Source organism: Callospermophilus lateralis, chromosome 7 (genome assembly GCF_048772815.1).
Source record: "Callospermophilus lateralis isolate mCalLat2 chromosome 7, mCalLat2.hap1, whole genome shotgun sequence".
In the NCBI taxonomy this organism is placed as follows: Eukaryota; Metazoa; Chordata; class Mammalia; order Rodentia; family Sciuridae; genus Callospermophilus; species Callospermophilus lateralis.
This window is the reverse complement of record NC_135311.1, coordinates 55,620,045-55,690,436: the sequence shown is the minus strand read 5'-3', so window position 1 is coordinate 55,690,436 and position 70,392 is coordinate 55,620,045. Positions and strand designations below refer to the sequence as shown.

Below are 70,392 nucleotides of genomic sequence, written 5' to 3'. Positions count from 1 at the left end.
AAAGTGAAAAGACCTGAAAGAACCTGAGCCTTGCAGAACTAAACAAACAAGTCTAGTGCTGCCTGAAAGCTTCTGGGATGACCTTCAACGTGCCTTGTGACCATGCTGGCTTCATGTTCATGTAGTCTATATACATCAAAATTAGTGGCTTGTTTCTGTCCTTTGATAGAAAGGATTTTCTGTCAAGTGACTTTTAAGATTTTCACTGAATGTTCACTGTGCACAAAGAACTTTATAGTCAAGAAGATGTTAATGGCCCAACTGTGCAAATCTCACAATACCTCAGGGTACACAACAGATTTTTATATGCATCACTTTATTTACTATCAAAGCAACCCTAAGAAATAGGTCTTATTATCCCCCTTTTTTATAAAAAGAAATCAGAAACCCAGTCCAGACAATATACTTCACAAGTGGCCACATCAGCAATGGCTCCCAGGCTACCTTACCCCAGACCCAGGGGTGTTCCCAAATACAAGTCAGTCATCCCTTAGCAGTAGGGCATGTTCTGAGAGATGCACTAAAAGGTGATTTTAATGTTAGGTGAACATAATAAACTGTGCTTACCCAAACTAAGGTATTTACAACATCAGTAGGAAATATGATTTTGAGATCATTGTCATTCACAAAGTCCATCAGATGTGGCACACGATCATTCAACAGAAGTTGCACCCTTTTGTGATCACCACATTGCACCCCAAAGGCAAGGCCTGAACAGTGTAAGCACACAGGAGGAGGGAATTATGGAGTCACCTTGGAGCTCTGTCCAGGATGTTCTCTGAATCCCATAGCTGTGTTCTCTTTTCCTCTCACACCAGGCTTCCATCACTACAGGGATGGTTTCTGATGCCCCCAGAAGCCTTTGCAATGCCCACCTGGAGCTACATAAGGTGTGATTCAATCATACTGACATTTCTGGGCTCCTATTTTCTCACCTGAAAAATTAGAGTGTTGAGCTTCATCAAAGTTGTTCTTGTGGCTCTGAGGCCAGAATCACTTCTTTGAGCATTTGTGGATCTGCTCTAGGTAACTAGCTAGCTGAAATTTAGATTGTTGTATAAATAAGATATTACCTTATTTCCTTGTAATGAATGTGTTTATAACTAGCCCTTCTATTAGGATGTAGAAAAAAAATTTCATCTTACAAGCACCACTCAAAAGACTTTGCCTTTACTTGGACACTTTGGTTCTGATCTGTCATTGTGGGAAGAGAAGAGATGCAGTCTTTTCAGGGCAGAAATCACTTTAGTTCCCTAACTCTGCCATCTCCATGTTTTCTCAGTTAATAAATTACATCTCATGTTTTTTTTTTTGAAGACTCTTTTTTTTCATTATATATATATATATATATATATATATATATATATATATATATATATATATATATATATATATGATGTTAGCCGGGCGCAGTGGTACATGCCTGTAATCCCAGCAGCTCAGGAGGCTGAATCAGGAGGATCAGGAGTTCAAAGCCAGTGTCAGCAAAAGGGAGGTGCTAATCAACTCAGTTAGATCCTTTCTCTAAATAAAATGCAAAAAAATAAGGCTGGGTTTGTGGCTCAGTGGTGGAATGCCCCTGAGTTCAAACCTTGGTACCCCAAAATGTAGGTTTTTATCTATTGAGGAAATATACCTACTTTTCATATAGATGAATTCAAGTAAATATGCTTTACACCAGTCAAGTCATCTTCAAAGAAAAAGAAAAAGAAAAAATGGAAAATTTTCTTTACTTGAGCAGTCTATCTACCATGATATTTCCATGTACTTTATCATATTTCTTTAAAAATATTGGGGAAATAACTGAAAAATCCAAACCATAAATCAATCACTAAACTTTTCTCTTTTGAAGGCTTGCAAATATAATTCACATATCACTTTCTGAGTAAAAACTCAGGTACATATGATTAAAAAATACAAGTTTGACAGTATAAAATATCAATTTTCATAGAGAAATTACAAGACAGTGTCTGATCTCTGTATTTTAAAAGAAAGAAAAATTTTTTCTTTACTATTACTCAATTTGAAGTAAAAATTCCAGAATTGTTTTATGGAAAAACTTTCTTTCAACCCAGGGCTGTACTTCTGAGAGTTACACTTCATGGTCTTTTCCATTCACATCTGACTGAAAGCAGACTGGCTGCAGCATTTTAAATAAATACAAAGATCTAATGAAGTTAGGCAGAGGAGCATGACATTGCTTCTCTTTATTTATCTATCTATCTATTTATTTATTTATTTATTTATTTATTTATTTATTTATTTTTAGTTGTTGGCCTTTTTTATTTATTTGTATGTGGTGCTGAGACTCAAACTCAGTACCTCACACATGTTAGGCATGTGCACTACTACTGAGCCAAAGCCCCAGCCCCTGCTTTTCTTCTTTTGGCATATTTCTTTCTGGGTCCCCTGAACTTGAAATTTCTTTTTAAAATGTCCCATTGATTCCTATTAGGGAGCTACTAGTAAGGAAAATTGCATGTTAGCTTCTATCAATCTGTATGAATAAGTGTTAACCATTCTCAGTTAAAAGCCCTCCTTTATCCCTACGCATGTGCAAACATCATGCACCTCAGTAAATCATTCAGGAAATTAATGCACTTTAGCCTACACAAGCACTTGTTTTTGCATATTAGCATTATAGATTTTAATGTGAAATAATGTCCGTCTTTTCTGGCCTGCATTGTAGTGCATGGGCTGCCATCTGCTTATAATAATGAGTCTGACAATCCACGTAAATTGATTTGCTACCTCTCTTGCCACCATAATGGCTGGGATATTGATCCTAATCATAGAGCAGTTGCAGGTATTTCATTCAATACCAGCAGGACAATGGCTTCTGTGGCTTCTGGGGACATAGTTGGAATGACAGTAGAAACAAAGGTGCATTTTTCTGTCTCCCCCACCACACACACACCACCAGTTCAACTTTCCCCCTTTCAGAGTGGCTGTGGGTTTCATTCTTTCTCAATATTTCAGTACAATTAGAAACACAGTCAACCAATTTTGTGAGCAACAAGACTCAAGTGTAAAACACCTAAGCTTTCCCTACCTGTCTCTCCCTGAGAGATGTCACTACAGTGACAAGAAGGGCTCTGTGTACCAGCTAATCCCTTGATATCACTGCCCAATATGGTAGCCACCACACATGTTGCCAGTTATATTTAAAGTAATTAAAAGTAAGTGAACTAAGAAACAAACTCCTCGGGACACAAACAGATATCTGTTCAGTTATCTGCACATTCAAAAGATGAAACAATCCCACCTTTTCAGTGATGGATGAATGGATAAAAAAAATGTGGTATGTATACACAGTGGAATATTATTTGGACTTAATTCACTTTAGTACATTCTGCAAAGTGGATGAACCTTGAGTACAGTACACTAAGTAAAATAATCTAGTCACAAAGACATATATTATGTGATTCTCCTTATATGAGGTTCTCAGAATCATTGTTTAGTCCAAAGTTTTACATTTACAAGATAGGAAATTCTGGGGCTGGCATTGTAGCTCAGTGGTAGAGTGCTAGCCTAACACATTCAAAGTGCTGGGTTTGATCCTCAGCACCACATAAAAATTTATACATAAAATGAAGGTATTGTATCCAACAACAACTAAATATACATGTATGCACACACACACACACACACACACAACTAAATATATATATATATATATATTCACACACACACACACACACACATACACACACCATACACACATACACACACATATATACATACACACATATACAGACATATTAAAGATGGTAAATTCTGGCAATGGATGTTGGTTATGGAGGCACAACAATGTCAATATGTTTAATGTCACAGATTTAAAAGTGCTTACATAGCAAATTCTACATTTTGCATATTTTACTCCAATTTGAACCATAGCCCCTAATTTTCCCATTAGATCCATGTGGTCAGGGGTTACCACACTAGAGAGCACAAGGATGATCACTCCCCTTATCACAGGAAACTCTGCTGATGTCATTGCTTTAGCTTCAGGCTGTTGGGACTTAGGCAGGTGAAGCAAGGAGCTGAGCTATGGTGAGATTTGGTCCCAGTAAGATGTTGGTGCCCTGCACCCTACACACACCACAAGTGCAGCATAAATGGTAACAGACCACCCTCTTGTGATTGAGACAGGACCTGGTTTCTCTACCTTTGACTTAAATTGTTTCTATATTCTTTGCAATGCATTTTTTCATTTTCAGAACAACTAACTATGAACATACATGGGGCTATCACAGTCAGGCACATCGTATCATTCATCTTTCTAAGTTCATGTATTTTTAAGTCAGAAGGGTTAAACATGGTATCAGTCTAAACTGGAAACTAGAGTAATGCTAACAGAAGCCACCTCTGGATTGCAAATTCACTAACAGTGGAATCAACCAATTTATCATAGGGTATGGATAAACAGAGTTGGGCAGGGGATCATTACACCATCTTATTTGCTCCATTATGATCCCTTAACTTGTAGTGATGTGTGAACTCTAAGTAGCTATTAGGGATCACAATTCAATGTCAGTGTTTGAGAGTCCAAGTCTGTCTGACCCTAAATTTAAGGTACTGCACTACAGTCTACAGGTGTTCTTTATGGTCCATGTATTTATGTTTCACTGATATTCTTAAGAGTGGAGATGTATTTTTTTTCTACTGATAGCATCTATCATGTGGCACTTAATAGTTCTTTCAAAATTCTTTCTGAATAAATGACCAAAGGCACACACTGGGAGTTCCCCCATCCAATTTCTGGCTTTTGTGCATGTTGAGCCTTCAGACAGTGAGCAGGTGAGACGTATCTTCTTCTCTCCTCTTAAAAGTCCATCATCGTGAAGGAAAAGGTACATCCTCACCCAACTCCATGTTCACTTTCTTTTAGTTTTCAAAGATAGCTTTCTTATTTTTCATACTAAGCGCATTTTTAAATCTTATTCTAATTTAGTAGCAATAATAAAATATATAAAACTGTGTAAACAGAGTGTACCTGAACATGGTCTGTTCCATCATAAGTAGGTTCTGAGACACGTAGCATTTCATTGCTCCAGGAGATCCACTGGCTTCCTTCTCACTCAGCGTCTCCTCTCACCCATGGAGTGGCCTCTAGCAACCATTCCACTCACCAGGGGATGGTTTCATTAATTGTTTAGTTAACTTGGTTTTGAAAAGCATACATATGAATACTACTTGCCAATTTTTTTTTATTTTCAGTAAAATAGAGAGCTTTTCCACTGCACTGAGCCTTTGAAATTTGAAATTCATTCTTCTTGTAACAAATTAGGTTGAGTCACTGACAAGCCTTGAGTACCTTCTTAATAAAATAATTGAACTGTCTATTTTGCAATTAGACTTCAGGTGTTACCACTTTGTTTTACTTTTGTTATAATTTTAAAAAGACAAATTATTGTAAATGTTAAATCTGCAGTGTGGTTTGATTCTAGAAAAGAAATCTTTCCATTGTTTTATAATAATTTGAAGCTGAGAATATTTTTTATTAAAATTTATATTCATCAGTCTAGAAAATTAATTTTTGGTATATTATTCCACCTAGTTTCTTGAATTTTAAATATCTGCATTATATATATATATATATATATATATATATATATATATATATATATATATATATATATATTACATAAAATTATAGATATAAATTACTGTATTTATATGCTATGATATAGACATTGATATATAGACATAGACAGTTTTCTAATTACCACCTTATAATCACATTCATGCATTCATCTTTACTAATCAGAAGACTGAAAGAAAATCTTTTTAAGTGCATTTGCATTTACTTCATTTGCTACTGCATTTATTGCAAATAATAAAAGTAGTGCAACCAGCTTTTATTGATCATCCTTTTGATTCCAGGCTGCTGAGTACTCAGAATCCTTAGATTTACCAGACAACACTCCTTTCAAGCTGATGTTCCAGTGTTGGAGGCAAACATGTCAACTGTGACTCAGCGAGCAGCAGTGCTTCTAAGGAAGAGAATGAGCCAGGAGAGTGGAGACTTCCTTAGGGCAGGCAGTGCACTTCCAGCTTAGCAAGATTTGGGGGCCCAGGGGGCTAACACTGAAGCCACTAAGCATTCCCTTCACAGGGTCTCATACAGACAGACTACTGAAGCAGTCGTTAGAAATGCACTCAGGTTAGAAGTTCAGCTGACAGGTGTATGCTGGGGAAAGGTGGGTGTGGTTGTGTTCATCTGTATTCTGAGTACAGGAGGCAGAGTGCTCCAGGTGGGCAAGCTATCTGGTATTTCTGTAGTTGTGCCAGGACATCCCTGTGACTTGAGTCTGGCCCTTGGAGAAGCAGCATGAGCAGACATAGTGACTTGCCATCACCAGAATGCTAAGAGGCTTAGGAGATGAGGCCATGGCTAATAGGGAGGTCAAAGAGGACATGGGGACCAGGGCTCAGAAGAAATCAGCAAGAGGCAGAGGGAAATCAGGTGGAGAGCACAGAGAAGGTCAGGAGAGGTTTCAGCTACTACACAGACCAGTCTGAGAAGGTGAGAAATCAGCAGGAGTTGGGTTAAGATGCAATGGCTGACCGTGAACAAGGACACTTGGGGCCCAGGGCAGTAGGAGTGGCTGGGAGAACTGGAGCAGCAGGCACCATCTCTCTTCTCCACGTGGCAGCTGCATATCAGACCTGGTCCATCTGTGACTTCCAGGTCTACTCAGTCCTCCTTCCATGTAAATACCTTCTTTCACTCTCAAGCAAACAGATTATTTGCCATGAAAAAGGTTTCTCATCTAGAACCAAACCCTCTGCCTTTCAGGCCATGAGGCCATCCCTATGTCGCTGCATGTAAGGCTCTAAAGCAAGCGTCCATGCTCTGCATCCACTGAATGGAAGACCCTCCTGGAAGGAACTTTGGAGGAGGCAAAGCTGGGCTGATGCAGGGCTCTCAGCAGCCCCGCCTTCCTGGGACTTGAGGCAAGTGGATCTGCATCCAAGTGGCAGCAATGGAGGCTCAGTGGCAAAGTGACTCTCTGGATTGGGATGCCAGATGGAGCAACATGATTTCAATTTATTTGGAAATAAACAGGCAGCCAACCTTGATTCTAGATATGACATAGTTATATTTGTGTTTTAAGAAATTGAAGTGTCCAGATATTTACGAGGCAGAGTCAATTGGGAGAGGCTTGAGGCAGGGGGTTATCAGGAGCTGATTTCCTTAAAGGGTTTCCAGGGCTGTGTCAGGAAGGGGCAGAATAGCGTGGGGGACTCTGGAGGAGAAAGAGGGAGGTCACGGATGCCTACTCTTCTCAGAATTCATAGCATAGCATTCCAACTCATTCCTAATATCAATGCAGTCCTTGAGTTGTTTGTCTTCCTCAGCAAACTATGTTTTATGCCCAGTAAGTGCATCTCTCTCCCTCCCCTCCTCCTCTCCCTCCCCTTCCTGATTGTCATATCCTGAGCTGCTTTCCTACACCATACTGTTTTGCCTCACCTGGGCCCAGAACTATGGAGTTGGCTACAAATAAACTGAAACTGTAATCCCCAAATAAACTTTGATTTTTTTATGACATACTCATCAGGTCTTTTGGTCACAGATATAAATTTTTTTTTGAAAAAATTAAAAAGCTGACTAAAACTGTCACTCAGTAAATGAGTAAATCACTTCTCTAACTGCTAGGAAAATAGAATATGTCATAGTCCCTGCCTTTAAGAAGCTTCTAGCTATTAAGGAAGACACACACACACACACACACACAAATATATAAGCAAATAAGTGAAATGGTGTTTCAAAACCACCAAGAAAGTAGTGCAGAACAAAGTTGTGAGTAGAATCTATGAAGGAGGGATATGAATGGAGGAAATCTTCACAGGAGAGGTGACTCAAGTTAAATATTGAAAAACAATAACAAATAGTGAGAAAACAAAGATATGGGATATCATAGATGTGAAAGGCAGATACTACCTGTCTATTGACATTCCCCCTCACTTCCATTGGGCACCCATTTGTGCTTTCCTAGGGATTCCATGTCTCAGTGTCTCTTGCACTTAAGTATGGATGCAGGAAAAATTATCTTCAGTGAAGTATAAATAAAAGTAATGTGTATTACTTCTGGACCTGGTCAATGAAATCCTCCTACATAGATGACATTATGCTCATTTTTGTTTCACCAGCTGAATGCACAAGATGTCAGATGCACAGGAGGAAAAATGAGTCTAGACCTCCAAAGTTCTACAAGATAGAAAACTTGCCCACCAAACCCAATACCCACCAAGTAGTCAGGAATAGTCCTGTATACAAAACAAAAAGGCTTGTACTTTTGTCATTGATGATGTCAAACCCCTAAATAATTTCAAGCAGGGCCATGAAATAACCAGAAGTACTTTTCAGAAATACTTTTCAGAAGTGTCATATGGTCGCAGCACAGAAGAACTAAAGGCAAAAAGTAAGGGCAGAAATATTGGTTATAAGATTATTTCAGCAACTTAAGTGAGAGAAATGGTGGAGGCCAGTGCTACCAGGAGCAATGAGGTGAAAAGGGAGGAGCATGGTTGTGAAATAGACTATGAATCATGCAGGACCCTGTCATTAACTGGATGTTGGGGTGAGGAAGAAGGAAGGGTCTAAAATAACTGGGTGGTGGAACACTTCACCCATACTCCAATCACAGAAGGAAGTATAGAGATCCAGAATATGAGCATAGCTGTCAATTTGTGAGTCACTCATGCTAAAATGATAATTTGAACTTAAAAAGTGATCTTTCAGACAAATGGATTAAGGGAAATGAGACAGAAAGTGTAGACCTTGCTTTGTCAAAGACCTTGACTGAAAGTGAACCAGAGAGTAGGAAAAGGGAAAGATGGGAGACCCAGGGTCAAGGGAGGATCATTGTTATGAGACAGGAAGAATTTGAAAATATGTGATAGAGAAAAGAAAGTTGGCCAGGGACCATGGAGCATTCCTATTATCTGAGCAACTCAGGAAACTGATGCAGGAAAATCAGAAGTTTGAAGCCAGCCTGGGCAACTTAGCAAGGCCCTGTCTCAAAAACAGAAAGAAAGAAAGAAATGAAAAGTACTGGGAATGTAGCTCAGAGATAGAGAGCCTCTGGGTGTATTACTCAGCACTGTTAAAAAACAAAACAAAGCACCAAAAGCATTGAAAAAGAAAAGAAAGTAATACCTTTCCTCTTTTAAAGGAGATAAGAGGACATGAGGCCAAGAAGAACAAACTTTGAAAAGGAGAAGAAACACTTCACTACCTAAGACTACAGGAAAGAAAGTAAGCACGGGCATAAATAAAGATAAGCTAATACTTGACATATTTAATATATAGGCTAATTAACTGCTTAAATCTCATCAGGCAATTTTAAGCATTTTCCATTAGTTTGATCATTTACCATCAAAATAATCCTAAGAGATAAGCACCATTATTGTCTCCATTTTACAACCGAGGAAACTATGAGAGTACCAAAAGTCTGAAAAGGTTTGTGTTGGCCACCTCCATGTAGCCAGTGAACTAAGTGGCATGTTCATCTATTGGCAGGGAGGAGCAAGGAAACTCAGGGTTTTCAGGTGGAATAAGTCATGGTATCTTAACCCCAATACTATTGACATTTGGGATCAAGTAATTCTTTGTTGTCCTGTGCACTATGACATGTTTAGCAGTATTCCTGTCCCTTTGCACACACATGAGCATGCACACACACAGTGAGGATCTTCAAAAATGACAAAAAGAAATGCCAAATGTCCCTGATGCTCCAAGTCATCCCTGAGGTGGAGGTACAGAAGACAGTGCTAACTCTAGATAGTCTGATGAAGAAGAGGAGAGGATCCAGCTCTTACTGAAAAGACAGATGATATTGTAAGATTCTAGGGCTAAATTCAGATGGGAAGAATGATGGAACCACTGGAAAGGGTGTTGCTATTTTTATTTGTTTGTTTTGATTTGTTTAATATTTAAAGGTGAATGCAGAAAAAGTAAAAAAGAAAATGTGGCCATACAGAATCCAGGGTAACCAATATATACTGAGTATTATTAAGACTGCCACCTATGATTGGATAGGCCTCAGGGAAGAAACCATCAATTTCCATTACTAAAACATGATATAGCATTATTCTTACTACATAGTTATCTCATTTCTCTGTCATGTACTTTGTAAATCCTAAGAATGATACAGTTAACATTGACTGTTACTATGCTAAGTGTTTTTTTCTGGACCCTTGCCTTCACATCCATCATTTAATTCAAGTCTTCCAGAAAAAAAAAAAATATTAAACCTTATTTTCTTTCTCTTTCTGAATTTAATTCCGTTTCTTATCTTGAAAAAGATTTCCACAAAACCTGGGGTCACAGTCCTTTTTTAAACATATATGCACCTCCACAACTTCTCCCACATTGGGCCATGCAGTCTCTTAGAGAAGCTTAAAGTAAAACAAAGTCTGTTTGTTTGTTTATTTGTTTACTTTATTGGGTCAACTGGTCAAATACACAGCTATGGAAATGAAGAGCCTCTGAAAATACAATAGTAATTATACTGTCATTTGTTTATGACAATTCTATACCATAGTGTACAGTATTATAGTATAGATATGTCTTTAGATATGGTTGAGCTGAAAATCTGTGGTTGTAATTACTGCCCCCTCCCTGAATCAGCCAAAAGGCGACTGCACACAGGAAAGCTCCAAGACGTGCTCCTGCTCCCTGATGAGCACTTGCCCAGGGATGGAGCCTTGGATGAAGCATCATCAGCCACCAGGAGGGACCCTCGACTGGCTTAGATGGTTCATGTTGCCTTCTATCTATTTGGGTGGTGCAGCCCCCTCAGGCAGAACAGTAAGGTTCCCTGTGCATTTCACTAAGCAGCTCACTAATAGAACATGAAATTGCACCAAGTGTTCCCAGAGCCCCGTCATTTGCAGGAAGCCACTCACTGGGAAAGAAAGTCTGAGCCCCTGAGGAGAGCTGGGAAGGACACAGCGGCCTCAAGCGGCCTACCCCAGACCCCTGCCGTCCAGACGCCACCGCGGCCCACCTTGATGTCCTCCATCAGAGGAACGCCCATGGCTTCCAGGACTTGGGCAGTTCCTTGATGTCCACCATCTCATACCCGTGACAGTCCAGCTTCTGGAAGAGCACTTCAAAAACGCAGTAGGTTTCCTCCTAGTCATGCAGGGGGCCACCGTGGGCAGCAGAAAGCCCCATATCTGGCGCGGCAGGGTGACAGCCGCCAAAGAGCCTGAAAAGGAAGGAGCAGGCTTGTAGCTGCGTAGTGGGCACCAGGGGGCCTCCGCAGCGCTGCAACCGCCAACAGAACGCCAGGGTCAGGAGGCTGCGGCCCTGCCCATCCTGAGGCCACTCAGGTCTCAGCGGAGGACCACCTTGCTCCCCCTAGTTATGTTTGGCTGGAGAGTCCCAGACAATTTTGATTCGGCCTCTAAACTGGCTGAGTGGTTGTGTTTATGAGGTGGTTGTTTTATTCAGTTGTGTTCAAAATCAAGGTTGCTGTAGATAAGCTTCCATGTGGTCCTCCTGGGCCAAAGGAGACATATATATGCACATATAATATCAAACAAGTCCTAATGTTGTTCCTCCTTGGGTGTGTGTGTGTGTGTGTGTGTGTGTATTACATATATATAAATATATATGCACGTGTATGTATCTAAAACAAAATCCTAATGTGTTTGTGTGTGTGTGTGTGTGTGTGTGTGTGTGTGTGAGAGAGAGAGAGAGAGAGAGAGAGAGAGAGAGAGAGAGAGAGAAAGAGAGACAGGGAGCACCTGTGTGTACATCTCAGGGAAAAAATTAACTTTCTGATATGTAACATGAATTGACAATTGCAAATGTATTATATATATATGATACATTTGCAATTGAATATATATATATATATTTTCACACATTCAGAGTAGCTGAACAAGGAAATTTGGAGCCTGTTCCTCCTGGGTAATGGGAGTAATCATATGGTCAGTGAGCTACATGAAAATGTCTTAGGAAATGATTGAATCATGTGGGTTGTAATCTCATGAGTGAATTAATCCATTTGATGGATTGATAACATGAATTGATTATTGAGAGGCAGGACCCAGTTGGAGGAAATAGGTCACTGGGGTCATGACCTGGAAGGGTTTATCTTGTGCAGTGATGTTCTTCTACCTTATCCCAAGCCCAAAGCAATGGGGCCCACAAACCATCAACTGAATCTTCAAAACCATGAGCTAAAATAAATCTTTTCTCCCTTTTTTGTTTATGTCAGATTTTTTGATCACAACAATGAAAAGCTAACACAGGGAGAAATTTAGGAATCTGTAATCACAACAGCCACAGGGAGCCAACACAATCACTGAACCAAAGAACAACTCAGCCACAGACACACACACAATGGAAACCAGAAGCAAACACCAGGAACCAGCTGAACCAACCAGCATGCTAGAAGGATGTGCACAGGTTATTTGCCCCAATGCAACAGAAGTCACATCAGTTCTGGATGCTCTCTTGGGAAGAGCTTTAGTAAGCAATCGTTTTCTAAGAGAAAGGAAGTAAATACTTCTCAAAGTAGGCTAATTCAGTTGCTTGACTAAGCTTTCAAATTATTTAGTTAATTTTCTTTTCTCTTTTTTTCTTTTTGCCATTATTCAAAAACTGGGACTTAGGAGAAAGACCAGTTTAGAGAAAACAAGTACATTTTCTGTACACTTGGAAATTTAAGTTTCTGCTGAAATTTATGAACTTTTGTTCTCTGAGAATTATTCTGGGCCCATGGTTTAAATGTTTTCCCTGTGAACTGATATTGCTGAATATTTCCTTTTGATCTCTAGTGATATTGGGTCAACAAGATGAAAAGTGGTAGCCAACCTTTTAGAGTAGCAGAGCATACATGTAAAAAGAACCCCAGTTTGCAAGCTGGGTACAGTGGCACACACCTGTAACACCAGCTACTCAAGAGGCTGAGGCAGGAGGATCCCAAATCAAGGCCAGCCTATGTCTCTTAATGAGACATCATCTCAGAAAATAAAAAAGGACTTGGGATGCAGTGCACCAGGTAAGCACTTGCCTAGCATGAAAAAGGCCCTGGGTTCAATCCCCGGCACCATTCAAAAAGAGGAAGAAGAAGCCACAGTACTTGATAACATCACTGAGTCAGTGAACCAATTCTGAAATCTGCTTCCACTGGAATTTTTCAGATAGGAGATAAATTCAACCTCTATCTATTATTTAAGTCACTTTTTATTGGGGAATCTGTCACTCACTGCTAACAATAGAGTCAGAGAAAAAGCATACCCCTTAGAATAATTATAAACTGAAATGAGTGCAATTTCCCTTCAACACACTCATCTCTGTTTGCAAATATTCTATAAGAACATAACTGAAAACCTAATATATATTGAGGAGTGATGGAAAAACATTCTGAAATAGCTGATATGTAATAAAGATAAAGAATTAGCTAGTGAAAAGTGGGGAAAATAGTATTCCTTGCACTTTTAACATTCCTGAGAAGAAAAAGAAATTGGAAAGGTAAGGAACTAAAGGAAATCTTACATGACTGGAGAATAATGAATAGCAGGAGGAGTGGCACAAGCTGAGGTTAGAAGTAGAAGCAGGGGCCAGACCATGCAGAGCACCATAGGCCATGTCAAAGATCCCAAGAGCAACATGGAGATGTATTATCCAGGTAAACTAGGTTTTGCTGTAATAACAACCCTAGAATGTCAGTGGCTTACAAAGATGAATATCTTATTCATACATGTGTCCTTCATAGTTTAGCAATGGGATCTGCACTTGGGATGTCACTGTCCTTATTCTGGGACCAATGTATCCACTATGTGGAACATGGTTACTAGCCACAGTAAATGGAACAAGAAAATGCAGAAGCAAGTTCAGTTCTTAAAGCTTCTGTCGATAGTGGCATGTACAATTTCTGTGCACATTGTATTAGCTAAAGCAGGTGATAGGCCCTCCTACCTTCAAGTTATCCTGCAGGAAAGGAGAATACTATTGAACAATAGACAATATGACATGCTTTCCAGGAACCACTTGAGAGGTTTGAGCTGAAAGCTAAATGTGGTGGCACATACTTTTAATCCCAGTTACTCAAAAGAATAAGGCAGAAGGATCTCAAGTTCAAGGACACCCTGGCAACTTAGCAAGACCCAGTTAAAAACTAAAAAAATCAATAAATAAAATTAGAGGGCACAGCTCATTAGTAGTTTGCTTTTCTAGCATGTGCCAGTCACTGGTTTCAATCACCGGATCCTCAAAAAGAGAGAGAGATTTAAGCAGCATGATTTTTTTTAATTTCTTTTTTATTATTAGTTGTTCAAAACATTACAAAGCTCTTGACATATCATATTTCATACATTTGATTCAATCAGATTATGAGCTCCCATTTTTACCTTGTATACATATCGCAGATTCACATTGGTTACAAATCCACTTTTTTACATACTGCCATACTAGTGTCTGTTGTATTCTGCTGCCCTTCCTATCCTCTACTATCCCCCCTCCCCTCCTCTCCCCTCCCCTCCCATCTTCTCTCTCTACCCCATCTACTGTAATTTATTTCTTTCTCTTGTTTTTCCCCTTTCCCCTCACTTCCTCTTATATGTAATTTTGTATAACAATGAGAAACTCCTTCCTTTACCATGCAATTTTCCTTCTCTCTCTCTTTCCCTTCCCCCTCTTGTCCCTGTTTAATGGTGATCTTCTTCTTATGCTCTTCCTCCCTATTCTGTTCTTAGTTTCTCTCCTTATATCAAAGATGACATTTGGCATTTGTTTTTTAGATATTGGCTAGCTTCACTTAGCATAATCTGCTCTAGTGCCATCCATTTCCCTGCAAATTCCATGATTTTGTCATTTTTTAGTGCAGAGTAATACTCCATTGTGTATAAATGCCACATTTTTTTATCCATTCATCTATTGAAGAGCATCTAGGTTGGTTACACAGTCTAGCTATTGTGAACTGTGCTACTATGGACATCGTTGTAGCAGTATCCCTATAGTACGCTCTTTTAAGGTCTTTAGGGAATAGTCCAAGAAGAAGAATAGCTGGGTCAAATGGTGGTTCTATTCCCAGCTTTCCAAGGAATCTCCATCCTGCTTTCCAAATTGGCCGCACCAATTTGCAGCCCCACCAGCAATGTACAAGTGTACCCTTTTCCCCACATCCTTGCCAGTACTTGTTGTTGTTTGACTTCATAATCGCTGCCAATCTTATTGGAGTGAGATGGTATCTTAGGGTGGTTTTGATTTGCATTTGCATTTCTCTGACTGCTTGAGATAAGCAGCATGATTTAATTTACAGTATAAAATATCCCTCTAACTTCTGAATGAAGAATAGAAAAGAAATGCAAGGGCCAGAGAAGTGAGATCAATTAGGAGAGTCTAAGAGTGGTCATCTTGAACTATGATAGTGGCAGATAGAAGTGGAAAAGAGAGGGATGGAAGCAGACAGATCATGACATATTTTAAAAATAGAATTAAAAATTTTGTGAGGGATTGGATGAAGGGAGAAAATGGTACCAAAAATAATTGTCAGGTTTCTGGCATGAGACACCATATAGATGGAATTGCCAATCTCTGAGATTGGGGATAATAAGATCAAGGGTCCAATTTTAGACATGCTAAGTTTGAGGCACCTATGAGTCATATAAGTGAAAAAATTACATGCACACCTCAAGAAATAAAGGGCTGGGGAGCTGGGGTTGTGGCTTACTGGCAGAGTGCTTCCCTAGCATGTGTGAGGCACTGGGTTTGATTGTCAGCACCACATATAAATAAATAAAATAATGATTCATCAACAACTAAAAAAATACTTAAAAAAGAAATAGGTCTCAGATGAAAACATAAATATGTAAGTCTTTTTGGTATATAAATAGTTTTTAAAGCTGTAAAAGAGAATAGGATCCTAGACCAAGTTATGACAACTCCAAAATATAGATATTAGATGAGAGCAACAGCACTAGCACTGTAAAGCATTTAAAAATTCAAACTCCAATTCAATCTGCATGGACTTGAATACTGGGTTATATTAATCCTCTGATTCTTAGTTTCCTAATCCACATCATTTCTAATGAACCAGTCAGTCTGTTGTGAGGATTGTATTGAAAAAAAAAGTAGAAACATACAGCCTACCACATAGAAAAGTACTTTCTAAATCATGGCAATTGGTACTTCTATTAAAGGAGAAAGAGCCTTGAAAAAGTGGGAGAAAATAAGGAAGTCTATCATTAATGAAAGGATTTGAACAATGGATTTTAGGATGAGAGAGGTGCCAAAAATGCCTAATGCTACTGAAAAATTGAATAAAATGAAAATCAAGGACTGAATTGTGTCTTCTGAATTTGGCAAAAAAATTGCATCAGCATTTTTTTAAGCATCTTTGATGAATTGATGGGGCAGTTAATGAGCATTAAGGACTTGAAATAAAAATACATGTCAGATGAAGATCTAAATTTAAAAAGGTTAACCTTTAAATTCTAGGAGAATTTTAATCTCCTAGATTTATATTAAACCTTTAAAATCTTAGTATAGAAAAGGAGTTCCAAATTCACACATAAAAAAACAAATCATAAAATATAAATTTGGTAAAGTTTAAAACATCTGTGCATCAAAATATATCATTAAAAGTTGTGGGAAAAACCCCAGATAGAATGAAGATACAAACCTTACAACCAAAAAAAGATGATGCTCAAAACATACAAGAAATTCTATAAATCAATAAGAAGAACACAAATAACCTAATAGTCAAAGAAAAAGGACCTCACAGGACCTACAATTTATTTATTTTTATTTATTTATTTTGAGAGAGAGAGAGAGAAATTTTTAATATTCATTTCTTTTAGTTTTCGGTGGACACAACATCTTTATTTCATGTGGTGCTGAGGATCGAACCTAGTGCCCCGAGCATGCCAGGCGAGCCTGTTATCACTTGAGCCACATCCCCAGTCCCCTTACAATTTATTAATGTTTCCATTGTCACCGTCCTCACTTAATCATGTCCTCATTTCTCTCTTTAGTCCCACTTAGATTCCATGATCGATCATCTTAATTGGTATCTTATACATCCCTTTATTTCCTGCTCTATAATCTGTTTCTCTTAGTTTCAAAACTGTGTCCTTGAGAAAATCCAATTCTCTGAATTCACACCTGTAGCTGACTTTGGCTGTAGATACTCCTCCTTCAAAGAAAAAAAAAGATGCAAACTCTATTGAGAATTTGTAGATATGACAGTAGAAAAAAGATATGACCTTGGTGGGAAAGGGCCCATTTAGTAGCTTCCATTACTTAAATTAAAACATGAAGAGCTACGGGGAAAATGAGGATGTAAGAGTGTGAAACAGAAAGTATCAGAAGGACAGGATGTGAGGACCAGAAATTTGAGGAAATAAGAGGTTCAAGATCATTACTGTGAAGAATGAGAAGGCTGTATTACAAAAGAAACAAGATATTTGGGCCCTATGAGTACCAATTTGGGGCTATGAATTTATAGAATATCAATTTCTGAAATTTACTGGGCATCATGTAGCTCACAATTGAGCACACCAGCCCTGACACATACCTATAATCCCAGCAGCTTGGGAGGCTGAAGCAGAAGAATCACAAGTTCAAAGCTAGCCTGAGCATAGTGAGGTCCTAAAGCAAATTATGAAGACTCTGTCTATAAATAAAAAATAAAAAAGCATGAGCACACCAATCTTATACAGTTGTAATGGACCATTACATCACATCTTCTGTCAGAATACCCATATGCCAACCTCCACTCTGATGTGGCATACAAACATCCTAATGCACTCTCACAGAGGCTCCGTGCCTCCTCGTGCCACTTACTACACATGGCTGATACAGGATAAACCTATAAGACAGAAGGAGTAAGGATTCTGTGGATGATGTAAACGTCATGTCAGACCTGATATACATAGATTTGCATGTAACAGAAATAAACTCAGACCTTAAGTCACTAGTATTTCAGGTTTTCTGTCTCCCACAGTTGATCCTAACTAACCAGCAAAAAATCTCCAATTAACTAATCAGAATAACATAGCCACAAAAGTGCCCCTGTTAAACCACAGTCAAAATGTCTACAAATAAAGGTTTTGAAATGGTAAGTTATATCAACATTAAAATAACTTTAATTCTTTATGAAATTAATATATTAGAATATTTTTACTAATTTTATAAATATATGATAATGATATATATAATAGGGAATTTCATAAAAATGATAAATGAAGACATGATTAATTTTACAGATTGCCTCAGCATTTTCTTTACCCAACATTTATTGAGTACTATACCATGCTAAGCAGTATGTTGGCTGCCAGGGATATGAAGATAAAACAGAGTCCCTAAACATTGAGGAGTTCACAGAGACATAAACACATGATTTTATGTATTCTAATTTCCAGTATTATTTATTTATTTTTGAACATAAGTACTTGATTAAGCAAATGGACAAAAAAAAAATTATTTTTTCTTTTTTTTTAACCTGTAGAAAAGATATCAACTTTGGTAGAGAAAAGGGCTAACTGTAATTTGTCTCTTTGAGCAGTAGAGGGCGACAGAACATCAAAATGACAGCTTGAGTAAGCCTCTGTGGACCATGTTGTAGGCCTTTTTCTATAAAAGTAATTTATTCAACCAAGTGTTTTTTCCCCAGACTCAATGACATATTTAGCTATGAATATACAAATTGCACAAATTCATTCTGAATAAAATACATCCATGGTTTGACAAAAATAACAATTTTGTGGGGCTGGGGTTGTAGCTCAGTGGTAGAGCACTTGCCTAGCATGTGTGAGGCATCTGGTTCAACTCTCATCACCACATATAAATAAATAAAAGTTCATTGGCAACTAAAAAATATTTTTTTAAAAAAATAATAATTTTAATTTATTCCTGTGGCATTTATTATTTTTATATTTTTTCTCCATGTTATAAAACCATGAAAATTCATCATTCAAGAAAATACATTTGATGTGTTTTTTTTCTCATAAGTACTGCAGAACACTTCTTTCTTATTGGTATCTTCCCAAGATTAATTAATAAAATAAAATATGGGCACCAGCTGTGGGTTTTGACAGAAGAATAAAAAAAAATCTTCAAATTACTTGTGAGTAGCATCTCTTTGCAGCATAAAATTTGATAACTTTCATTTATGTCATCTCCTTTGACTATAATTCATATAAAAATATTCATGTGATCAAAGCTTTTAAATTGCACTAAAGCATTTTATATTAACCCACAGTGTATTTTCTATGAAAAAGAAGGGGAAAATGGCTTTTCTTCATCATAATGTTTTCATTAAGACTACTGTGGAAATGCTCCTCTAGGCACCCGTGAGTTAGTTAACTCTCATTTGGAAAGTTATCAGCTGGCAGTTATTTGTGGAACTCCACTAAATACTCAACTTATAAGTATTCACAGAAAGAGATGTTTTAAATTTGAGCTAGGGCAGTTTCCTAGGATTTCTGTAACAAATTACCAGAAGCCCCATGGCTTAAGACAATAGAAAATTACTCTGTCCTAGTTCAGGAGGCAGAAGATCAAAATAAAGGTGTTGGCAGAGTGGGTTCCTTCTAAAGGCTCAGAGGAGATTCTGTTCCTAGCCTTTTTTCTAACTTCTGGTGGTTGCCAGCAATCCTTGGTTTTCTTTGACATTTAGCTGCATCACTTTAATCCCTGCCTTTGTCATTAGAGGTATTTGCCCTATACGTGTCTCTGTGTCTTCCCATGACCTTCTTATGAGGTCACAAATCATTGGATTTGGGGGCCCATCCTAATCCTGTATGGCCTCATCTTAACTAATTACATTTGCAGAGACCTTATTTCTAAACAAGATCATATTCTGAGGTTCCAATGGACGCGAATTTTGCAGATTCCTTCTTCAATCCACTACAAATAGTAAGGCTATTTTTTATGTCTTCAAAGAAATCTTTAAAAGGAAGAAAAGTATTTTCTCTATGGAAATGAGTACCAAATATAGTATATTCAAAATAGATACATACCAAAATGTACTCAACTGAATTTTTTTATTTACTTTATTTTCACATTCATGTTATTTATATTATCTTGTACAGGAGTTTTGAAGTGTATAATAAAATAACCCATTCAATATACAATATGTATAACATAAAATGTATGCTCTTCATTGTCAACAAATAATGTGTACATTTTATTAACCCTATAGAATTAATAAATAAAGGAAGATACAGTAAAATCTTATTATAAGTAGAGTCCAAAAAGTTTTATCATCTGGGAATCATGACCACATTATTGCAAGGTTGAAAAAAACCACAAACTTCTCAATTAGCTTTCCAGTTAATGTGTATTTTCATTTATGTTTACATTTATAAAATGTGTAAGAAACAGACAAATTATTTTAAAATTGTACCATACATTAAATTAAGGAAGCCTTAAATAATCAGAGAGCACTTATTTCCTGACTCTTCACCCTGCACACCTTTATCCTGTCCCATTTGAGAATTGCAGCTGGGTAAAGTATGAAGTCAATTACCAACCCAGTTCAACCTCAATTTATATTATTATTATTATTATTATTATTATTATTATTATTATTATTTTAGTTGTTGATGGAAAAAATACATTTATTTATTTATTTATTTATTCATTCATTCATTCATTCATTTATTTACTTTTATGTGGTGTTGAGGTTCAAACCCAGTAACTCCCATGTGCCAGGCAAGTTCTCTACCACTGAGCTACAACCACAGCCCTGAATTCCCATGATCTTACAGACACTTTCAGAGTTTTTAGAGAATAAAATCAAGACTAAAGAACTTTAAAAAGATGATAAAGGGAAATGCCATCATGTTGCTTAATGACAGGGATGTATTTTGAGAAACACATCCTTAGGCAATATTATTGAGTGAACACCAGAGTGCACATACACAAACCTAGGTGGCATAGCCCCACTATACACTAGGCTGTATCTTCTAGCTACCACATATAAGGTTTGTCTTGTTAATCAAAGCATCTGCATGCAACACATGACTCTACAATGAATTGTACAACTCTCATTCTCAGAAAGGAGGGAATGTATCTGGGTTTTGAAAAAAGTCAAGTTTTTGTAACAATGAGTTGTTTGAAAAATCTCTCTCTGAAAGATGAAGGTATCAGATAATGTCTCTTGAAATTTCCTAAAATAATCACAATAACAGGCTTAATAAGGGTACTATGTTGTTTTGTTAAAATGAAGGTCATAATGCTAAACCACAACTCATTCAAGGCAGCTATGGCTAAGACTAAGCCAATGATTGTTCCAACTTATTTCAAGAGTAGAGGTTAAAGAATTGAAACAAATGTCCTCCTTCAAATGTCACCTTCCTGCCTGGCCTTTTGGTAGGCAGAGGATGACAGACTCCACGAGCCATGCTCCCTGATGAAAACCCACAGTTAGTAGTTTGAGCTGCTAGTTCTGAACATGCTTTAAAACAATTGAGCAAGACAGAGAACTGACCTTTTAAAGACAATATAGCCAAATTAAACTCAGTTTGAATACATGAAAGATTCCTGCAAGGAAACTTCTGGGGTTTCAAGACCAAGCATAAGGCTTCTTCTTCCCTACCTTTCTAAGGTCTAATGATAAATGGGAATTAATTCAGAACACCAAGGAAAGCAGGAGGAGAGTTGTCAGTGCAGGATGGAACATGCAGGAAGTGATTTTAGTGAAGGAGAGATCAGTCTCCATGGCAGAAACTCAGGGAAGCTTCAGGCTCAGTTTGCAGGTGCCTCTAAGGGCAGGGAGCTAAGAGGCTAAAATGGAAGGGTTGCTTGAAAGTGGGCCTAGCACATGATGGCACCAGATATCTGCTTACACTTCCTGCCTTCCTCTGCCATTTTTAAATACATGGACTACAACTAGCATTTCATCTCTGGGAAAAATAAAATAAGGTTTCTTCTTCTGAAAAACAGAATAAACTGAGGAGTATTAGGTATGCTGAGGATGGACATCAGTGTCACAAGTAAAGCCCTCTCATTTCTTCTTTGGAGTTCCAAACCTCTCCCTGAAAAACTAAAAGGCATCAACATTCTTATCCCAAGATTAAGGCAACCAGTGGGTAAATCTGTTTATTAAAGCTGTGGTTAGCTAGAGCTAGGGTTGTGGCTCAGTGGTAGAGCACTCAACTGGCACGTGTGAGGCACTGGGTTTGATCCTCAGCACCACATAAAAATCAATCAATAAATTAATTAATTAAAGGTATTTGTCCATTCACAATTTTTAAAAATATTATTTTTTTTAAAAAAAAGCTATGGTTAGTTAGCTATGTACCAAGAACTTGGCTTCCTCATTCCTTAACCTGATGATTTTTGGGGAAGGAACTACCAGGCTGGGCATTTCATCTTCTGGCCTCCCTCATATCCAAATGTAGCCATTTAACTACATGGAACATGAGTAGAAGTGGTGTGTGTCACTCTCAGGCCAGGGCTTTTAAGAAAGCAACTGTGGACCTGGGGGTGTAGCACAATGGTACAGCACACACTAAACATTGTGAGGCCATGGGTTCTGTACTGAGTGGATGGTGGGGTGGCAGGGAGGAAGGGGGGAAGAAAGTAAGGAATAAAGAAAGAAAAGTGCCTTTTCACATTCTCACTCACCCTCTGCCAGTCAGAAGCAGAAGGTAAAAAGGTCAGAGAAGATGCCTGTAGCATCAGTTGAAGGAGCCTGGGTCTCTGAGTCACTACATGAGGGAAAGCCACCCATGAATCAGGAACATCTGAACTATGCTGCAGTTGAGAAATAAGCACATATCATAGAAAACCATAAAGTTTTGAGGCTTATTTTGGTAACCAGCATTACCATAATTAATTGTCCTTCCCATGTACATGGAGCTCCCAGCACAGGCACTTAACCTGTGGGAGGAAAGACCTATATATTCAATAGTAAGAAACTCTGAAAAACTATCTAGAACAGTCCCATTCTTAAATATGATGGACAACTAAAGAGTACACGAAAGAAAATAAGCAGAATAAACAAAAAAATCCAAGATTTACTAATTCAGAAAGAAGAACAGGGATTGTCGGCTTATGGAATAGGAAAAAAAAAACTAAAATATTTAAATTTGTGTTCTTAGAGAAATTTGAAAATGTATTATTTCTTCCACAAAACTAGCACTAGAGAATCCTACCCCTCACCCTGTCCCACCCCCACACATCAAAATAATAATACAAAAGGAAATTCTTGTAAATTAGGCATATGATTTCTAAAATTTTAAAAATTAATTGAAAGTTTATGGGACAGTGTTCCAGGTTTTGTGGCACACACCTGTAATCCCAGGGACTCAGGAGGCTCAGACAGGAGGATCCAGGACAGCTCTAACAACTTAGTAAGACCATGCCTTAAAATAAAAACATAAAAAGGACTGGGTATGTAATTTAATGGTAAAGTGCCCCTAGATTCAATACCCAGTAACTCCCCAAATAAAATTGAAGTGTTGAAAGACAAAGCCTAGGACTCCTTTTAGAACATAAATCAAAAGATTAGAAAAAGAGAGCTTCAGGAGAAGGTGAAGCAAAGAAAATAAATCCAGAAGTTCCAATATCCTACAAATAGAATAGAGAAGAAAAATAGCTAGGGATATATGTAAGTTGTTAGAGTGCTTACCTCACATTTATAAGGCCCTGGGTTCAATCCCCAGCACTACAAACAACAACAACAACAACAACAACAAAAGTTTGGCCTGGGGTTGTAGCTCAGCAGTAGAGCGCTTGCCTAGGACATGTGAGGTGCACATGTGAGGCCCTGGGTTTGATCCTCAGCACCACACACACACAAAAAAAATGTTGGGCCTGGGGTTGTGGCTCAGTTGTAGAGCCCTTGCCTAGGACATGTGAGGCCCTGGGTTTGATCCTCAGGACCACATAAGAATGAAATAAAGATAATGTGTCCAACTACAACTAAAAAATAATAAATAGTAAAAAAAAATTAAAAAGAATAAAGAAAAAAATAAGTAAGAATGAAATGGTAATAATTATAAAGAGATCTCCTCCAAAGTTAAAGACATAACTATTCCTAGTAAAGGGAATAAATGAGTACCAAGAAAAAAAAAAGACCATGTCACATCACCATGAAATTTTAGAACACTAAATGTTTAGAGAAATGATTTTATTTTTATTTATTTATTTATTTTTTATTGTAGTAAGAACATATAAGATGAGGTCTACCTTCTTGACAACATTTTAAGTTTATGGGACAGTGTGTTCACTGCAAGCTCAGTGTTGTACAGCAGATCTCTAGAACTTACTTATCCTGGTTAACTGAAACTTTCTAGACATGGAACAACAACTGCCCATTACCCCTCCCCCAGTCCCTGGCAGTCACCATTATATTTCTGCTTTTACAAATTTGACTATTTTAGGAATCTATTGTAAGTGGAATATTGCAGAATATGTCCTTCTGTCATGAACTCACTTCACTTAGCATAATGCCCTATACGCTGATCTCTGTTGTCACAAATGGCATAATTTCCTTCTTTTTATGACTGAATAGAATTTCCATTGTGTACATACCGCATTTTCTTGATCCATTCACCTCCTGATGGACACTTAGGTCGATTCCATATCTAGGCTGTTGTGCACAGTGCTGCAATAAACATAGGAAAAGTACATTTTTAAAAAGTCTCTGGAGAAGAGGGAAAAGAGGTCACTTATCAAGAAACAATAATAAACTGGCATCAAACTCTTTTTTAGGAACACTCTGTGCTAGAAGAGAATGAAACAATGTTTTTACAGTTCTGAGGAGGGAAAAAATGTTTGAATATAGAATTTTGTGCTCTACAAATCTATAAATCAAGGTGAAGGCATATGAAAGACATTTCCAAATTTGCAAGTATTCATCAATTTCATCTCCCATCTATTTGTTTGTTTGTTTCTGTTCAATATGCCTTTGGATGTATTCCAGAGAAGTGAGACACAAACCAACAAAGATGTAGAACATGAGGGAGTGAAACTTGGACTGAAGTTTAATCAAAAACAATTCCAGGGTGAGAGTTGTGCATGGAGTTTGCTAAACAATCTAAATCAGAATAGGAAGCTAGTTGGCCCCCAAATACAATGTCTTCAAGAACAAAAATGAAATGTGGTCTACATTGAAGATATCATAACTATGGAAATGGGTGATATCCATGATATAGTAAAGAAATCTTCTCTCAGTAAAAATAAAAGAAAGACAAATGGAAATTCCAGGAAACACAAACAACAAAAATTGTGTAAAATAAGTCATGAACCAAATACAAAGCCCATTAAAATACAGCATCATCTTAAGCTTTTTCTGAAATGATAAAAGAGAATTTATTTCATTTGGACACTAGAACATTCTTCTCCAAGGATTCTAGAGATCATGACCTTAAGCCTATAAAAAAATGTAATTGTTGCACATTATTTGACTATGCAGAAATGATAGTTAAAAAGACACAATAATATAAATTAGGGAAAGCACTAATTTTCAATTTTGAGGATCAACCTATAAGCAACATGTGAAAGATGGGTCTCAGTAAAGAATGAATTTGGCATTGACCTTGAAATGTAAAAATAAATATACAACTGACAGAATGTGGAGGTTCAGGTACAAGCATATGGAAGATGGAAGAAAGGAGAAAAGGACCAATTGCCTCATCAAAGCATATCAAGAGGCTCCAGCTGGACTGCCATGGAGGAGGATGGAGGATTCTGGCGCTGGGGGGCTGGCTCCAGCGGAGCCCTGGCTGCTGCGGATGGGAGCGGGCCAGCTTGGTGCACCCCTGGAGCGCCATGGCAGGGCCACCGCCACCTCATCCTTGTGGACTGGGGAGCCAGCGCCCATGGGGCTCCGAAGGACGGCGGTGGGAGCCACCTTGGCGCCCAGTGAGCAGTGCTACAGCGCCTGCTGTCCGGGCCTTGGCGGATGGTGTATGGCGGGATCAGCCCAACTCCTGCAGAGGCCCTGCCTAGGTCTCCCGCCCGCAGGTTGAAAACCTCCGGAAAAAGCGGCCGCTTTTTCCATGGTTTGGCTTGGATATAGGTGGAACCCTGGTCAAGCTGGTTTATTTTGAACCCAAAGACATCACTGCTGAAGAAGAAGGGGAAGAAGTGGAGAGTCTTCGAAGCATTTGGAAGTACTTGACCTCCAATGTGGCTTATGGGTTCATGGGCATTAGGGACATGCACCTGGAGCTGAAGGACCTGACTCTGTGTGGATGCAAAGATAGGTGATCTTCAGCTTTGCAAACTGCATGAACTAGACTGCTTAATCCAAGGAATTTTATGTATTGACTCAGTTGGTTTCAATTGATGATCACAGTGCTATTACCTTGAAAATCCTGCTGATTCTGAAAAATGTCAGAAGTTACCATTTGAATTGAAAAACCCACATCCTCTGCTTCTGGTGAACATTGGCTCAGTGGTTAGCATTTTAGCAGTGTATCCCAAAGATAATTACAAGAGGGTCACAGGCACAAGTCTTGGAGGAGGAACTTTTTTTGGTCTCTGCTGTCTTCTTACTGGCTCTACCACTTTTGAAGAAGCTCTTGAAATGGCATCTCATGGAGGTAGCACCAAAGTGGATAAACTAGTGAGAGACATTATGGAGGAAATTATGAGATGTTTGGATTGCCAGGCTGGGCTGTAGCTTTGAGAACATTAACCAGGTGGTATTTGTTGGAAATTTCTTGAGAATTAATAAGATTGCCATGCGGCTTTTGGCATATGCTTTAGATTATTGGTCCAATGGACAGTTGAAAGCACTTTTTTCAGAACATGAGGGTTATTTTGGAGCTGTTGGAGCACTCCTGGAGCTGTTGAAGATTCCCTGATTGTTACCTGGAAGGGTGTCCTGGAAATTTCTACAATGGGATCTATGGACTTTTGTTTTTTAAAAGCCTTACTCAGTTATTTGATGATGTATTATCCGGATCCAAGAGAGAAATGACATGTATTTTTCTAAGTCATCGAGATAAATCCTTAAAAAATTCATTCTAAACTAGCAATCAGTAAGGATAGAAGCATTAAAAAACAAGTGGACCATGTTCAGGCAGTGTAAGGATTGCTGTGTTTAAGTTGCCCTTGAGGGTAGCACTGTTACACCTGTGGTGTTTTTGGAAATCTCAGCATAATTCACTGCAGACGCCTTGGAAGAGCTGTCCTGTGTTGAGCTGGCTGTGGTTGTGCATCCTTTTTTGACTTGCTGTGTGCAGGACAGGCTGCTGTGTGTGAAAATTTAATCACTATTTTCTCAGTAAGGACTTAGAGCTCACCTGTGCATTACTCTGGTTTGCATTTAGCCTTTGTGTGTACATATTGAAAAATGGTATATTTTAAGCTTCTGAAAACTTAATTGGGTGGGTTAATTCTGTTCCTGAAACTGAAAAAGCAACTTTTAGAAGGGCAGCTCTTGTATTACTTCTCTAAATCATGGGAAGAGCCTATGGAAGGTGAAAAGTGCTGCCAGAACTCCCCGGGGTAAGGGGCATAATGACCTGACCAAAGTGGGTGAGCTTGTGGAAAAGGCAGAGGCTGGCAGTGTGACACCAAAGAGCCTCTGGAATTTATGGCTCTTCAAGGGGCCATGTAGAGAGTATCCTTTCAGGCTTCATAGCAAAGAAGGAATTGAGGTGTCTGCTGATGAACTCTGGGAGCCTCTGGTGCTTGTGGGTTTCAGACTACTTGAGTGTCTTGCTAAGGGCTGGACCTTTTCTTTCTGCTGTGCAGAATAATTTAAGAAGCCTTCCCCTTGGAGACAGTGCAGCTTTTATATCTAATGTGCCAAGTGATGTGGGAATCACAGTTGAAGGCAAGGAAAGGCCTGGTATAAAGCAGCCTTGTAACCAGAAGGAAGGTCTCAAGATCCTCCCTGTTCTGTGATCTCTATACGTAGCTCAGTTTCATTCTGGGGTGGAAGGGAGGGGTGAGTAGGGTGAAAGATTGGTTATAGGCTGTGTGATGGCAGCAGAGGGCCATCCACATGCAGGGTATCCCATAGCTTTTCCCCTGAGGGACACGTGCCTTTATGCATGTGCCTTGACACATATAGAGGATGGGTCCAGCTGGGCTGGGGCCACTTGCAGCAGAATAAGAGGGATGCTGCTGGGATGGCAGTTCACCCTTATTGCAGCCACTCATCTCTGGGCCTTCCACTCTCAGTTGTCTGCTTGTTGGCTGCACTTTCTTCTTGCTACTAAAAACACCACCACCATCTACCAACTTGTACTGGTACTGGAGTTGGGGATTTCTTAGCTCCTCTGCCCTTGGCTTTCCTGTTCCTTTGGGCAGATTATTCCCATGAACTTCCATGTCATGGAGCACATGAGATTATGACAGTGCTCCACATGGGCAGTCTCCTCAGCCCTGGCTATTCCTACAGTGTAGCATAGAAGGAAATTGAAGCCATGAAGAGCAAATATACCCAAGGTCACACAACTGAAAATGGTCAGAACTGGAACCAAGGCCAGATCTCTCTGGACCCAGATCATGAGCTGTGAATGTCTCCCTGGCCTTCCTTCAACCCACTGTTCCTCTCTTGGGAAGCTGTTTTTCCTCACTTTCTACCTTGTATTCAGCCCACCCTGTCATTCCATGGGAGTGTTCTTGACAGGCCACTAGTGAACCTCAAGTTACAAATCTAATGAGTGTTTCAGGATCATACCTGTGTTGGCTCTTAGCAGGCTCCTCTTGCTTCTCTGCCTTGTGGACTATTTCCGTCTTTACCAGCTTGTTCTCTGATGACAGATGGTGTCAGTCCTCAGAAACCATCCTGGATCTCCTCAAGCTATCTCCACAATCTTGGATCTCATCAAGGCAGCACCCCACCCAGGCATGGCCCTTGAAATCAAACCCTAGATGCTGTTTCCTCTCCAGCTGTGAACTTCCAAGCTGTCCCTGCAGATGTGCACATCCTCATCCAAGCTTCCTGCCATCTCACCACCTCCAGCCCATAAGGTGCACTCAGGGTGGCCACCATGGCCCACACCCTGTCTGCTCACAGTGGTTGTCCTTGTCTGCTTTCCACCTGGTGGCCTGAGTGTCTCACCTTATCCTACCCCCAGTAGAAGCAGTATGTGGGCTGTGGCTATGGTGCAGAGTAAAATATGTGGCCTGAACTGATAGGAGGAGGGTGGCTGGTAAGGGGTAGGAGGTGGCTGGGTGTAGGGAGATGAGGGCAGTAAGGGCACCTATGCTTGATTTTGGACTATCAAATAGACAACTGAGTTTAGGTCAGAGATACAGAGCTGGATAATGTGCATGCACATGGGAAAAGCAAGGGGATTTTGTGAATTCCAAAAGCATGTGAAAAATAATAGTAATGAAATGGGCAGTAAAGGAATAAGAGGCAAACAAGCTATTCATAGGGGCCTGTGACTCAGACTGAGGGCAGGTCTTCAGGCACCTGATGGAGAATGGATGAGGCTGTCCAGATTCGACTACAAGTCATAGATGACCTCAAAACAAGTTTTCCTGAAGCCATGGGACTGAAGCTAAGCTGCAGCCATGGGACTGAAGCTAAGCTGCAGATGTCCTAATGAGGAGTGAGGAGTAGCACTGGCTTAGAGGACTTTGGACCAAGACTTTTTCTCTTTAAGACAAACACTTTCAGGTCTGGGAAATTTAGCAAGAGTATTGGTTTGGGGGTGAGTCCTTGTGGTCATGTGGGCTGAATGGGGAAGAAGCCCAGTCTGCTACTTCAGGCCACCCTGAGTTCACAGTTGGGAGACTGCCAACATTTGCCTGTATAATTGAAGCCTAGGTGGTTGGTAAGGCCTGGACTTCCACTGTAATCTCCATTTGAAGCCTAGCATTCTCACACTACTGCCTCTTACAGAAGTGGACAGGCCAGAGGCATCAGCACCTACCTCCTCTGCTTGTGCAGAACCTTTCCCTTTGTATTCCAAGTCTTGCTACCCAGGCAACTACTCTGAGTTGAAAGGCACACACTGGAACACTAAGCATTTTCAAATCTGATTTTTATTTACATGTGTTTCAGTCAATTACACGCATGTTTTGTTTTTAAATGAGTGAATAGCAAAAAAAAAATACATTAAAATTTTAAAATACCAATTAAATATACAAAAATATACCTTTAAAAAATGATATCCAGAATGGGCTACTTCATTAACTCCAAGAGCACTGCCTGCTCAGAAGGAACCTCATCTTTCTGGGTTACTTACGAGCTGCATGGTCAGTCCCCTGCCTCCACCAATGTCTTCCTGCACCTCTCAACATGGGAGACACACACAGCCTTCTAAACACAGATCAGACCATGTCACTTCTGTGCTCAAAACCTGCAATGGTTTCCCAATGAACCTAGAGTTAAAAAAAAAATTCCTAAATTGATTCATGTGGCCCTCCACCTTCTCACACTCCTGCTTTGAGGCTTTTGCTGTTGCGCCTGTCTGGAACTTTCTTCCAAAGATATTCACATGGAATATGAAAAGTGAATAGATAGTATCTTTCATGGTTTTGTTTCGTGGTCCTAGAGATACAACCCAGGGCCTCCTGCATGTTAGGCAAGTGCTTCACCACTGAGGTATACCCCTATCCTTTATTTATTTTTATTTTGAGACAGGGTCTCCCTATGTTGCCCAGTATGGCCTCAATCATGCAATCCTCCTGCCTCAACCTCCTGAATAGCTTGGATTATAGATTTGAACCACCATACTCAGAAGACAGTAACTTTTAAATTGAGAAATGAAGAAATATCAGCAAAAGCATATAATTCAATATCTGGAGGTAATTACCAGAATACTAAAAAGAAAAAATAATTATTTTTTGCAGTACTGGTGATTAAAAAGTGGCCTCCATTACTACATATGTACAGTCATGTGCTGAATAACACAGCAGTCCACAAACACAATTGTTGCGCTATAAGATGATATCTTGTGGTTAGTACATGGTAGCTATCCCAAGTTATATAAGTAGATACTGTGATGTTCTTACAATGACAAATTGACTAAAGATACATTTTTCAGGGTATAGCTCAACCATAGGCAATGCATGATTGTATGTATGTTTGTCATGAGCTGAGAAATGAATTCTTGAAGGATACATATCAGATTACTTGCAGATGTAACTTTTCAGGGATCAGTTGAAAAGAATACAGCGATAAAAATCAGTATTAAAGGTTTTAGTCTTTTTAACCAGCCAAAAAGGGAGAGAATATTTGCCTTGGCAAGTGGGACAAAGAAGACGGCAAAACACTTGTTTTTCTATAAAAACTCTCCAATAGTATTTTATTTTTACTTTCATGGAAATTAAAGAAAATTAATTTTAAAAATGAAAAAGAATAAACAGTTCTTGGTTCAGTCTAGAACACACAAAAAATGTATACTAGAACCCCAAAGTACCATCACAACTGAGATGATGCTAGATTTGGAAGTTTTTAAAGTATTACCAGCTGATCACTAATAAAATAAGATAACATGAAACATTTGGTTTTAAGCATTTTAACTTCTTGATGTCAACCTTCAAGGATTTCATAATGTCCCTCTATTAACAACATAGCCACTATATGGACATCAGGGCCTCTTCTCTTATCCACCTGTCAACTGCTGGGGAACTGGTCCAGTGTTTTAGCATTTGATCTTATTTTTCCTCCTCTGAATCACATGGTTGGCTTGGCCTCTTCATGAGATTTCCAAACGCAAGTGTAACATGCCAAGCCAAAACATCTCTCACTAGGCAGCAGGACATTTATTGGTCTTACATAAAAGAGTATTTTCTACACCAGGAAAACTAGTCATAAAGCCAAGGTGAGGATCCAGCCCTGGTGAATGGTGTGGCTTGACTTCAAGGTCTCAGGGAGCAGCCAGTTTCTCCCCATGCTCACAGAGCCCTTGAGGGCCCAGCCTCTCCTTGTGAAGGGATGTTCAGAAAGAGAACAGGGAGGAAATTCTGATGAAGAAACAATAGGCAGGTCTACAAAGAGTTCTTTGAGTCACTTCTATAGTTTCTATAAAATTCAAGGGCTAAAACTAAAAGTGTCCACTGCTGCTTATTCATGGGTCAGCCTTGGCATCTGATGCAAATGCTCTTCCAAACCCTAGCCGGCCAGGGGGGATAATAAACACAATTTTGTCCAGACTGCAAGCAAAAGAGAAATTCTGGTTCTCTACCCCTGATTTTATCCCAGGCAGGAAGGGAAAAAAATAACAAAAGTTTCCTGTATCTCCACAGCAGATATTTAGCATGGGAATGAGTATGTTGTCCTGGTTACAAAGATCAATTGACTACAACATAGGTAAGTGCCAAACCAAACTGGCCTGTGCTGCCACATGCCTCTAATCCCAGTGACTAGAGAGACTGAGGCAGGAGGATAACAAGGTGGAGCCAGACTCAGCAACTTAGTGGGACCCTGTCTCAAAAGAGAAAATGAAAAGTGCCAAGGAGGATACACCTCAGTAGTATAGCCTTACCTAGCAAGTGCAAGGCTCTGTGTTCAATTCCCAGCACCATGAAAAGGAGAGATAAGGAGCAAGGTGGGAGGGTGACAAGCCATTTGAGGTGTTTAAGATAACAGGGGACAAAAATTTTATCTGTGCATTTATGTGGGAACTTTTGGGAACAAAGGCCTGACAGCTGTATTACAGTCCACACAGGTAAAATTATTATGTAGTTTATTAAGTTTATAAAACATCTAACAATTACATATTGGAAGGGGGTGTTTGGAGAGTACATGTTGTTAGGGTGCATTATTAGCATGTACAAGGCTCTAGGTTTAGTCCCCAGCACCAAAAGATACAATATAAATAAAATAAAAATTGGGAGAAGTTTTCAAATATGACATTCATTTAAAAATTATTAATATCATTCCATTTTTTTTTCTGACAATGATATTACCCAAGGATTGATTGTCCCTTAAGGTCATTCTTGCTTCTTGAAAGAAAACCCCTATTATCACATAATTACCTACCCCTCCCCCAATTCTCCAAAATAGTGGGGCAATGAGTTAGAAAGGGAACTTTGTTTTAGAGTACTTTTTTAAAAGTCTCCCCCGCCTCCAAGTATGGGGGATTAAAACCAGGGGCACTATACCACTAAGCTAAACCCTCAGCTCTTTTTATTTTTTTAAATTTTGAGACAGGGTCTCACTAAGTTGCTGAGGCTGGCCTTGAACTTGTGATCCTCCTGCCTCAGCCTCCCCCACTGCTAGGATTATTGGCCTGACTCACCTCATTCAGCTCTCCCACTGCTTCTTGCTTTCTCATTTTTTAGGCCTCTTAAGCATGATCCCAGGTATGCATTAAGACCAAGGGTTTGTATGTTTACCTCATAACAAAGGACTTTCCTGAAATAGCTCCCTTCCCCCATCCTTTTATTCTCATCGGAACATATTATTTTACTTTTCAGCTTCTATCATAGGTTATAATCATAAGTTGTAACTATTGCCAAAACATTTCCATTTTCCTCATACAAATAAACTTCATTTCCCGGTCTCACTTGCTGTTACCTGCAGCCAGATGACTGTTCTAACCAAGGGAATACAGGCAGCAAAAAGCAGCTTCTGGGTCTAGCCTGCAGAGTTCTGCCACATGTAATCCTCCATTCTCTTTTTCCATTCACCATCTTCATAGATAAGATTAAAGACCCAGAGGAATATAGAACTGCAAAGGAGAAGTAGGTTAGTGCTAATGGAGGGTGTCCAGGAACCTCAAGACATCAGTAACAGCCTGGTTGGATCATTCCCTAACCAAAAGCAAGTTTTTATTGGATTAATCCATTGTGTTCTCTCTCTCTCAACTGGACTTTGAACTCAGGGGCATTTTACTGCTAAGCCACATCCCAAACCCTTTTTATTCTGAGACAGGATCTCACTAAGTTGCTGAAGGTCTTGCTAGATTGCTGACACTGGCCTTGAACTTTCATGCCTCCTACCTCAACCTCCCAAGTCCCTGAAATTAAAGGTAAGCACCATAGCACCCACAGGAGTTTTCTCCTTAGAGAAGATTCTATTTAATAAATTGAAGAAAGAATGATAGAATTAGATTACCACCATTTTAAACACTAATGAATTAATGAATCTAGACAATGATCATCAATGACTGTTATTGGTGTTGGAAAGAGGGATCACAGAATACTAAGAACACTTCTCTGAGTCCTAGGCCTCTCTTTTCTATTTAAATTCACTTCCAGATGATCATAATCAATCCCAGGTTTTTAATACATCTATACATTGATAACTTCCAAAATTTTATTCTCCTTCTCTAACAATCCAGAAAAGTTCTAGATTTCTATTCTGATCACCTTCTCAAAGTCTCTACTTGGCTGCTTATAAGAAATCTAAATCATAACATGTCTTCCCCAACTGAGTAGATGAGTCTAGGCCATTATCATCTATCACCCAGTGAGAATCTTCTAAGGGGCTCCATGTAGGAAGTTCTTCACACAACATCCAGAGTCAGTTACCTTTTTAAAAACACAAATCAGCACAGTGGCTGGTCTTGATGAGATCCTGACTGAGAATGTCTTGGAGCTGCTTTCGCAGGCCCCAGGCAGCCTCAGGGCGAGACTGGGGGGCAGCCAATGCTGCTGCTGCAGTGCAGGGCTCAGCAGCATGTCGATGTGGGTCAGGCTTATCAGGCTAAATGTCGGGGGCACCTACTTCCTCACCACCTGGCAAACGCTGTGCCCCGACCCAAAATCCTTCCTGTACCGCTTGTGCCAGGCCAACTCCCACCTGGACTCCGACAAGGTGATGACCTCGCAGACCAGTCGGCCCCAGCCCCGTGCCTGGGCCAGAGGACAACATGGTGCCCTGGGGCCCGCTGCCTCAGGGACCCCCATCGCTGTGCCATGGGTACCCCTCGCCCTCATGCTCTGGCCTTCAGTGGCAGAGGAGGAGATCCCACAGACCCCTGACTTGGCTGCACACATACTTTTTCTCCCTGGACTCTGGTCCTTGGGTGAAAGGGGTGCCTATTTAATTGACAGGATCCCAGGGACCTTGGAGCTGTGTGGAACCCCTTGAGACATGGGAAGCTGGTTCTTAACAAAGACCTCACTGAGGAAGGAGTGTGGGAAGAAGCATAATTTTACAACATCACCTCACTCACAAAACTTGTAAAGGACAAAATTAGAGAACGAGACAGCAAAACATCACAGGTGCCCATGAAGCATGTATACCCTGTGTTCAGTGTCAGGAGGAGGGGCTCACACAGATGGTGTCCACCATGCCTGATGGCTGGAAATTTGAGCAGCTGGTAAGCATTGGCTTCTCTTACAAGTATGGGAATGAAGACCAGGCTTAGCTCCCCCTTGTGGTTTCCACGGAGCTGCACAGCACCCCATATGGCACAACCAGTGAGCCCAGCGAGAAGGCCAAGATTTTGCAAGAAAGGGCCTCAAGGATGTGAGATGCAGCACTGACAGCTGAAGAAATGATATACTTTTGCCCAAGATTCTGTGAACCGCCATGTCCAGGAAGTACGTCTGTGAGAAGAAAACTGCTTTTGATCATTTCTCAATCTGGGTCTGGGATCTCAATCTAGATCTGGGTGTGCATCCTCTTTTGCCTCAGAGGTGGTGGTGAGAGATGATCCAGCTGTCTGAGGCCAGGCATCCCCACAGGGAGGAGGCATAGGGGCCACGGGGGGCTCTCTCTGGGAGCCTGCTCTGTTTTTTCAGAGTGAGGCAGGGTGCTCCCAACTAGCCTGCACAGTCCTGAAAACCATCTGAAGGGCAGGGCCCTTGGTGCTACATTCATAGTCTGCAATAGCAGCTCAGGCCTCACCAGGAGGAAGAGGCAGCTGCCATGTGGATTGTCCAGAGCACCGTGGCTCAGGTTCAGATGCCTGGTGATCAGTACTTGAGCACCTGAACATCATCCTCGGGTCAGGGAAGCTGCTCTGCCTCCAGTGTGATCACTTGACAGTTTCTCAACCTTGGCGAAGACCCCTGACAATGGTGGCCTCTGCATCATCACTACTTTCTGGGCACCTATCCTGAGGACCAGCCTCCTTCAGAGCCAGGCTCTTATTCCAGCCTCCACAGCCAAGACAGTCAAGGCTTCTTGATTTTTGTTTTCCAGGCAAGAGAACTTTGTATCCCTTTTTTTAAGTGTGCATGTACTCTTTAGAAATGCCTAAAAGTGTTGCTATGTTTTAGATGGATCTGTCAAATAGTTTAAAAGGAGGTAGAAGTTTTGCCTCACGGGTTCCACCTGAGGGCTCATCAGGGAGCTGGTGCCCACCAGTGCCTTTGTCACATCTGGCATGGAGGCTAGGCGGAGGCCTGTCCCCTAGCTTCTGGAGCTGACATTCCGAGTCATGTTGAAGAGTCGGGATGTTTACAGTGCATCATGTGTCTCTTCTTCTCAGGCTCTGCTTTTTCTGTAAAATTATGCAGTTCTTCTTTCTAATGCTGTGTAGACTGACCACCGGAGTTGCCTGTGTGAGGTCAGAGGCTCTGACACTGTCCAATGTCAGTGCTTTCAGAAACTTCTTTCCTAGGTCCTCTTTTTATTCCTCTTTGCCAATAACCTGATTAACCAAGTTCTCCAGCATCTAGGATTTACCTTCTCCTTTCGTAAGTCCTCTTGTCTGTTGTTAAATGTTCAGCTTAAACAATTTATAAAAACCTTTCTAAAGGACAGATTTAGCGACTGGCTGAACCAGTCCTTCCCAGCAGAGCTCCAAGGGAAGGTGTCCCTGTTGGCCCTGGGGAGCTGCTGGGTGCTTAGCATTTTTTGATTTTGACATTGACATATTAGGTAGGCTTGTGGATTGTTTTGGTTTTGTTTTTTAACTTAAAAATATTAAGACTTAATTCACTAAAATTTATTCTAAGGGGATAGTTATACTTTTGTACTTTATTAGTATCCATGCTTTATCAGCTTACCATTTAATGCCTAAGTTTCCCCTGAAAATAGCAAATAAAATTGTATATTTATGAATGAAAAAAAAACACACAAATCAGATAATGCCACACACTTCTGCAGAATCCTCATACATTCTCCTTTCACACTCAGTAAAATTCAAACATTTTTTCATCACCTCCTTCTTCCTGGATACCTCTCTGACTTCACTTTCTACCACTCTCCTGATTCTTTACTCTTCTCTACTTTTGTGATTGTTCCTTGAAGGCAATAACTCCTTTCTGTCTGTGGGCCTTTGTATCAGCACTTCTTCTGCCTGGTATACTCTTCTACCACGTGTGCTCATGGCTTTTTCACTCACATCATTCAGACATCCTAGAGAAGCCTTTCTGGACAATCTATCAAAAAATAGCACCTTAGCCAGGTGCAGTGGTGCACATTTGTAATCCTCACAGTTTGGGAGGCTGAGGCAGGAGAATCTACAGTTCAAAGTCAGCCTCTGCAACTTAGCCAGACCTTGTCTCATAATGAAAAATAAAAGACAAAAGGGGCTGGGGATGTAGCTCAGTGGTTAAGCAACCGTGGGTCCAATCCCCGATAATCCCCCCAAAATAGCATCTTGCCTCTTCCCATGGCCCCCATCCACTTTGACCATCTCCTTCCACTGATTTACTGTTTTCCATTGCACTACTACTACTTGATATTACATATTCGCTTGCTTATTATGTGTCCATTTAAAGCCTGTGGAAGTTCATGAGCACAGGAATCTTGTGTGCCTTGTCCACTGCCGTTTCTTCAGTGCATAGAAAAAAATGCACTAAATGCGTAGGAATGCAATATATATATAAACAAATGAATTAATGGATTCTAAACAAATGTGCCTCTTTCAATTAGAGTTGTGAATCTAATTTAGCAAACCCTATATATTGCTTACTGATTGGGTAATCTTAGGAGAGTTGTTTAATCTCCCTGTGCCTCAATCTCTTTATCTGTGAAATGTAAGAAAATGTCACCTATTTCATTGAGAATGAGGTTTGAATAAATGAATACAGGAAGTGCTTATTCTGGAATAATGCCTAATAATATAAGTATTCTATTAGTGCTTGCTGATATTATTGGGTTTTGTTTATTTATTTATTTATTTATTTTTTATTTTTTGTTTTTTGGTGGTGCTTGGGATTGAACCCAGGGGATTGTGCATGTGAGGCAAGCACCCTACCAACTGTGGTATTTCCCCAGCCTCCTCATATTGTTATTGTTACAGAAATCTAGACTTTGAAAGTTTAAATTAAGGAGGTAGAAGAAAGGGCCATTTTTCACATTATAAACGACATTTGAAAATCATAACAAATGAAGGCGTATTAGGATTTGCAAAGCAGAGGTTAAAAATAGCAGAGAAACTTGAAAGTCTTAGAAACCTCTGCCAATTAAAAATCAATCAGCAGCTCTGTGCAATGGCGCATGCCTGTAATCCCAGCATTTAGGAGGCTAAGGCAGAAGCATCAGGAGTTCAAAGCCATCTTCAGGAAAAGCAACGTGCATGTGCTGAGCAACTCAGTGAGACCCTGTCTCTAAATGTGGCTCAGTGGTCGAGTGTCCCTAAGATGAATCCCCAGTACTAAAAATAAATAAAATAAAAATCAGCAATAAAGACAAAGGAAGTCTGAAACTATGATGGAGCCATTCAAATTTGATTAACAACCAAAAAATTAGTTTATATACAACTTTGCAAGATAATAACCGCAGTATATATCAAAGCACATCTGTATCTTTAAAACTAAATTCCACAATATCACTAAAGAAGATGAGATCCTTTCCCACTATCTTTGTGCCTTCTACACCACATAACCACCATGTCCGTCTTTACTAACAGCTTCGATCTGGAGGAAGCAACATCATTTTTGCTCCAGCCAAGACTTATCACATTAGTGCAAAGCCAATAAAGTTGACCCACAAAAAGGCTTCTACAAATTAAGGTGATTGATTAGCTAAGTGTTAACTATCAATTCTGCACTAAAAATAAGCCAAAACGTGAAGCAAAAATATGGATATATTTTATAAAATTTGCTTTTTTAAGGGGGGGGGAATTATTATTATTACTTTGAAATTTGATTACAACCAATTTTGTTGGCATTAAAATTAGAGTCATTTTAAATTTCAATAATGGCTTATGTACCAAAACTCAGAAATTAATTTTGGCAAAAATGGGAATAGTTTTTCAGTAATTACAGATCAGAAGGCAGAAATAAATTTTGGGAAACAGACAAAATCCATGTTTAAAATGATTGTGCCACAGATTTAAACTTCAGTAGTGCATTAGTAAACTTCACATTTGGATCTTCACTTTGAGATTTGAGAGCTGTTTCTTGGAAAAAAAAAAATCTCAGTACCTTGTGCAAATAAATCAGTCTTCCTTGTGCCTTAGCACACACTTAAAATTTCTCTGCTGTATAAATACAAAACACCTACCACATTGGCAGGTCAAAATACATACTTTCATAACAAAACTATAATGTGCCTCTTATTAAGTATGAACAATATACACATAATACATGGTATACAGTATTTACAAAATATAAAATATAATACAAGCTGTTTGTATGTAACTTTTTAAGCTCATCTTTTGCACCTATAGGTTGCAACAAGGCAAATTTCCATTTCTGTACCAATTTTTTAGAGTTCAAAGATTTGGGGAAAACTGTTTTACACACATAGTGAAAACTGAAATTTAAGTTTGAACTTTGAGGAGCATTTTTAAGTGTACTGCCATAAACTCCCTGTGTTGATTGGAATTTTCAACAGTGCTTCCCATCCAGTGTCTAGGAGGCTTTGGAAGAACACTAGGAGAAGGTGGATCACTAAACTTTGCCCCAGCATAATTTTTCTTTTGGCTCACTTCAGTTAGAAATGGTGATTTCTTCAAATGTATATTTTTAATGTTCTCAGTATTTTTAAAAGGCCTTTTTTCCTGCTTCTGAATTCTATCAGGCGAAACAGAATCCTGCCAAAAGTTATTTTCATTCCTTTTTGCAGAGGTGATCTTGGTTAGTGGCAAGTGATATTTGCTTTTCTGTCTGTTAATCTTTGGTTGTTCACACAAGTGTATACCATGAACAAGCTGGCCGTGGGGAAAGGCAATTTTCTCTGATTTTCCCATCTTTGATTTTAAAACCTCTTTTCTCAGCGGGGATTGACCGGGTACCCTCGGGCCACAGCGGCCCAGGGATGGGGCTCGCTTCCTCAGTTCTGGTTGCGGCTGCAGGATACCAGACCGAGAGGGTGGCCTGGCCCCGGACCTACTGCGCTCGGCTCTGGCCAGTCGCCGGGCTCTGGCCGCCCTCCAGGTTCCGCTGGTGCTGCTGGTACTGATGGAAGCGACTGGGTAGCTGCCCCGCCGGGCTGGCCCGCACCTTTTTTTTTTTTTTTTTTCTTCCTGTGGCTTCTTTGGCGCTGTCAGCGGGGAGCCTCCAGCGGCCGGGCTAGCAGAGCTGCTGGAGCAGGAGGCTGGGGAGTCAGACAGGGGCCGTCTTCCCCTAGGACGTGAGGGAGGAAGAGGGTTGGTGGCAGTGCCCTGGGGTCTGGGATCCGGGGTAAAGGCGGCGGTGTGCGGTCACCGTCGGGATGGCCCCGAAGTAACCTCGGGTGGTAAAGCCAAGAGGAGAAAGACTGCCGCCCAGGAGGAGCAGCTCCCGCTGCGGGACAGCGAGGACAGTGGTAGCGCTAGGAGGCAGGCAGCTCGGCAGAAGTGAAGGCAGTGATCCTAGGGCGGCTGCAGCGGCTCCTGCTAAGAGAGACACAGAAGAGCGCGGACTATCTAAAATTTGCTTTTAAGCCAGTTGCTTATGCATTTATCTCTGTTTCTTTTCCTACATGTCATTTGCCGCTGCCCCGCTGGCTGGGCAAAATAACCGGGGGGTGACGAATAACTTCTGTAGGGCAGGAATAGGAGCCGTTTATTGTAGGATAACAGAGGTATTTATACATTTTACACAGCTTATCTTAATTAGCATAAACTAGATACAGCAGTCAACCAATCAGGAATCTCCACACTTAATGGCTCGCTTTTGTTACTTTACAAACCACTCCCTCTGGCATTTTGCCAGGCGCCATCTAGACTTGTTTGCAGACTCTAACATATCCCCCTTTTGTTTAATTTAAATAACAACCATAGTGGTTCTTACACAAACACCATAAATAACCTGCTAGAAACAGAAAGAAAGGATACAAAATGTTACAATTCCAAGGTAATTGATGGCTCCATGCAAGAAGCCCTTGGAAAAATTATACCAGCAATGACACCGTTAACAAAGATATTGAGTTACAATTTGTTGTAGATTACAGTTTGTTGTCTCAGTCCAGATAAAGCAGTGTCTCAATAGATTAACTCACAGTCCAGGTAAATCACAGTCCAGATAATTTCTGTAGGCAGCTAGCTTAAGTTGTAGCAGCAGAAACAGCAACAGCTCCGAAGTCTCGTCGGGTTCTCAGCCGAAGTTTCCTCTGGTTTTCAGCAACACTGTAAATTCTTTCACCTTTGTTTTCACCGGCACTGGAACAAGGCAGGAACTCAGGATGGCTGAAGAAAATCCTGTAGCATTTCACTAAGAAAACAACCTTCTGAACAATTTAGTACATTATTTCAAGGTTTTTTTACATTTGAAATAAGCCTTAATAGTGCTCATTACTCATTAGCTTCCAGGTGTGGAAGAACCATTGTAGTTACTGGCCTTGGAAATGATCAAACTTTAGGGACACCAGTAGCATCTTCTGCCAGCTGTAGCATCCCGGGGAGTCCCAGATGGCCCTGGGGAGAGTCCCAGACTCAAACTTCTTCCGAGCACAGGGAGCAAAAGCCTGCAAGACTGTGCCTCCAGGTCAGGTCTAGATTTGGGCTCACAGTGGCGATCTGCTCCCCCGGGCAGGGTGGCGGGGAAGAGCCCGCAACTGCCGCTTGAAAAATTCTTGCTGCGCCATGATCGGCTTGGGCAGGTGGCAGCCTCCTTGTCGTTTCACGCACCCTCTGGTATCAAAAAGTATTCAGTAATAGCCTTTTGCTGCAACTTTTTTCCTGATAATCCTTCTTCTTCTGAACTTTCTTTTTCTTTCTGACTAGAGTTTCTGGGCTTTTATCAACACATGCCCTAATTATTCTTGGTTCCACTGGGGTGCCTTTTACCCTTATCAATTTACTTCTCACCCCTTCCATATTTTTATCACAAAGACAATACAACATTTCAAGACAAAACAAGACACAAACATACTGCATCAATCTTCTCCATTTTCTCGAAATGGCCATTTTTCCTCTCGCCCTATCTGCCTAGGGATGAGCAGATTGCTCCCGTCCTATCTATGGACGGGCAGCTTTTTTCGTCACTTACCCCCGAGTGTCCTGGGGCTCCCCGTAACGGGCCACCATCTGCCAGGGGGTGACGAATAACTTGTGTAGATTGATGCAGCAGGAATGAGAGCCCTTTATTGTAGGACCTGAGCGATATTTATACATTTTACACAGCTTATCTTAATTAGCATAAACTAGATACAGCAGTCAACCAATCAGGAATCTCCACACTTAATGGCTCGCTTTTGTTACTTTACAAACCACTCCCTCTGGCATTTTGCCAGGCGCCATCCAGACTTGTTTACAGACTCTAACAGTCATTAAGGAAAAATTTTTTTCTATCTTTTTGTTTGTCGTTGTTATTGTTATCTGCATTATTCTGGTATTTTTACTTTGTGTTAAAACCATCAGGATTCTGCTGTACTTTCCTTTGACCAAACTGACTTGCCAAGCATGTATCATTTTCCGGTTCCCACAAAGCAACCTCCCAAGGAGAATTAAAAATCAGTGAAGTTAACTATGGCACTATAAATACCATACTAGTTGGGCCTACTGCATATTCCTACTGTGATTTCAGATTGAAAAGGCAAAGTCTTAGATATGGAATAAAGTATTGCTTAGGACATTTTGTGTTATAAAATTACTCACTTTTAATAACAGATCTTCCCTCCCTATTTGTACCTTGTGAAGCAATTAGTTAAGCAATTATTATTATCATCATCATCATTATTATTATTTTAAAATCTTAACCAATTCTGAAGTCTGAATACTCCTTCTCAGAGAGATTTCCAACTGAGAAATTGTATTTCATTTCATGACAGCAATTGTCAATGGGCTATTTATTTTAAATTTGTTAAGCATAGCAAATTTAATCTAGAAAGTCCTTCATTTTAAGTGTTCAAAGAGCATGTGAGCTAAAAGCTTAAATCAATTCTTTCCAGGATGGACACTTATTGTTGTTACAATAAAGATCTTTTGCACTATTTTAAGAATCTCCTTGGCTAAAGATTTTGAATGCAGTAAGAAAAGCCATAGACCTCAGACACTTAGTTAACCAGGAAGGTTGAAAAACCAGCCTCTACCTCAGAGCAAAGCCTGTCCAAGGAAGGGACATTACCTTAGTCCTTGGAAAAACCCACAGAGCACTCCTAAGCACATTCCCACCCTGCTAAGTTATTTATCTACAAATTACAGGAAAGATCTGCTATGCCAGGTGTCCCTGACTCAGTCAGGCTAGGTGGAGATCCATAGCAGCCCCCTAGCAGCCACCAATCAGCATGAGACAGGGAAATACCTGGGATGCCAGATAACCCTCCCAGTGGTTTATGGTGGTTGATAACAAGTTGGGAAACCATGTAGTTCAGCACATACACCCCTCTTGGCTTAAACCAATCAGTTCAAATGAATACCCTTTTTGTACTGACCAATCACCCCTACCCAACTTGTTCCCGCCAGTGAATGTGCTAATCATGTTTTAAGGTTGTTATTTGATTTTCTCGAGGTGTGTGATGATTTGCTATGATGTATGTGAAGTTCCTGCCCTCTCCAAAGAATGTATAAAACTTCTGCAAACCCTGGGCTCTGGGCTCGGGCCTCTTAGCATCACCTGTTGCTGTGTGTGTGTGTGTGTGTGTGTGTGTGTGTAGGACTGAGCTAGCTCGCAATAAACATCTCTTTGCTGCTTACATGTATCTTGGGTCTCTGGTGGTCTTTTGGGTGTCCCGAATTCGAGCATAACAAGGTCAGCTTAAGGTTACAAGAGAGAATAAATACACTTAAGTAATAAAGGAAACAGTATTAAATACAAGTAACCTGGACACTCATTACCTTAGTGCAAAAATTCAAGATGTCCCCAGTACCTTTCTCATTTTTGTCATTGGCATCAGTTAAAGTAATATATATATATATATATATATATATATATATATATATAGCATCTAGATTGGCTCCACAGTTTAGCTATTGTGAATTGTGCTGCTATAAACATTGATGTGGCTGTGTCCCTACAGGATGGTGTTTTTAAGTCCTTTGAGTATAGTCTGAGGAGAGTAATAGCTTTGCCAAATGGTAATTCCATTCCCAGATTTCCAAGGAATCTCCATACTCCTTTCTGTATTGGCTTCACCAATTTGCAGTCCCACCAGCAATATATGAGTGTGCCTTTTCCCCCAAATCCTCGCCAACACTTATTGTTGTTTGTCATCATTATAGCTGCCATTGGAGTGAGATGCCATCATTATAGATGCCATTGGAGTGATTGGAGTGAGATGATATCTTAGAGTACTTTTGATTTTCATTTCTCTGAATGCTAGAGATGATGAACATCTTTACATATGTTTGTTGAATGATTGCATAGCCTCTTCTGAGAAGTGCCTGTTCAGGTCCTTGGCCCATTTGTTGATTGGGTTACTTGTTTTGTTTTTTTTTTCGTGCTTAGCTTTTTGAGTTCTTTATATACCTTAGAGATAAGTGCTGAACAGGTTGTTTTATAGAGGTGATTCTGAAAAAATTAGATTAGAGAGAAGAAACCAGGAAGGAGAACATCAGGTACAAGAAGATCACGAGGAGGAAGTTAGGGAGAAGATTAAGGGCAAAGAAAAAAAATATGTAAGATTCAAAGCCACAAGGGATTTAGTGAAAGCATCAGCAAACCCCTGTTACACACTGAACCACATCCAAACTCCCCCTTTTGTGGAGGGACTGGGGATTGAACCCAGGGCTACTTTAACACTGAGCCACATCCCTAGTACATTTTATTTTTTATTTTGAGAGGGGTTATTCCTAACTTCCTCTGGATGTTCGTAACCTTGCAATCCTCTTGCCCCAGCTCCTGAGTTGGTGGAATTAGAGGTTGTGCCACTGTGTCACTGCAGTCCACCTTTTTTAAAACTACCCACCCCCAAATTTTATTCAGCAAAAGAACAAGGTACCCAAGTCACTTTTTCTCCCCCCCCCTTTGTTACCAGGAGTAGAACCCAAGGACACTAAACCACTGAGCCACAGTTCTAGCATTTTTTTTTAATTCAGTAAATACAATTTATAGGAAATGAATAGTTTAATTATACAACATGTTGGGCAATTAGGCCTTTCCTATGAGTTCAGTTCCTGATTTCTGAAGCTTATTGCTTTGAGGTAAGATGAAACATTGAAGTGTTTCATTAAAAAATTAATAGAGACACAATTTTCTTCATTATTGAAACCTAGGCACTGAATGAAATTTATCAGGTGCATTTTGCTAGTCTTATTTGTCTCTCAGAAATTCCCTTGTTGTCCCTAGGGGTGTAGGTCTTTTTGTGGCAACACCAAGCAGATGTCAGAGCTGTGGTGCTTCTAATTCTCAAGGCTGCTCTTTCTGGTTCTTTGGTCATCTTCTGTATCTGATGCTTCTGTTTTCTTCTGCCTCTGCTCACACTTCTGTGCTATTGCATCTCTCATTTGGGCTCTGAGGCTTTAGGGTCTGGATCTTTGGACTCAATCAACCTTGGATTGAACATGGTTGAAAGTAAGTTTATCTGTGCTGAATTTGTAGAGTCTTTTATTTTGTCATTATTCTCTAAACTGCACAGTGTAAAGTGCTATATAATATTCCCATTATATTAAATGTTTTAAGGAACCTCAAGATGGTTTAAAGCACACTGGAGGTTGTGCATTGGTTATTTTCAAACAGTGCATCATTTATACCTGGACCTTGAACATGTGCAGAGTTTGGTATACAAAGGGGGTGGGTTCTGGAATCTGTTCACTGTAGATACCGAATGAAGGCTGTACTTGGCCTCGGGCTAGAGAGTATAATTTTCACATATGTGTTTACTCTCTAGGTCACTTGAACCCTACATATTTTCACACATCAACAATCATTGGTTTTGTGGTGCGCACCAGGAATTGAACTCAGGGGCACTTGACCACTGAGCCACAACCCCAGCACAATTGTGAATATATCTTAGGGACAGGAACTCCCTGATGAGCTTAATTCCTTGCCATTGCTGAGGCTGTTTTGAACCCATGATCTTCCTATCTCAGCCTCCTAAGCCACTGGGATTACAGGCATGTGCCACTGTGACTGGCAACCATGCTTCTTAGTATTAAAATCTAACCCAGGTATATTTAAACTGAGAGAATGTACATTAAGCATGTTGTGAAACCCACAAGATTATTGGCAAAGTTAAGATAATGCTGTGGAAGTGGGCAGGGACCAAAAGAACCTAGCTAGTGTTGGGATGGGCAAAGGTGTGACATCTGCAGTGGAGGGGAGAGATAAATCATATTCACACACTAATGCATTTTTCAATGCCTTATTCACTCAAATCACTCAATACATCTTCATTGTATAGGTTCTTAATCAAGAAAATGATAATCCTTAATGTTGGGTGCTGCAATGCACATAATCAATTCAAAACTAAAAATTTTAAGTTAACTCTGAGTACAGCAAACACTTAACCATGTCAGACTCATTAAAGACATTCCCTCTGCATGCTCAGCTCAAGTGCCAGGTTTAGAGTCTCAAGTCTTAGGGTTGAAGTCCAGCAGATGCTCACTCATTCAGATCACAAAGATCAGGTCAGGAACTGATGGAGGCTTCTCCTGGGCTGGATGTGACAGCTGGTTGAGGAAACAGTCTTAAGAGCAAGTCACCATTCTCACCAGGGTCAAGTTGTGGCTGTAGAGTTTGAGAGCAGTGAGGATGTTGCAGAGGATCAGGCAGATAATGACAAGAGTTGGGATATTAGTTCAGGACCTCATCAGGCTCTCTAGCATGTGGCCATGAGTGCAGCTGGCTCAATGTCTGTTCACTTGCTCCATCATTTTTACTAAATGTTGGGGCTCTGATCACCTTTTCAGTCCCTGTCAGCTATTACTGTGTTTCTTAGTGACATCTTACATTCCCTGGATATGACCTATGGTTTGACAATTTCTGCCCTGACCTCTCACCTCTGACTCTCATCAGGATGAAGGCAGATGACCATGACTGCGCTCTGAGTTTCTTCTGGGTTGTGGACAGAGACTTGTCTTTATCAGGCTGTGCCTGATTCATACTAGAGGGCTCTGGAGGCTGTGCCTGGTGAACCTGCAGGTTCATTTTCAACTGGAATTACTCAGGCTTATGCCTTTTTTAGGTTAAGGCCATGCTTACAGCTAGTCTGGACCACAGCTTGGAGCCCCCACAGACATCCTGATTAGGACCTGCTGCCAGGTGACATAGCACATTGGGGGCACAGGTAACACCTTAGGCATTAACCCCAAACCACATCAGGAGGCAGAAAAATACACTTGACTTTTTCAAATGCAAGGGCAGGCCAGTTCTGAGATCTTAAGAGTGCTGCTTCCACACTGGAAGGAGAGAGTGAGTGTGTGTTTTTATTTTTCTATGGGGATACCCAAAGGCTTTTCCATCAAATATGATTCACCAAATAAAGCAATGGGTGGGCTGTCCCAGCCTGACAGGTAACACCCAACTCCAGAGCTACAGAGCAGTCTCTACATCTCCATCACATTCTTCTTCTCTGAACTCTCAAGAACTCTGGAGAGTGGGGCCAGCAGGACTCTTCAGGGGTAATAGAATATGTTAGGGATGGTGCATACACACATATAGAGAGAGGTAATATGTGTTAGTTTTTGCTTGTAGCTGAGGTTTTTTCCTCTGGGATAAGTTTGGATTTCCTTCTTTGTCATTTGTAAACATGTCATCATTTTTTTCTGTGGGCTTCCTCTGGGATTTAGAAAATTTTTAGAGTTACCAAAGAGTGTTTTAAGCTGAACAGAAACTCCCTCTGCTCTGATACAAGTACTCTGGATTCCGTCTTTTTTTTTTTTTTGTAACTTGTGATTTGGTTGACTTGGTTTCCTTCTCCTGGTTTTGTCCATTCTTTAACCTCTTATTGTGGCCATGCTTAACCCTCACCATTTTGTTTTTAACTTTCCTATTAGTCATTTGAAAGTTTAAATATCCCTGTTATGTAAGCCAGGCACACTGCTGTATGCATGTAATCCCTCAGGAAACTGAGGCAGGAGGATTGCAAATTGAAAGCTATCCTCAGCAACTTAGCAATGGCCTAAACAACTTAGTGAGGACTTGTCTCAAAATAAAATATAAAATAGCTGACTTCCCATTATATCCAACACCTTCAAGACCCTGTACTCTCACCTGAGGCCTGCACTGGAAGATATGCTGTGTTCCCTTCCTGCAGAAAGCTGGTTGTGAGATACACCAGGAAACCACACAGCACAGAAACAATTTTGAAATGCAAGGGCAGACCAGTTCTGAAATCTTAAGAGTGCTGCTTCCACACTGGAAGGAGAGAGTGAGTGTGTGTTTTTATTTTTCTATGGGGGATACACAAAGGCTTTTCCATAGAATATGATTCACCAAATAAAGCAATTGAAGGTGTTGGATCTAATGGGAAGTCAGCCCTTTCTATATTTTATTTTGAGACAAGGTCTCAGTAAGTTGTTTAGGAACTTGCTAGGTTGCTGAGGATAGCTTTTCAATTTGCAATCCTCAGGCCTCAGTTTCCTAAGGGATTACATGTAGAGCTCCTTAACAGCTGCAGCCAGGTTAGAGGTGACTGCTTCCTCCAGGTGGAAGACCCCTCCCACCTGGGTGTCAGGTGGAGCTCATATACCCCAGCAGCCAGGGTAGAGGAGACACCTCCCACCTGGGAATGGTGGTAATTCCTATACTGCCTTAGCCAGGGTAGAGCGACACACCCCTTCAGGCAGGAGATGCCTAATGCAGTAAAAGTTTCTTTCTCACACCAAAATGTTTACTGCAGATGTGGACAGTTGCTCTCCATGTTCTTAGAATCTAGGATGCTTCAACTTTGTAGCTACTAGGTTACCCCAGGTCTCTTCCATGACTTTTGTGGCATGGAAGACAGTCTAGAATGCTCACAGATTGTGATGGTGTCATCCTGGAAGTGACACATTACTTCCTCTTAGGTGTAATTGGCTAGAATTAGTCACATGGTCCTATCTACATGTGGATCTAGAAATGTAAGCTTCCATATTTGGAAGTAAATGAGTCACACAAAAGGAAGCAAGAATGTGAAGAGAGAGCCTACAGAATGGGGGAAAAATCTTTGCTACCTGCACCTCAGATAGAGCAGTAATCTCCAGGATATATTAAGAACTCAAGAAACTTAACACCAGCTGGGCGTGGTGCTGCACGCCTATAATCCCAGCAGTTTCGGAGGCTGAGACAGGAGAATTCAAAGCCAGCCACAGCAATTGTGAGGTGCTTAGCAACTCAGTGAGACCCTGTCTCTAAATAAAATACAAAATAGGGGTGGGGATGTGGATTAGAGGTAGAGTGCCCTGAGTTCAAACCCGGTACCAAAAAAAAAAAAAAAAAAAAAAAACAACAACTAACACCAAAACCAAATAAATAACCCAATCAATAAATGGGCAAAGGAACTGAATGTACACATCACAGAAGAAAAAAATGGTTAATAAATATATGAAAAAATGTTCAACATCTCTAGCAATTAGAGAAATGCAAATTAAAATTACACTGAGTTTTCATCTCACTCCAGTTAGATGCCAATTATCAAGAATACAAATAACAATAAATGTTGCTGATGGGACTACAAATTGGTGCAAGTACTAAGGAAAGCAGAAGGGAGATTCCTTAGAAAACATTGAATGAAACCACCATTTGACCTAGTTATCCCACTTCTCGGCCCATTCCCAAGAAACTTAAAATCATTGTACTATAGTGACACAGCCACATCAATGTTTATAACAGCTCAATTATCAATAGCTAAACTATGGAACCAAACTACGTGCCTTTCAAGAAATAGATAAAGAAAATGTGGTGTACATACATAATGGACTATTACTCAGCCATATAGAAGAATGAAATTATAGTATTTGCCAATAAATGCATGGAACTGTAGACAATCATGCTAAGTGAAACAAGTCAATCCCCCAAAATCAAAAGCCAAGTGTTCTGATATGCAGATGCTAACACACAATAAGGAGTGGCATGAAGGGAAAATAGAAGTTCATTGAATTAGACAAAGGGGAATGAAGGGAAGGGAGGGGCAATGAGAATAGGAAAAACAGTAAAATGAATCAGACATAACTTTCCTATGTTCATCTATGAATATACAACCAGTGTAACACCATATCTTACACAACCAAAGAATAGGAAGTTATACTCCCTGCATATATGATATGTCAAAATACACTCTACTGTCATGTATGAACAAATAAAAAAAAATTTAAAAAGAAGTGAAATAGGACCAGACTAGTTATATTCATCATAACTGCTGTGACTTTGGACTCACTTTTCTGGGGATTTCTACTACTTCATCCCTTCTGAGGACCTCAGAGGCACTGAAATGCCAGATGAAATTCCTTTGTGTTTTAAAATATCTAGAGTGGTTGTGGATTCCTACAGTAAACACTGGCTGAATCAAGTGTGTACTGGTAACTTTGTGTAATTTTACCACTACCTGACCTTACCATTTCTGCCTCCTAAGGCTGTCCTGTATGAACTGCATATTCCAAGCTCCTTTGCCTTCTGGCTTTGGTTGGGTGGGATCATGGGAGAATCCAGCAGGAGGTGAGAAAATAGGAATTGAGACAGATCAGGATATCTCTCTCAGCCTCCTTTGAACTCCCCATTAAACTGTGAGTTCTTGATCCTGCCTCCAACTCTGTAGGCTCCTTTCATTAAACTTCCCTCTTGAGTACACTTTGAGTATGATGTCTGTTTTGAACCTGATTTATAGCAGGTATTTAATAAGCAAAAATTTTCAACTATAAGTCTAAAAAGAGTAACAGGCCATCTCCCATCTTCCAGTTTTACTACAGCTGAAGGTCTTTTTAAGTTGCCCTTCTTCTGCCTTAAAAGATCAGTGGCTCCCAGGTATAACCATCACCACACCCCCACTGTAAGCTGCAGTCAGACAGAAGTAATTTCAGTTCCCTCTGCAATGTGTTCTCTTCCTCTGAGCCTCTGCACATGCAGCATAGGCTGGAAACTGCTCACCACCCCCACTCATCAAAAGGCACTTACCTTCAGAAGCTTGCCTGAGACTAGAATACTTGTTGAGAGCCACAGCCCATTCGGGATGACTGCATGGCATTTTGCCAGAAGGGAGTGTTTGAGAGGTGATGCCAGCCATTGAGAAGATGGTGGTTATGTTAACCTGTGTATTCAATTGTACATTAGATCTTTACTGTCTGCTAATAGGGCGGCTCTTGTTGCCTTGGGCGCATCTGCTACTTTGGAGTTCCCATTGAGTTCTCTAGAGTGAGTGCTCTCAGCCCAGTGGAGTGAGAGAGAGTTTCCAGGGAGGGCGTGTGGAGTGCTGGTGCAGTTCGGGCAATAAAGTTTCCTATTTGAAAATACAAGTGCTTTGTGGCAGCTCGGTTATTTGTGCCCAGCCTGACTGTGGCAAATACTCTCCCTCTGCAGTCTTTATGTACCATTTTACAGAGAGAGTATTCACTGTTACATTGTACTACGACTGCCTACTTACGTGTGTCCTCCAAGACTGTAAGCTCTAGAACAAGGAAAGAGTCCTAGTACAGGGAATGAGTCTTTTCCTCTCTCTGTGCATCTCTGTATCTCTTTCTGTCTCTCACTGATCTGTTGCTTTTCGGTTTTCTTAAATTCATTTGTATTTAGATCCCAGCATAATAGCCTGGCACACAGTAGGTCTTAGTAACTACAAATGTTGAATGGTTAAAACTCTCTCTTGGCTTCCAGGTCATCTCTCTTTCTTGATTTTTCTCTTTCTCTGGCTTTCCTCTTTCTTTGTTCTTGGAAGCCTTCACAATCAACTCCTCCTCTGTCTACCCATTAACTATTCTTCAGAGCAGCTCATTCTTATCTGCCTTTTGGACTTCAGCCATCAGTAAATACCACAATACCCCAAAGCATATTTTCAATCCTAATCTTTCACATGAGATAAGGCTGCCCCTCTCTTCCTTCAAGCAGTTCAGATAAAGTCTCATTATTTCTCCATTCCCAACCTGTCCTCCTCCTGCTTTCAGTACTCAGTCCACCCAGTTGTCCAAGTGACAAACTTCAAAGTCCCTCAACTCTTTCCATTTTTTTCCCACCTTTGTCCTGCTGGGCAACATGTTTCATCCATCCTCACAGTTCACACTCTGTTTCTGAGTCTTTATTTTTCCTAATTCTTTTATCAAGAACACTTTGTCCCCACTTTATCTCAAATACTTTGCATTCTTTGAAATTCAGAAAACTGGTCAATTTCAATTCATTGCTTCTTCCTCCAAGTTCATCCTAAGTGATTTCTATTTTTGTCTGCTTGTGGGTTTGTTTGTTTGTTTTTGCAGTTCTGGGGTTTGAACCCAGGACCTTGCACACATGCTAATTAAGCACTCTGCCACTGAGCTATAGATCCCCCACAGTTGTTAAAGTTTTGGGGCAGGGTCTCTGTCATGTCCCCTCGCCAGCAAGGAAGACACAACACAGGATTCTTCTTTCAGCAGTTTATTCAGGACCCTTGAAACATGGCGAAAAACTCTCCCTCTCCCAGTCTGCACTAGCTTAAATCCCTCGCCCAGCCAATGCACTTGTGCCACGTGGGAAAAACTGATTGGTACACGAAAGCGGAAACAAGTCAGAGCTCAGCTCTACAGCCTTACAAGGAGTTGTTTACTTCAACAACTCCAACTGCCAAGAAAGCAGAAGAAGAAGACCGACGCCATTTTAGGGTGTGGTCGCTGGCTCCCTACAGTTCCCCCTATTCTGTTAACAAGCAACAGGTAAAAGTAGAGGTCCCATCTCCATTGTGCATAATGGCCGTAATTAATGGCACTCTCCTGAGGGGCGCCTCCCCAGGCGAATCACCATTCCGACCGATGCCTTTTTCATGGAGTTGGGGCGGACAGCATCAAACCCACATGCCATAGGACATGCTTTTCTTGAGACTCAAACCTAGAGCTCCCAAGTGCAGTGCCTTGCCTTGCACCCTCTGCTGTGTAGATCACTTGAGCATGGCGAGCCATGCTTGAGGGACTGTCCCACTTCTAGAGCAGCAAAGGCTTGCACAAGCATAAGATTCTGTACTTGCTGCCATCTACGCATACGACACAAACACCACAGGCACAATACGATGGCTAGTACTAAGAGTCTGGCCAACGCACCCATTCCTGCCCATTGTTTTAGGAAACCAAAAGAATTATATAACCATGAAATTACATCTCTCATGGGAGCAATTTGGACTTGAGTACTATACACTCTTACAATCTCTTGTCTTAATAGCATAGTCAGGTTATCAAACTCTGCTGACCAAACCCCAGTGAGCAGAAGTCCCAGCCATTTAGAGTAATTAGCAGCCCTAGTCAGATTATTAAAAGCTATTGGAGTAATGCATAGTCCATCCATGGGCATTAAACACCCATGAGCGAATACTTGACTTAAAATGTCCACTTGTTCTTGCAGCAGGTCCACTCGCTGATTCAGAAGTACAATACCACAGTACAGTTGGTTGTTTATCATTGTCTGAGTCATCATGGCTGTAGCAGTAGCACCCGCCAGCTCATTCACAGCATGGGCAGTAGGCACAGCAGTAGCAAGCACCGCAGCAGCAGTGGCCGCTGCAACGGCAGAAGCTGCGACGGCCACCACAATGGCTGCAGTAATACCAAAGTCTCTTTTGTTCCTTCACCACAGCCCAAAGGAGACGTTCTTCAGTCCAGACAACATCACGTTTCACCATCACCATCAGGAGAAAGACCAGGCACATCTTTATGTTCCAAATCATTCTTCCGTTCTGACGGAGTTTGAAGAGCTTTCCGCACTAGACGTTCTGGCACACACAACGGTTCCGTTCGGTCCTGTGGAAAAACACAAACAGAACCTTGTGCCCATGCCAGCATGGGATCAGGCCCATACCACTGTCAAGAAAGTACATCTTTCACTTAACATGCCCGAAATTCGGGGCAGAGGGCGAGCTGTGCCTAGCCGCAGCAGAACGCCCTTGGATGTCCAAATTTAAAAAGTTAATGGTAAATATAGCCAAGGAAAGGCACTCTTTTGGGGTGTGACCTAAGCCCATTCCCCCTTTTTGTTTTACAAGCATCTCTTTCAAGGTTTTATGAGCGTGCTCTACAATACCTTGCCCCTGTGGATTATAGGGTAGACCATGGACAAGACGAATACCCATCTTGTTGCAAAGGGAAGAAAATCGGTGTCCAGTATACGCTGGACCATTGTCCATCTTGATGGTCTGTGGTAATCCCCAGGCCGCCCAGGCCTCCAGACAATGCGTGATAACATTTCCAGCCTTTTCACCGGACAAGGCAGAGGCATGGATGACGCCGGAGCAAGTGTCCACAAAGACATGGACATATTTAAGTTGTCCAAATTCAGAAACATGAGTAACATCCATTTGCCATAAAGATAAAGGCCGCAAACCACGAGGATTTATGCCCACAGAAGGGGGTGGTGTAAGATAACACAATGAGGGCAATCCAGCACAATCTGTCGTGCATCAGCACGAGAGATAGCAAAGTGCGTTTGGAGTGCTCGTGCATTAACATGAAAATCACTATGAAATTTTCTAGCTTGATCTAAGGAGGAAATAGGAAACATCCAAAAAGGACGAGTAGCAAGATCAGCCTGTGCATTACCAGAAGAAAGAGCACCCGGTAAACCTGTGTGGGCTCAAATATGTAAGGGATGAAAACAGGCGGAGCGATTCCAAATCAATTTTTGAAGTTGTAGAAAAAGGGAAGACATCACTCCTGATGTGTGTATGGGACCTACAGCTTCTAACACTTTTAAAGCTTGAACTACATAGATAGAATCTGAGATCAAATTAAAAGGAAATGGACATTGTTCAAACAGTTTTATAACAATTTGTAGTTCCACCCATTGCGGATTACCAGGAGCAAATTGATGCTGGATAGGAGTTTGTGTATTTATCACATAGGCTTCAACACCAGTTTTAGATCCATCTGTAAAAATATTAACAGCTCCTGGAATAGGTTTGGAAGAAGTAACCTTAGGGAAAATGATAGGATGTTCTTTAACAAACGTAATAAGGGGGTGTGAGGGATAGTGATTATCTATCTCTCCTTGAAAAGAGCATCGTAATATAGTCCAATTATCCAAATTAGCACACAAAACTTGTATTTGTTGACAAGTATAAGGGACAATTACAGACGTTGTGGTAGAACCAAAAAATTGTATGCTCTGTTGTATCCCTAACATCGCTAATGAAGCAACTGCATCAGGATAGTACTCAAGGGATTTTCCAGGGGATATGCGTGGATGTATCACAACAAAGGACCATCTTGCCACAAAACTTCAGTAGGTTGCCGTACCGTGGCAAGCACACATTATTGAAGGGGCTTATCCACGCGAAGCCGGCAAAGACTAGCCTTTTGTATGGCCTTTTCCACCTTAGACAATGCTGACTTGGCCTCCTCAGTAAGATGCCGAGGGGAAGCAAGGTCTGAATCACCTTTAAGAAAAATATCATATAAAGGCTTCAACTCAGCATTGGGAACATGTAAGTAGCCCCTAATCCAATTTATGTCACCCAATAATTTCTGAAAATCATTTAAAGTATGTAAATCATCAGTTCTAATAGTTACCTTTTGGGGTGAAATAGTCTCATAAGAAATACTAGCACCAAGATATTTAATAGAGTCCCCTGATTGCACTTTGTCAGGCGAAATAAACAAGCCTTTTGATTGTAGTAGATGTACTAAGTCAGTATAAGCTGCTTCCAGTGTGTTTTTAGTCTTGGCTGCTAGCAAAATGTCATCCATATAATGTATGCACTTTAGTAATGGATGCTTTTGTCTGAGTGGAGCAATGGTCGCTCCCACAAACATTTGACACATTGTGGAGCTATTGGCCATGCCTTGAGGCAAAACCACCCACTCAAATCTTTGATCAGGCTCCTCATGATTACGTGAGGGCAGCGTAAAAGCAAAGCGCTCAGAATCCTGCGGATGTAACGGGATGGAAAAGAAGCAATCTTTAATGTCTATGCTAATCACTGGCCAATGCCTAGGAATGGTTGAAAGTAAAGGCAAACCTCTCTGGATGGGCCCCATGAGCTGCATTTGAGCATTAATGGCCCGTAGATCATGTAACAACCGTCACTTTGCAGATTTTTTCTTGATGACAAATATGGGTGTATTCCATGGAGACGTAGAGGGTTTTATATGTCCTAAATCTAATTGTTCTTGTACTAAAGCATGAGCCGCAGTCAATTTTTCAGAGGAGAGTGGCCACTGAGGCACCCATACTGGCTCCTCTGACTTCCAGATAATAGGCACCTGATCCTCAGCGGCCCCTAAGAAAAACCCAGCCCATGTCTGTCAAACTTTTGTTGAAGTTCCAGTGGGTGTCGGTGTCCTTGCAAGTTGTTCCCTAATCCTAAGCCTGGCTTATATCCCATGTCTTGCATTATCCCTCGGGCAACAGCTGAGTACTCATTACTCAGTTGAAAACCCATGTCTTTCATGAGATCCCGACCCCACAGGGAGATTGGGAGATCAAGCACATATGGTTGGAAGGTGCCAAAATGCCGTTCAAAATCCTTCCAAGATAATTGCCTACAACTAATTTGTGGAGCTTGAGCTTACCCTAAACCTCTTAGAGATTGATCTGAGAGCTTCACCGGCCACCCTTTTGACCAGTCCTTTTGTGCAATGATACTATGATCTGCTCCAGTATCTAGTAGCCCTGAAATGGACTTTCCCTCTATAGTTAACTTTAAAATAGGACGGTCACACATATCCAAGGACAAATAAACACAGTTCCCTCCGGTGGCTCCAATCTCATCACTAGTCCTCAAGGAAGAGTCTGCAGGAAAATGGGTGTGTAAACTGGGTAAAACTAATAATTGAGCAATCCGGTCCCCCGGAGAAATGGATACAATACCCTTTGGTGCTTCTACCATAACCTTTACTGTCCCCACCATATCCGGATGGATAATTCCAGGGAAAACATGGAGACCTTGTAAAACAGAGAAGGCACGCCCAATCAATAAACCTACAGTGTCAGGTGTGCCTCCTTTTTCTTTATTTTTACTTTTATCCTGCGCATCTGCTGCAACAACATGTCAAGGTCCTCGGAGCTTTCCGAGCCGCTTGTGTCCTCAGGTGTTTTAAGTTCAGTCAAATCTGGGTAAAGCCTCCTCCTATTTTCATTTTTAGGTATTTTTTCCTTCTCACTACTCTTGCTTTTAACGCTCTCCGCTACTTCACTGTGGGATCCCTCAGATTTTTCCTCATGTAATTGTTCAAGAACTGTCTGACCCTCACCCACAGCCTCCTGGCATTTAGAATCTGTAATGCACCCTCGAATCAACTTCCAGAGTGGTATAACACCATCCTTTAATGTGCCTTGTTCATAAGCAAAATCCAGATCTTTCCCTAATTTATCCCAGCTAGGAACCAAAAGACTTCCTGAGAAAGCAAACCACGGAGCCGCTGTATCAGCTTCTCTTAAGAACGTCTGTAGAGTGCTCTGTTTCACTTCAAGTCCTTTTGAACGTAACAGCCCATCCAGGGCCAACAAAATTGGGCTTGAGGAGGTAGCGCCCATAATGTCCCCAAAAGTATAAGGAAACTGAAAGTACAAAGTTCCCCGCTCTCTCCTTATTTACAGAGGAGCATACTATCCTGTTAAATCCCCGCTCCATCTTTATCTACAGAGGAGCATCCCGCAACTTACTTGCGGATTCCCACTTACCTGGGAACTTACTGGTGCACCACCCTGGCTGCTGAAAGTTCTAAATCCTGGGTTAGAGGGGCGCCACTTCCCCTTACAGGCCACCAATTGTCACGTCCCCTCGCCAGCAAGGAAGACACGACACAGGATTCTTCTTTCAGCAGTTTATTCAGGACCCTTGAAGCATGGCGAAAAAACTCTCTCTCTCCCAGTCTGGACTAGCTTAAATTCCTCGCCCAGCCACGCACTTGTGCCACGTGGGAAAAACTGATTGGTACATGAAAGCGGAAACAAGTCAGAGCTCAGCTCTACAGACTTGTTGAGTTGTTTACTTCAACAACTCCAACTGCCAAGAAAGCGGAAGAAGGAGACTGACGCCATTTTTAGGGTGTGGTCGCTGGCTCCCTACACAATAACAAAAGAAACAAACAGAAAATCACTTTATGGGGTGGGAGAGATCTAGTTTTGAATGAATTTTCAAGTCTGCTCCCCAGAGTCAGCACCAAACAGAAAAATGAAATCCGAAGCCAGACCCATCTGTAAATCAGCCACTAGGGAGCAGGCTTGTCCCAGTGCATCCACTCTCCCCCAAGCAATTTTCTACTCCTGGGTTCTAGAGTCAGATTTCATTGTGCCCAGGAGAGGGAATGGTCAGCTTGTGAGTGGACTCTGCCTCAAGTCTGGGTTGTCCATTTTCCCTTAGCTGCTTCATTTTTCTGTCCCTTCTTCTCTTCCTCCTCCTTATTATTGTCTCTTTGCCTCTCTTTCTCCTCCCCCTTTTTCATCTCCTTCTTTCTTCATACTGGGCATTGAACTCAGGGTTGCTTAAGCACTGAGCCACATCCCCAGCACTTTTTACTTTTTATTGAGGCAGGATCTCACTAAGCTACTTAGGGCCATGATAACTTGCTGAGCCTGGCTTTGAACTCATTATCTTTCTGCCACAGCCTCTGAAGCCACTAAGATTTCAGACACTTGCTACCACATTTGGCTCCCAGCCATATTTTATTTTGATACAGGATCTCACTAAGTTTTCCAGACTAGCCTCAACCTCATGATCCTCTTGTTTCAGCCTCTTGAATAGCTGGATTATAAGCAGGTACCACCATGCTCAGTTTAAATGTTAGTCATGCTAAAAGCCACATATATTATTTGAGAGAATTTGGAAATAAGAAATGGAAAATCTAATTGTGAGATGAGGCTCGATTGTCATGTGTATCTTGTACACATGACAGTGTGCCACTGTGGAGTGAAATCAAGGGAAAGAAATAGATCAGAAGAGTCCAGGCTATTAAAAATATTGTATAGTACCAGGTTTGGTGACATGCCTCTGTAATCCCAGCTACTTGGATAGTTCAAGATGCCCTCTTCCTAGCACCTCCCCTCCAGTCCTGTTTTGCCAGAATTTTACATAGAGTGGTGTCATTTTTATGGAAAATGTTCACCATTAGCTCCACCTGTAAGTACACAGGAGTTCACAGCTGATAGACATCCTCAGCAAGGACACAACCAATGTTGGTTTCCTTGAGTTGTCTGAAACTGATGGTAACCGTTTGGAGTGTGTGTGGTTGTAGGAAAGTGTTTAAAACCCTTTAAAACCAGGAAGGTAAGCATGGGGACTATAAAAGCAATAATTGCCAATGGCCAAGAGATAGGTATGCTGATCCAGCTTGCTTGCATGATTATTTATTTATTTTTAGTTTTGAAGATTGAACCCAGGGGCACTACACAAGGGTAGTAAAAGGTCAGTCTTGCCAGTGTCAATCCAATAACCAGCACACAGGCTTCAGAAAAAGAAAAAAGAATGTTTATTACTTTGCAAGCAAAGGAGCAACATAGGGGACTCCTGTCCCAAAGGCTGTGATCTGCCCATCAGCAGGAACAGGTTGTTTTTAAAGAGGTGTTTCAGAGGAAATGAGATTAGAGAGGAGAAACCAGGAAGGAGATGATCAGGGAAAGAAAGTTCAGGGAGGAGAAGGTTAGGGAGAATGTTTTTTTTTGGGGGGAATGTAAGTTTCAAAGCCACAAGGTTTATAGTGAGAAACTGATGTGACTCCATTTTTGAGAAACCAGCCTCTACCTCAGAGCAAAGCCTGTCCAAGAAAGGGGGCATGACCCTTGTCCTTGGAAAAACCCACAGAGCACTTCTAGGCACATACCCATACTGCTGAGTTATCTACAAATAACAGGAGAGATCTGTGGTGCCAGGTGTCCCTGACTCAGTTAGGCTAGGTGAGGATCCATAGCAACCCCCTAGCAACCACCATTCACCATGAGACAGGAAAAATACTGGGGATACCAGATGACCCTCCCAGTAGTTTATGGTGATTGATAATATGTTGGGAAACCATGTAGTTCAGCACATACTCCCCTCATTGATCAAAGCAATCAGTTCAAAGGAATCTCCCTCTTGTACTCACCAATCACCCCTACCCAACTTGTTCCCACCAGTGAATGTGCTAATCCTGTTTTAGAGTTGTTTTATGATTTTTCTTGTGGCATGTGATGATTTGCTAAGTGTGTATAAAACTGCTCAAACCCTGGGCTCAGGGCCTCTCAGTGTCACCAATTGCTGTGTGTGCAGAGGACCCAGCTAGCTCACAATAAATGCCTCTTTGCTGCTGACATCGATCTCAGTCTCTGTTGGTCTTTTGGGGGTCCCGAACTGGAGCATAACAATAATAAAAGAGCATCAAGCGAAGCCCTGTTACACATTCCCAATCCTCTCTTTTTTGGAGGAACTGGAGATTGAATGCAGGTTGTTTGATCACTGAGCACATCCCCAGTCCTTTATGTTTTTATTATGAGACAAAGTCTCACTAACTTGCCCAAATTGTCCTTAACCTCGCAATCCTCCTGCCTCAACTCCTGAGTTGGTTGAAATACAGGTGTGTGCCACTGTGTCAACTACAACCACTTTGTTTTTAAACAACCACCCCAAAATTTTCTTCAGTATAAGAAGATAACATGAGTCACTTTTTTAAAAAGAGAGAGAGAGAGAGAGAGAGAGAGAGAGAGAGAGAGAATTTCTTTAGAGAACAACTTTATTTAAAGGATATAACAGAAACAAACTTCTCTCATCACAACATCATACATGTATTCTGTAGGAGAGAGAATTTTATAATATTTATTATTTTGTTTGTTTTTGGTGGACACAACATCTTTATTTTATTTTTATATGGTGCTGAGGATCAAACCCAGCGCCCCACACATGCCAGGTGAGTGTGCTACCACTTGAGTCACATCCCCATCCACAAGTCACTTCTTTCTTTTTCTTTTATTTTGGCACCAGGGGTGAACCCAGGGAGAGTTAACCAATGAACCATATTTCTAGTATTTTTCTATTCAGTAAATACAACCTAATGGAAGAGATTGAAGTGTAAGTTAGAAGTGAAAGATGGAGACCAGGCAGAGATATATAAGGGAGTTTATTTTTTTGACTTGACAAGGAAAGGCCATCTCTCTATAGAGAGAGGGCAAAACAGGCTTGAGTTCTGGGTCTTTTATGGGGTAGGCTCAGGAATCAAAGCTAAGTGCGTCCCAATGCTGGTGGTTAAGGGTCAGGTTGTTATGAGGGGGTGGTGAGCCTTTCTCAGAAACACCCTTGGGTGGGAAAGTGAAGCTTTTTCCTGAAATGGCAGCTGTCAGTTAAGATGGCCATCCAGGTACTCAGCAAGAACCTTATATTCCCTCTTTTTTGTTTTTTGTTGGGCCCCATAGGGAACAGAACTGTAGGCCAATCTTCTCTAACTGCTTCATGCTGTGAAGAGGCAGGGTTTGAATCATTAGGACAATAAGGGAGGTTCAGTGGTGGTGAAATGCTGTCCCAGGTGGCCTAGTTTGGGTGAGAGATTGGTATTCCTTCAGCAGAGGAGAGCTATGTTTTCCTATGTTCAAGGTCTTGTTGGAGTTTTTTTTTATCTTGACCTTTACTTACGAGATTGATTGACATGTTAGTAGCATTCCTTCTGTAGGTTCAGAAAAATCTACTTTTCTTGGCCATAAAAAGGCCAAGGCCCTTGGATTCTGCAGAGCCACAGCAGCTAAGGAATCAAGCTGGAATTGTATGGCTAGTATGGTTTGTGCAAGTTGCTGTGAGTCTCCTGGAAATTGAAATGATAATCCCTGGTGGTGACACCACAGGGAGGTGAGTGCAGAGTGAGGGAGGAGGGCAAAAATGAAAAAAGGAAGGATAGCACTCATGGTTCTGCAGTGTTCATGTGGTCCTCAGAGACCAAAGAAAGATTGGGGGTTCTGGCCTTGGAGAGACACAGAGAGGGCAGAGAGGACTATTTTAAATAGGGTTTAGAAACTCGATATTGAATGCCCTCAACGTGGGCCACCAAACAAGTGGTAAGAATCACCTGATAGGGTCCAGTTCATTTTGCAAAGAACTGAGAGGAGGAGGCAGGCTTTTTGAGGGTGGTAAAAGTACCAGGTCATCAGGAGACAGAGTGGGAGAAAGAGAAGAGGCAGAATTGGCTTTGCCAGAACAACATCCCTGTGTTGCCAAAAGAGGTTCCTAATGTATGCAATAAGGGGCCAGAAAAGATGAGGAGCAAGGGGTAGTGGAGAATCAAAAGTTTTGAGCTGAGCAGTGAGGTGAGCTGTCCATATAGAAGCTCAAAGGGGAGATGTTGAGTGGCTTCTTTGGGAGGGCCTGTGACAAAGGAAGAGCCAAAGAAGGAGTTTAGCCCAATGTAAATGTAATTCAAGGGACAGTAGACAACAAGGGAGGCTCCCTTTACCAAAGTAAAGGCTTTGATGAGAGCAAGAACTTCAGCCTGCTGATACTGGGAGTAGAGGCTCTGACACAACTGAGGCTAGAGAGACTATTGCTTACCCTGTTCCATGAATTCCCTCCTGAAGGAAGGGGGAGCCATCTGTAAACCAAGACTCAGAGTGAGAGCGAAAGGATGGGAAGGTCTAAAATCTTGGTGCTGGGCCAAGATCTAGGTTAACTGTTGTGTCTCAAGTGGAGACTTGTCACTGCCATTTCAAGGGGGTAGCCTTGTGAGGAGGAGGGGAGGAGAAGGGTAGAATTACTTGCCCAAGGGAACCGGTGTGTGGATAAAGAAGAAGAGCCCTAGGTGAATGGAAGAAGGTGTGTGGTCATTGTTCTGGCCCTCAGGTCAGGGTCCAAAGCAGCTTAAATCCCCAGAGTGATGAGAAAAGCTTTTGGGATCACAAAGAGAGGGACAGCATCAGCAAGGAGGGAGAGCAAATGTTGTGATTGGGCAGAAAATGGAGTAGGTTTTGAGACAGTTTTGAACGTACTCATAGTGTGAGGTGACAGAAGGGCTGGGAATGTCCACCTCAGCAGTGGGTCATTGGAAGGCACTGGCCAACAGAATAGGAGATGGTCCTAAGGTAAGGGTGAGGGTCAGAGGAGAAGCACGTGAGTCTGCATGGAAGCATCTATAAGGGGAGAAGGAGAGCATAGCCCCCAACTTTGTGAGGATGTCCCTTCCCATAAGGGGAACAGGACACTGTGGAATGACCAAATAGGAATGAGTAAAAATTAGAGAACCAAATCACAAACAATGCTAGGTTACTGTAAGGGTTAGTAGTCAGCCCCCAGAACACCTTGAGGACTGAATATGTAGCCCGGTGTCTAGGAGGTTGGAGACGGGCCTACGTGGCATGGGCAGTTTTACCCTGTGTTTCCATGGAGTTATGGTAGTGGTTGGGTAATGGGGACATGAATCTTTTCGGTCCTCTGCAGGCAGTCCTAAGAGTTGGAAAGGGGAACTGAAGGGCCATATGTCTGGGGATCCCCCATGTGCTTGAGGAATGTGAACAGCCCAGTGTCCCTCTTGATGACATTTAGGACAAAAATCCAGAAATTTTGAGGCTTGGGACATATACAAGCCCAGTGACCCATCTGACCACATTTAAAACACGGTCTGAGTGGTCCTGAGGGACCATCCCATGGGCCAGTGATACCAGGGACAGATAGCTTGAGTGAACATTTGATATCTTAGCTTTCAGTTCTTCTCATCTCTCTCATTATACACCTTATAGGTCACTTCCAGAACCTCAGCTTTGGGATTTAGAAACCCCTTCTCAAAGCATGTGCCACAAGGAGATAAAATTGCAATGCATGCAGTCCAGGGAGAGAAATAAAGAATGTCCACATGCTTTTGCCACCTTCAGTGTTGTATTCACTCAAATTATTCAACATAATTTCACTCTATAGGTTTTTTTTTAATATTTATTTTTTAGGTGTAGATGGACACAATATCATGCCTTTATTTGTATGTGGTGCTGAGGATTGAACCCGTGTCCTGCCCATGCTAGGTGAGCGTTCTACCACTGAGCCACAATCCCAGATGTCAATAGGTTTTTAATCAAGAAAATGACAATCCTTAATGCTAGGCACTGCAATAGACATAATCAATTTACAGCAATCAATTCTAGATTAATTTTAAGCATTGCAAACACACTTAATCATGACAGGCTAATGACAGACATTCCCTCTGCATGCTTATTCTTCTCAAGCCTGCTTGCTGAGCCAATCCTCCCAAAACACCCTTTACCTTGTAGGGGAACCAAAGAGTGCTTTTCCATCCCTGTTCTCATGGGTAGGTTTTAGGAGTCTCTCCTGTGCCTCTAACAACTGTCTTTCAATTTTTGTCTTTTCTTTTTAGTACTTATAAGGTTCTTGCTTAGGACCTGGATGGCCATCTTAAATGACAGCTGCCATTTTAAGGAAAATATTTCACTTTCCTGCCCAAGGGCATTTCTGAGAAATGTTCACCATTCCCTCATACCAACCAAACCCTTAACCACCTGCATTAAGGCCCACCGAGCTCTGATTACTGAGCTCCATCCCAAAAAGTCCCAGAACTCAAGCCTGTTCTGTCTCTCTCTCCTACAGAGAGATGGCCTTCACTTGTAAAGTCTGAAAAATAAACTCATGGGTATCTCTGTCTGGTCTCTGTCTTTCATTCCTTGCTTTCCTTTCACCCTCATCCCAGGCTTTCAGGTTTTTTTTTTTTTTTGGAAAAGAATGTTTAAAGACATCAATTTTACATGCCAGTGTATAGGAATTAAAAGTATAAATACAAATTAAAGAATGCATTTCATGGTGTTTATATAGGCTCTCGTTCTCCTCACAGATAGACAATTTTCTTCAAATTAAAACTTCCCCCTGGAGTCACATCAATATTCGATGTATTTATTCACTTATTTGTTTATGTACTTTTTTGGTTCTGGGAATGGAACCCAGGTCCTTCCACATGCTAGGCAAGTGCTCTGTCACTAAGTTATATCACCAGGCCCTCAGTTAATTTTTGTAAGTTTACTTATTTCTGTAGAAAAGCATAGGTTCTGGGTTCCTAGATTGTACAGGTGAAATTGGACAGTGTTCCAAAAGGGTATCTAGACTCTTTTGATGCAGATGCACAAAGGAATATGCATCTTTCAGTAGCACTCCAGGGAGTGGAACCCAGTCCCCTTCTGACCCGGTCACCCTTACACACCCAGTCCTGTTTATCATGACACCCTACAGTTGTGGGCTTTCTCACAGCATAAATGAATCTAGAGTCAAAAGATGAGAATTCAAAGAGCAATCTGGGTGTTTTATCCCCAGGGCTGTGTGGGGACATGTCCAGCTCACAGTCCTTATTACAATTGAATGAGTCTGGACACACCAGAATATCTTCAAGTCCCTTTTTGGTCATGAAAACCCTTAAAACAACCGGTGATGACACATCTCATATTGCAGATCTCCCTTGCCTTTATTTGATATTAAAATCCATCAACAGAGCAGAATGAATGCCGTTCAGAACTTGCCCCCTGCCACACATGCAAGTTAGATGTAGAGCCAGAGGAAAGAAAGTGTCATAAAGAGGGGTGAGGCACACAGATCTCTGTGTGGGTGACAGATGGGCTGGCTGTGTAGGACCTGCACTCTGCTACCTTTTCAAGAGTGAGCTACAGTTTGCTTGCACATTCAACTGGGTTCTAGTTCACTCTGTATGAAAAAGCCTTCAGGCTCAAATTAGAACACATACACAGGCAACTTTAGGATAATTCAGAAGATTTAGTGAACCTCCTTGGTTGGGAACCTAAGGCTAAGGTTTCTCCATAACCCCACCAGCCTAAGTCCTCAGCAGGAATCGCCATTTAGGGGATCTTGGTCTAGGACCAGGCAGCACAGGCAGGGTCACCCATTTTCCCACAGCCACCTCATCCTTACTCATCCTCTGATCATCTGCTGATTGAAACCCTTGTGTCCCTTGGTAGGGAGACATGGGAATTGTTAAGGGAATGTCTGTCAGTTATGAGCAGCCTTCTCCCCCACCAGAAGGTGGTAATTTATTAAGTTTAGTTTAGAAATATTTGCAAGTGTTATCTATCTGTATTATTCTACTATTTTGATGAAATCTAATTTGGATGGTTTAATTGGCCATGACTACATTATTTCAGGAAAGATTCGGTAGCAGGATGACAGGCAAGGTTTTGTAAGGTCCAGAGATCCTATTTTATTCTCATTGCATCCAAAGGCCAAGATGCCAGGTTTGTAGGTCTATGTGGAGGCCCACAAGGATGTTTAAGCCTTGAGGGTCTGGGTGGCACTGAGATTGCCTTAAAAGGGCTTTTGAAATTTTACTGTTGACTTAGAATGTTCCAGACCTCCTGTGTTCCCCTACAGTGTAGCCACAGACAATGACCTGATTTCAATTTTTTGCTTTGAGTTCCTGGGAATGAACTTCATTGATTACCAAGTACTTGGTGGTATTTATCCATTAGCCCCTGGACTATTCCAGTGTCAAAATCAGAAAACTAGGTAAAACCATCATGGAAGATGTCAGAGGACTAATCTTGAGATTCTGTTCATTTCAGACTATGTACTTACGGACCATCCATAAAACAAAATAGTTTTTTCATGTGCATGAAGCATATAACCCATTGTAAAAATTAGGGTCTCTAGTTATGACTCTATACAGACACATACGGCTCTATATAAAAGGTCCAATCTTCAGGGACTTCCTTCCAATGTAGCCCCCAGCATCTGATTCCTTTCCCCAACCACACTTCAGGCAGTGTCTGAAATACTGGGCTCTGAGTTTCCTTCATGATCCCTCTACATCCTGGTTAAACCTCCAATTGCATAGAGGGCAGCTTTTTATACACACCCAACTAGGCAGTTGTTGGACAGGAACAGTGAATGAGGCCCTGGTTGTAGAGAAACATGCGGCCACATTGAGGACATGAGACAGTATGGAAAATAAGGACCTTTGGCTGCCTAAAGACCTTCAGTATTGCTGTGAGCTCAGCACAGAGTTGGGAACATCTCCTGGGGTGGATGGCACCCTGGGCATCATAGCTCTCCAGAGGGGCAGGGTATAGCTCTAGGCTCAACTGGCTCAGGCTGGCAGTGTGGCACAGCAGGTCGCTGAGGACCAACATGGAGATGTGATTCCAGAATAAGCACAAGGCCCTGAGCTCGGAGCAGCGGCTCAGGGCAGGTAGAATGGCTTGGAGCTGGGAGTCCGCGATCTCACAGGCTTTCAAGTCCAGGCTCTTCAGGATGGCTGCAACAGTCTCCAGAAGAATTTGGAGGGGCTCCAGACTAAAATTGGTCAGTTTGATGCCCTTTAGATCCAGGTGTCTTAGCTGTCTGGTGTTTGGGCATTGGGAAAGAAAATTCCAGTCTAAATCTGACAGCGGGCAGTTGGTTAATGAGAGGGCTTTCAGGGGCATCTTCAGGTGACTAAGGAAGAACCAGGCAGTTAGTACTGAGGGAAAAGATGAACTGGCCCAAACCCAAGGTCACTGTGACCCTCTGATCATGGTTGACATTTTGTAGAATCTGCTCATTCAGGTCACTCCATCTCATCCTGAAACTCACCACTACTTGTGTGGCCAGGTGGCTCCTCCATCTCTATGAATGTCATCCTCAATGACAAGCAGAAAGCCACATATCTAGCCACAGGAAGTCAGGAAGAGTCATGTACAAAAGACAAATCCAGGAAAGATGTGGCAAAACACACTGGGGTTAACCCCTGCAGGGCTCACTCCCTGTCCCCTCTGCAAGGTCTTACTCCCTGCTCTTCACTCACAACCCCTGAGTCATCACCAGGAGATGGTTGTAGAGAAACATGCAGCCTTCCCAGGTGGTCATTAGAAGTGGGCTCCTCTGCTCCCAGATGGAGGTCACAGATCTTTCTTGTTGAACAGGTACAGGCGAGGGGGCTTCCCCTCCTTCAAAGTCCTTACCTCTACCCTGCATTGTACCCCTGTCACTGGACAGGCCTCCCAGGGAAGGAACCTCACACCCACATCACTAGCTTTTGTCCCCATCAGCTGGCTTCCCAGTATGGTGGCACTTCCCAGACCATGGACCTGGTTTAGCCCTTTGCTCTAACACAGGTTAGGAGATCGAGCTTCAGGATACAATAGAACAGATGATGGGTTATTCACCTTCCAATGACTTGTTCACCATGAGAGTGTCAGTGGCTGGCACATAGTAGGTGCCCTTTCATATTTACTGATACTCATCTGCACAGGAAGCTCACCCTCCTTACTCACCTCAGCAGCTGCTCCAGGTGGCCCTCGAGGAGAAGAACAGCATCTACACAGGGTTATTTACCTTCCAATGTCTTATTAACCATGAGAGTGTCAGTGACTGGTAGGTGCAAATTTCCTGTAACTGGTCTGCAGAGGGTGCTCACTCCCCTTACTCACCTCAGCACCTGTTTTAGGTGGCCCTCGAGGTGGAAGACAGCATTGGCACAGAACTTCCACAGGCAGTCCATCCTGAGGAACTTCGAGGTGAGCTGGGCAAGCAGCTGCTGCTTCTCCTCTTCGGAGGTGTAGGCAGGCATATAGAACTGGAAGACAAGCAACTTCCTCAGGTTCCTCATCTGGCCCAAGAAAGGAGCACAAGCAGCCAAGGTGGAGGGCACCCAGGCGTAGTGCACTTCCACCTTCTGGACAGAGTCCAGCTGCAGCAGTCTCAGGACCTTCCTGATGTGACAGGTGGGTTTCCCAAAGATCTTCAGCCTATTGCAACACAGGTGCAGCCTGTCTTTTCTCTGTCTTATCCACAGGAAAAAGTGGGTCAGGAATTCATCCTGAGGCCTTTCTGTGAGGCACATTGCTGGACCAAGTTTCAATATTCGATTCTTCTTAATGTGTGCAGGCATTGACTGTGGCTCCAGAAAACATCCTCCAGAAGTTCTGGGGAACATTCCACAAATCCAGCACCTGCAGTTTCCACCTCCTGCAGGGACAACAGCAGAGTCTCAGCCCTGAGGCCCCTTCCTTAACCACCCAGCTGCTGCTCCTTGTTCCACCTCTTCCTTCTGTCTCACTTTTTTCCATCCACTTCCCTCCAATCCAGCCTGGTGCCACCATTTGTACAGACTGAGGCAGAGGCAGGTACAGCCTCCTTCATGTGTCACCAGCACTGCCACAAGCACGTCCACATCTGGAAGCCTTTCCCAGATGGGGCTCAGTATGGCCAAGGCCTCTTCTTGCTGGCAGCACAGGAAGAATATGGAGCACACTTCAGCACCCACTCTCCCTGCCTATACCCATCCCTTCCATGGCACTGAGGGTGCTCCTTTCCAGGCCACCTGGGTCCACTCACCTGGGGTGATCCTGCTGGGCAATCAGCATGTCCAGCCCATCCAGGGCCACTGGATCTTCTCAAGCTGTGGCTTCCTCATCAGGTCCTCCAAGGGGAGGTGGGTGAAGGGCGAGCCCTGCACCATTTTCCTCAGGACCTCAGTGTGTCCCCTGCTGAAAGCCTCCACAAAGAGTGGTGGGAAGAGCTCAATGGGCAGGCCCTCCAAATCCAGGACAGCCCTGGACTTGTTGCTCAGCAGGCTGCTCCCTGCCAGCTCCAGCAGCGTGGGTGGGGACTAGATGCTCATCCTGGGGAGTCTGAAAGAAGAAGGATCCTGAAAAATAGTCCAGGGAAAAGGCCACTATCCCATCCTTTGCCAACCACTGGGAAGCGGGTACTGGGGAGACCAAAAACTCACTCCAACCCTAATGGAGGAAAGCCTTTGATTATTATTTTGTCCTTATAAAAATTTGTGTCATGTGATTTAATGCAGTAGACTCCTCAGTTTCAATAACTACAGTGGCTCATAAAGGAGTTGCCCTCACATGAGTGGTGTTATTTTTAATTTCAAAAAATTAAATTATAAAGCATGTGCCCATATTATAAAACACTTGGAAATTACAAGGCTGTCTCATGAATACCTATTACACAGGTGAGATTCTGCCACCTTAGGGGGGAGTTGAAGAGAACAAACAGATCAGAACAGAGTCTGTGAACTGTTGCATGAGATAGTTTGAAGCTTTTTGTTTAATTTGTTTAAACAAATTATAAAATTACAAAACTACTTAAGCCCTAAAGTATAATTTGGGGGATGAGGCAATATTGGGGATTAAATTCAGGACACTCAACCAGTAAGTCACTACCCCAGCCATATTTTGCATTTAGTTGGAGACAGGGTCTCACTGATTGGTTCAGCATCTTGTGGTGCTGTGGGTGGCTTTGAACTCTCATTCTCTGGCCTCCTCAAACTCTGGAGTTGTTGGGATTACAGGTGTTTGCCACCACACCCAGCAAAACAGTA

General features: G+C 41.5%; 1 protein-coding gene and 2 pseudogenes across 1 annotated transcript; 1 reads left to right on the top strand and 2 right to left on the bottom strand.

The window, feature by feature from the left end:
- The first annotated feature begins 25,716 nt into the window (after positions 1–25,716).
- LOC143403968 (pantothenate kinase 2, mitochondrial-like) lies at positions 25,717–26,793 on the top strand (annotated as a pseudogene).
- A 12,717-nt stretch (positions 26,794–39,510) lies between these two features.
- LOC143404290 (proline-rich nuclear receptor coactivator 1-like) lies at positions 39,511–54,488 on the bottom strand (annotated as a pseudogene).
- A 12,449-nt stretch (positions 54,489–66,937) lies between these two features.
- On the bottom strand, positions 66,938–68,898 carry LOC143404288 (PRAME family member 6-like). Its single transcript, XM_076862514.1, has 2 exons — positions 68,486–68,898; positions 66,938–67,511 (listed from the first exon to the last, which is right to left on the bottom strand). Exons 1-2 carry the CDS (start codon positions 68,896–68,898, stop codon positions 66,938–66,940), a joined length of 987 nt encoding a protein of 328 aa, XP_076718629.1.
- Positions 68,899–70,392: the final 1,494 nt, after the last annotated feature.

Coding starts and splice junctions, on each gene's coding strand:
- LOC143404288 (XM_076862514.1), bottom strand. CDS start 68,898: ATGTGCCTCACAGAAAGGCCTCAGGATGAATTCCTGACCCACTTTTTC. Junction 67,512..68,485: donor CACCTAAAACAGGTGCTGAG/GTGAGTAAGGGG, acceptor GTTCTTCCTTAG/TCACCTGAAGATGCCCCTGA.